At 41.8% G+C, this 72,089-nt stretch overlaps 1 protein-coding gene across 1 annotated transcript; it reads right to left on the bottom strand.

Annotated features, from left to right (window-relative positions):
* Positions 1-12,606: 12,606 nt before the first annotated feature.
* On the bottom strand, positions 12,607-67,345 carry BRD10 (bromodomain containing 10). The gene is made up of 8 exons (XM_089678135.1): positions 66,823-67,345; positions 57,907-58,107; positions 48,244-49,640; positions 39,050-39,129; positions 23,867-23,956; positions 22,298-22,413; positions 21,796-21,956; positions 12,607-16,416 (listed from the first exon to the last, which is right to left on the bottom strand). The coding sequence occupies exons 1-8, from the start codon at positions 67,194-67,196 to the stop codon at positions 13,103-13,105; spliced, it is 5,733 nt and encodes a 1,910-aa protein (XP_089534261.1). The 5' UTR covers positions 67,197-67,345; the 3' UTR covers positions 12,607-13,102.
* Between the last annotated feature and the right edge of the window lie 4,744 nt (positions 67,346-72,089).

Genomic DNA, 72,089 nt, shown 5'->3' with positions numbered 1-72,089 from the left:
ACATTCTTGGATTTATGTTTAATACCAGTTTAAATGTCCCATCTAACAGGATCATTTTACACACCTGAATCTTCCCATTCTTATCCTGTGAGCTGCAACTTTTTTTTTATAGTTTAAATCTGTCAATACCCTTAATGCAGTGCCAATTGAATAAGGTCTAAGCTATATTCAAAAGGAAGATATACAGTGGAAAGATTTTCACACTGTTACAGTGGGGGGTTGTGGTCTATCAGCATGAGGACTCCCTTCCGTGAGCTGCTAGGAGCATGGGTAGACCCAGGACAATGCTATTTTCATGCTGACAGAATATTTAGTTGGATAGTTCTTGAATGGATTTGGGCAAAGGGTGCTGTCTTGAAAGGAGGCTGCTTTTAGGCCCAGAACTCTCATGGTAAATCTCACTGGGGGATCTCTTTTGGATCTCAATTGTAGAGCATGAGCTCTTAAGAGAGAGCTTTATTTTCTGAAAAAATAAAACCTATACCTGGCACCTTACCAGGATCAGACCCAAGTATTCTAAGAGGAAAGAGGGCTAGAGAGTAGATTTGAAGTTGATCACCCAGCCAAAGACCTGAAGCAACTGAATTGTAATTTGGATATTTGCTGAGAGTTGTAATGGAGATGAATTCTTCAGCAGAAAGTTGTTTAGATAGAATGTTACCTGGCTGCCCTGAGTTTTGAGAAGGTCAAGCAAGGGTGCAAGGATTTTTTTTGTGAACACCTTGAGAGCAGAAGACAGGCCAAAAGGCAAGGTGACAAACTGAAAAGTGGTTATCTGCCATTGCAAAGTGTAGGAAACATTGAGGAGCTGAGTAAATGGCAAAATGCAGATAAGCATCTTGGGGTGTCCACATATGTCATGTGCTCCTCTTGTCTGAGAGGGGCAATTACTGTCCCTGCACGTTCCATGCAAAACTTTGGCATGTGAATTAATTTATTGAGGGATTGTAAGTCCAGGATAGGAAGGATACCTTGTTGGGCTTTGGTCACTGTGAACAGGTTTGATTTGAACACCTTCCAATCAAGAAGCTGTTCTGTGGTAGTACTAGAATATATATATATTTTGCAAATCTGTCTTTTGATTTGAAAGAAAGATGTGGTGAGGTAGTAGAATTCAAAACTCTATATTGTACACTTTTGAAACCAAGAATTGAACCCACAGGTCTGGGACCCAGACAGATGCAAACTGCAACAGATGTACCCACACTCATAGGAGTGAGGGTACCATTTTATTGTGAAGAGGGTTTGGTGGACTTGCACTGAAAGAAAGGGCTGAACTTTGGTTTTGAAGTTGTAGCCTGGGTATAGAGTGAAGGTGCTATGCATTTAGAGGTGCTAGGAGTTCCGGAATAGGGTTTTGTCACCTTCTTCTGAAGTCTTCCTCCCCAAAGGTGTGTGATGAGACAGAGGAGTGTCAACCTACACTAAGCCTAGGCTTTTCCAGGTGGAGACAATGAGATTTTCAACATTAGCAAACATATTTTGTGAAGTGCTTCTTCAATATAGTGACCATGTGGGAGAGCAAAATCTTCAGCTTCCTCAGTATCCTTTTCATTCCCCTCTGAGCAGAAAACTATGCTTTTATCAAATAGGCCACTAGATCAATTTACATTATGAAGTGAATATATTCCAAACATAGCCCCATTTTTTTACACCAAAACATTCAGAAATACAGGATAACCTGTTTATAATGCTGGCCTGTATATAAAGTACAGGCTTCGACTATCCATGTGGGCATACCCCAGAAGGATTCTTCAGGAACTGGGTTCCATTGTGAATCACCACGGCCCTGAACCTGTGCATAACTCAGAGCTTTGTACGAAATACCAAGGTGCGCACTCAATGCAGGATCCAGTGCCTGAAGCAACATTACCAGCCGTCCTTACAGCATGGGGTCTGGGTATGGTTACCAAGGTTCTGCTGAGGTTGCACCAATCCAGATGCACTGCTTCGGTGTGGGAGACAGTTAGTGTTTGTTGAAGAATTTGGAAGAAAAAATAGACTAGTGAAGATAGTTTCTCTGTGAAGGAGAAGAGGTCCATCATCTACAGACCCTAGCAAAAAATTAAGGATTTAAGAAGTGGGGTAGGGTTATAGGGGAGATGCTCCAGGGAGCATGTCCTCAAAAGCTTGTCAGTGTCCAATCACCTGAAGGTAAGCACTTACATCCCTTTGTAAATAAATAAGTTGCCTGTGTCCTCTACTGTACAATTAAAATATTTTTATTCTGCAAGGTCCCTGCTTTCAGAAAATCTATATAACGTTGTATATTGTAACTTTATAGAAAAAAATGGATATTTCAACAAAAATGAAAAACAAAATTACTCTAGAATAGGGAACTAATTAAGCTGCCTTTTGTTCTCAGCTTGCTGCTGTGTCATTTGTAAGGAGAAAACACAAAATTTTGGAAGTGCACACCTAAACCACTTTGCATTACATCGCTCACATTCAACTATCCCCATATATAAAAAAACAAATGGACATACACCAGTTAGGCCTATTATTTCTGAATGAAAAAAAGTCCTGCTGTTGGACAATTTTACAATGCTGCTTCCACTGCCATATGTCAATTTATGCAGAAAAGTCCCAGCTTGTGCTTTTTGTCTATAGTGTATTTGGGCCCAGCAGTGCTTATTTCAGATTGTCCTGCTGCTGGCAATTTCATCTGCAGCCTCCTAGTTCTTGTAGTAAAGCACTTGCCTATACTGACCTTCTCTAGTATATTTCACCCTATTCTAACAAAAAATGTCCTCCGGCTGACTAAGGCTGGCCATACATTATACAATTTTCTGCCCAATTTCCTTTAGTTTTACCTTCAACTATGTAGTGCAAGGGCCCGCCTAATTGGATAGAATTAAAGTGTTGTTTAGGTTTGACCTCATATTATATGGTTTCTGGTAAATCTAAAGCTCAAAATCTCAAGAAAATTGTATAATGGATGCCCAGCCTAAATATACACGGCTTTATCATCTGTGGTAAGCTGAATTCCAGGTATGGTCTGTATTGCATACAATACAGCTTGGACCAATGTAAGTATGCACATTCCATATCTGTAGGGCCACAGTATTGATGCTAATCATAACTGAAAAAAAGTATTTTTTTCAAATTGAAATGAATCAGATTGCGCTGTTGCTAACCAAACTAAATGTAAAAGAAAAACAAAATAATGCAGTCAAAAATGTGCTACCAGCATATACTGTACAGTCACCAAGACTATCTGTGACAATTCCCAGAGCATGTTGTTTAAAGGATTTGTGAATTTTCCAGGTAGCCATCAGAGTCAGATGAAAAGAATCTCTCGCAGCTGTATGGTATTTGTAAAAACATTTTTTTGCATTGGTATCTAATTTCCTTAATAGCACTGCCCAGCTTAATATGCCTTTTCTTCTGATGGTAAATTGTCCAGTAGTTAATTGTGGCTGTCCATGCTGGTGCAAAACAGTCCTGCCACTGTCCTGTTTCTATTACAGTCACACTAGGCTTGGTTCACACCTATGCAGTTTTGCTTTTGATTTATTTCTGTAGTGCTTTTTGCATATGCGTTTTGCGATTTTTATGCTTTTTTTTTTTTGCCAATTTCTTATTGGGCAGAATAAAAAAAAAACACCAAAAACTCACTACATGCTTTTCTGCAGCATCTTCATTGAAGTTTGTTGAACCAAAAACACACCGTTTTGAACTGACCCTTTCCAAAAAAACAGAAGCTGTAAAAAAAGCATAGATGTGACCGTGTCTCATAGGAAACCATGTTAAAAGGACTGTAATGTGTGAACCAGGCCTTAAAGATGAATTCTAGGTATGTCCAGTTTGGACTATTGTAAATATGCATATACCGTACCTATGCTGTTGCTGTGGAAGTGGAGAAATGCTGCAATAGTGGCCACTATTACAGTGATTGCCATGGCCGGCCGGGTCCCATGCAAAGAGTTCTCTTGACTAGATAATGTTGAGAGGTAGCACAGTGACATCACAATCTCTAGCTCATCTGGTAAGAAAAAGCTTTGCATTTTTTGAGAAAAAAAAAAGCAAGGAGTCTCTGAATGGCACCCATACCAGCAAGAGACCCCCTGCAGTTACTATGGAGCAGGGCAGCTGCTTAGCAAGGGACCTAGAAGATTGCAGAGATCACTATAGTAGTGGCAACTACTACAGTGATTCTCCTCTTCCACAGTCGTACCACAGATATGCCAAAAAGGAAAATGACTTGAGCATTCAAAAAGATGCTCAGCGCAACATTCTCCCTGTAGAAACTAATTTTACTAGATAATCTCAGCATAAAAAAATAAACACTAAAATGGGATACAATATAATCAAACCCCATCAAAGGATATAGAGCAGGTATCCCAAAAACTATACAAAGGACTACTAAACACTAGGAGGAATGCTGCTGTAATCAGGGAGAGGGAACTCCACCTGTCAAAACACTAACAAGGGCAATGGGGAAATAGCGCAGACCTCTCACTCCAAGATGTTAATGAAAAGTGCAATATATACTCACAAAAGCATGTAGTGAAGGAGAAGAGAGTCCACCCAAACAGGGCACAGTCCATTGATGGAAGAAAGGATAAAATCCCATAGCGTCCAGATCGCTGTGTAACTGACAGATGCAGGGCTGACAGGTGAATCAGCTGTCACCACTCCCGACTCCTTCACTGCTGCAGGCCGCACTCCATGAATGGTAGTTCCCTCACAAAAACAAGGTCACAAGATGCGTTTCGAGGAACCTCCTTTACTTTAGCTCACCCCTCTGGGCTACTCGCTTGCTAGATATAGCCCCTCACACACTCCACAGACTGCTGGTAGGAAGTAACAGCAGGACTGGAACAATACCTCTGAACTTTAGTTGAGGCAGTGAGATGAAATGAACCAAGCATGCAGGCAGTGATTGGGACAAGACTATAAACAAAGACTGAAACATAACAAAAGGCAATACAATACTAAGCATTACAAAGTAAGTAACAAGTCCAAAAGAACTGTCTATTCCTCAAGGATGGGGGGGAGGGTTAATAAATACATCGGCAAATGAATACAAATATTGAGGACTGAATACATTTAGGGAACAGGAAATCAAGCATTTTTTTTAAGGTTTTTTTTTATATTTTCTCAGGGGTTAATTTACAATCTTAAAATTGTCAGAACCCAATCAAGACATGGATCAATAAAAAAAAAATGAAAAATTTTACAGCTAAAATCAGAAAATATGATAACAAAGCATGAATAAAAATCATTCAACAACAAACCCCAAAAGAATATGAAAGACCATATGGAAGATGATCAACCATTACAACTGAATATACAAAGGCTGCACAACAAAAAACATATTTTTTTCACTGTTTGAGTGGACTCTGTTCTCCTACACAAAATGCTTTTATTGTCATTGCTTTTGTGAGTGCTTTTGGAGTGATTTACTATAGCACAGGTCTGCGCTGTTTGCCTCCTGCCCTTGTCTCACAGATATGGAACGTACATACTTACACTGCTTCAAGCTGGACCAATATACAGTAAATGCAATACAAACCATACCTAGAATTAGGAGATCACAGATGATAAAGTAGGGTAAAACTAGCCAGCAGCAGGACATTTTTTATTAAAATATACTACAGAAGGACAGAGGACAGTACAGGCACGTGTTTTACTACAAGAAATAATAAACTGCAGATGACACACCAGTGCATAATTGGACAGCAGCAGAACAAGTTAAAATAGCAAAAAAAACCACATCCAGTGCCTTCTTTGGTCCTTTCCAGTGCTCCTAAGAAGAACAATGGATACAAATGCCTGCAAATGGCGAGTACATCCAGGGGACAGATAGCCAAAGGGTGGCCCAAGAGGTAAGCTTCAAGGTCCCCCAGTTGGAAAGGACTGCAAGCTATTTAGGAAGCCCTCCACGTTGCAGATTTCTGTGCAGAGAAAACCTGCTCTGCACATGATACTAGAGTTTTCGTGTGAACAGGGCACATAGAAAACAATTGATTTTGTTGTGCCCTTGCATATCGTGTGCAGAAAAACTGACATCTCTTCATCATGGTGTGAATGAGGCCTAAAAGCTCAAGTTGAAGCACTATTGTGTTCCTTAAAAGAAAGTTGTGAACATATCCTCTGATTGACAGATTTATGAAAGGCTCTATCAAGATTCAGACCATTTCCAACAGGCCCCTTCCTAAATGGGATTTGTCAGTGGTTCAAAAAAGGTCTTGCTTGCTGTTCCATTTGAACCAGTTTTTTGACTACTTGATAATAATTACTGTCAAAACTAGGCATGCTTTGTGGCTGCACTGTCTGTTTCAGAACACTTAAAGGTTTTTGGACAATCCTAGTTTTTTTTCCTGCTGCCTTCATTTTGCAACAATCCAGCTAATGATAAGGAAAAAAGTATTTTATATTTTAAATTAGGATTTTTGACTTACCAGTAAAATATGTTTCCTGGAGTAAAGTACAAGAAACAGGCTTCTTTAGATTTGTTATGACTGGAATAAAACCAACTATCTTTGGGTGATTGGAGACTTACAAAAAAAAGGGAAGGCTTCTTGGACTTCCCCCTATATAAACCCTCTCACGCCCAGCTAACCTCAGTTTTGTAGCAAGCAATAGGGATATCATACAGACAGAGGGGAGGGTTTTGTGTCCTGGACTATACTCCAGGAAACAGATTTTACTGTTAAGTCAAAGAACCTAATTTACTGATTGAGCAATACAGAACACAACCTTCTTTAAATCATTAGGACTTGAAAGTTAAAAAAAAAAAAAGTCCAAACGATGGGAGGGTAGCACTGTGAACAACACCAATGGGCCCACAAACAGGTCAAGAAGTTGACAGACTCAGAGAGCAGCTTATGGCACCTTATGCCCAACCTGGCATCTGAGGAGAACATCCACCTATGCTGTTACAGAGAAGGGAGGAATCCTATCCTTTAGACTCTAATGATAACGTGTTTAATCGATCTAGAAATGGTGGAGTGAGGAGCATGAAGACCCTTGTAGGAACCTTCAGGAAGCACAAAGAAGGAATCCAATTTCCTATAAACAGCAGTAGCTGAAAGGTTAACACTCGCAGCGAGAAAGACGTGGACAGAAATTTCACTAGGATGTTTTGGAGCAGGACTTAAGCTAGGTTCGCATTTTGTGCGATGCTAGAATGCAGAAATACCTGCAATGCACAGAAAAGTGCATCCCTTTTGAAGGTTTGCAGCAGTGCCATTAATGCATAATGATACCTCAATGTACCTTGCTAAAAATGTGCACAAAATCAAGAACCAAAACATATGAAAACAAAAGTACCATGAGTTTTGGTGCAACACGTTTGAAGAAGAGAAAAAAAAAAGGTCATGCACTTCTTTTGTGTAATTTGTGCACATAGGGTAGCCCATTAAAATAAATGGGCTGCCTTAAACGCGCACCCACCATCTCAACTGCGTAGGTGTGAATAAAGCCTCAAAGAAGGAAGGACAATAGTCTGACAACAATCAAGAAAAAGAAGGCCTTGGGCCTCAAGACAACCTTGTCCCTATGCAACATGAAGGGCTTACTACAAGATAAGACTGCAAACATAGAAGTCCTCCTCAGGAACAGTCATCCATTAAGTATTTGTGAGACTCTCTGTCAGACAGTACATCCACAGCAGAAATCTCAGAGGCTGCAGGAATGTAAGATAAAGATTCTGGAGGAGAAGGTATAGAACTACGCTTACAGCAATCATATTTGCAGGTTTCCCATTAAAGTGGAATAAAAGGCTTGTGTTCAGTAAACTCCCAACAGCAAGTGAAACAATGTAAATCCATTGTTACGTGTACAATTTTTTAAATAGGTGTGTCTGTACCTATTCTTTCATTATAATGCATTGCAGTCACATGACCACAATGCCTCTTTATTCATACAGCCAAGGCGACTGGTGGGCATGTTTCCTGCCTCCTGTGACCCCTGCCAGAGTACTCTCATGAATAGGGACACGCAAGTGTCCTCATTCATGAGAAAATATGACATCATAGATGCGGCTGGGCAGGTCAGGGCTTAGTGGAACAGGGGCAGGGCTGAGCTGTGCTACTTTCACAGACACCAACAAGGTACCAGGAATTGCCTGTGAGCAGCCACGTTCAGCTGCACAGACACACCATTGTCAGTGAAGAAGAGAATTGCTGAATGTCTAGATTAGACTGTTATTCTGATCTGACATATTATACATAGAAATAAAAGGTACTATTTAATTTTTAACTGGAATTCCACTAGCCATAGGAGGTTCCAAGGATTGAGTTGACTCAAGTAACATCATTCTACCAGATTCAGGTCCCTTAGGAGGAAAATTGCAGGTCGCTCCAGAACAGCTAGTGGATTGTAAGTTATAAAGAGCTGATGCAGTGGGACTGCTACCCTTGTGCTTGGGATCAGACAAGATGTAGTGTGTAAAGAGGTACAACTACAGTGCCTTGAAAAAGTATTCATACCTCTTGAAATTGTCCACATTTTGTCATGTTACAACCAAAAACATAAATGTATTTTATTGGGATTTTATGTGATAGACCAACACAAAGTGGCACATAATTGTGAAGTGGAAGGAAAATGATAAATGGTTTTCAACATTTTTTACAAATAAATATCTGAAAAGTGTGGTATGCATTTGTATTCAGCCCCCTTTACTCCGACACCCCTAATTAAAATCTAGTGGAACCAGTTGCCTTCAGAAGCCACCTAATTAGTAAATAAAGTCCACCTGTGTGTAATTTAATCTCAGTATAAGTACAGCTGTTCTGTGAAGCCCTCAGAGGTTTGTTAGAGAACATTAGGCTGGCCATACATTATACAATTATCTGCAGATTTTTGGTTTAGATTTACCAAAAACTATATAATAGGAGGACAAACCTAAACAACACTTTCAGTTGTATCCAATTAGGCAGGCCCTTGCACTACATAGTTGAAGGTAAATCTAAAGGAAATTGGGCAGAAAATCTGCAGATAATTGTATAATGTATGGCCAGCCTTAGTGAACAAACAGCATCATGAAGGCCAAGGAACATACCAGACAGGTCAGGAATAAAGCTGTGGAGATGTTTAAAGCAGGATTAGGTTATAAAAGAAATCCCAAGCTTTGAACATCTCACAGAGCACTGTTCAATCCATCATCCGAAAATGGAAAAAGTATGGAACAACTGCAAACCTACCAAGACATGGCTGTCCACCTAAACTGACAGACCAGGCAAGGAGAGCATTAATCAGAGAAGCAGCCAAGAGGCCCATGGTAACTCTGGAGGATCTTCAGTGATCCACAGCTCAGGTGGGAGAATCTGTCCACAGGACAACTATTAGTCCTGCACTCCACAAATCTGGCCTTTATGGAAGAGTAGCAAGAAGAAAGCCATTGTTCAAAGAAAGCCATAAGAAGTCCCATTTGCAGTTTGCGAGAACCTATGTGGGGGACACACCAGACGTGAAGGTGCTCTGGTCAGATGAGACCAAAATTTTCACTTTTAGGCCTAAAAGGAAAACACTATGTGTAGTGGAAAACTAACTGCACATCACCTTGAACACATCATCCCCACTCTGAAACATGGTGGAAGCAGCTTCATGTTGTGGGGATGCTTTTCTTCAGCAGGGATGGGGAAGCTGGTCAGAGTTGATGGAAAGATGGATGGAGCCAAATAGAGGGATATCTGAGAAGAAAACCTGTTAGAGTCTGCAAAAGACTTGAGACTGGGTCGGAGGTTCACCTTCCAGCAGGACAATGGCCCTAAACATACAGCCAGAGCTACAATGGAATGGCTTAGATCAGGGGTGGGCAACTGTGGCCCTCCAGCTGTTGTAGAACTACAAGTCCCATGAGGCATTGCAAAACTGACATTTACAAGCATGACTCCCAAAGACAGAGGCATGATGGGACTTGTAGTTCACCAACAGCTGGAGGGCCATAGCTTCCCACTCCTGGCTTAGATCAAAGTATATTCATGTGTTAGAATGGCCCAATCAAAGTCCAGACCTAAATCCAATTGAGAATCTATGGCAAGACTTAAAAATTGCTATTCACAGATGTTCTCCGTCCAATCTGACAGAGCTTTTCAGAAGAATGGGCAATAATTTCACTTTCTAGATGTGCAAAGCTGGTAGAGACATACCCAAAAAGATTTGCAGCTGTAATTGCAGCGAAAGGTGGTTCTACAAAGTATTTACTCAGGGGGGCTGCATACAAATACACGCCACACTTTTCAGATATTTATTTGTAAAAATTTTGAAAACCATTTATCATTTTCCTTCCACATCACAATTATGTGCCACTTTGTGTTGGTCTATCACATAAAATCCAATAAAATCCATTTACATTTTTGGTTGTAACATGACAAAATGTGGACATTTTAAGGGGTATGAATACTTTTTCAAGGCATTGTAAGAGAATACACCAGGTAAACCCTTAGTTTATTTACAACCAACTGCTTAACCGCTTCCCGTCCACCCTATAGCATAAGTACTGCTACAGGGCGGCACGGGTGCGCAAAATCACACACAAATATATCCACACGTGATTTTGCATTTCCGGGTAGGGGGCATGCGTGAGCCTACCCGCGCTGCCCTTCGCTGCCTCGGCTGTCAACCACTGGGTCCCGGCCAGTAATTACTTGTCGGCGCCCGGTGGTTGCCGAGCATCTCCTATGGGGGGGGGGAGAACTGTTTGTAAACAAAACAGTTCTCTCCTGTCAGCTCCTGCACAGCTTTGCATGGCTGAACAAAGTAGTGTGCTTACAGTGAAGCACAAACACAGCCCAGTATGCAAAACAGCACACAGTTAACCCTTTGATCTCCCCTCATGTTAACCCCTTCCTGCCCTGTGCCACTAGTACAGTGTTTGCGCATGTTATTAGCACTGATCACTGTATTGGTGTCACTGGGGATGTCAGTGACACCAAGTCAGTCCTCCCCCAGTGTCACAATATCTGCGGCAGTCCCGCTATAAGTCGCTGATCGCTGCCATTGCTAGTAAGAAATAAAAAATATCCCAGTATATATACCGCCATTTGAAAATGCTATAACTTTCACATAAACCAATTAATTTACACGTATTGGTATTTTTTTTTAGCAAAGACATGTAGAAGAATATATTTTGACCTAAATTTATGACAAAGATTTTTAATTTTTTTTTACTGGACATGTTTAATAGCAAAAAGTCAAAAATATTGTTTTTTTTCTCAAAATTGTTGGCTTTTTTTTTTTTATAGCAGAAAAAATAAAAAAACACAGGCGATCAAATGCCAAGGAAAGAAAGCTCAATTTGTGTGGAAAAAAATAAGTAAATTTAATTTGGGTGCAGCGTTGCACAACCGCGCAATTGTCAAAGTAACGCAGTGTCGTAATGCAAACAATGGCCTGGCCAGAATGGGGGGGTAAATCCTCTAGAGGGCAAGTGGTTAAAGAGAAGAGGTTAACAGTCAGAGGCAACTAGGTCACTGTAGGTAGCAGCAATGACCAACTGAAGTGAAACAGTTTGTCTTTTGCAGATAGACACAAATGGTGAGAAGCTACTTCACACTGAAGGAAACACAGGCAGGAAAAGAGTATGCGTGTGCCATATTCAATGATGTATCATGTTATTACTCAGCATGTTAGCCCTGTCCATGTAAACCCCTGAATAGGTGGGAGAATCTGTCCACAGGACAACTATTAGTCCTGCACTCCACAAATCTGGCCTTTATGGAAGAGTAGCAAGAAGAAAGCCAACTGTGGCCCTCCAGCTGTTGTAGAACTACAAGTCCCATGAGGCATTGCAAAACTGACATTTACAAGCATGACTCCCAAAGACAGAGGCATGATGGGACTTGTAGTTCACCAACAGCTGGAGGGCCATAGCTTCCCACTCCTGGCTTAGATCAAAGTATATTCATGTGTTAGAATGGCCCAATCAAAGTCCAGACCTAAATCCAATTGAGAATCTATGGCAAGACTTGAAAATTGCTATTCACAGATGTTCTCCGTCCAATCTGACAGAGCTTTTCAGAAGAATGGGCAATAATTTCACTTTCTAGATGTGCAAAGCTGGTAGAGACATACCCAAAAAGATCTGCAGCTGTAATTGCAGCGAAAGGTGGTTCTACAAAGTATTTACTCAGGGGGGCTGAATACAAATACACGCCACACTTTTCAGATATTTATGTAAACCCCTGAAATAGGGGTGCAATGGTGGCTTACCATAACACCCACCCATTCCATAAAAATCTGCAAAGGGTTTGCATGATGTCCCCATACTTCTGTATGTTCCCTCTAGTGGAGTACTTTCTTCTCACAAACCAAGAACTTGCAGGTGGGTTTATTGAGGTTGGAGGTTTGGGCAAAGACAAATTGTGAGAGGTATATACTCTGGCATTTGATTAGGCCTCTTCTTTTTTTACTCCTTGATTTTTATAATGTGAACTGATTCCACAAAAAGAAACAAAAAACAAGTATAGAAAGAGTAGTACCCACAAGGAATAAAAATGCGGGGAACAAAATCTCTCCACTTCTTACTAAAAAGCTATTATCTTATCATCATTGTATTTTTTCATTTTTTGTATGAATTGGTATGAATTGAGCTTAAATTAGGATATAGGGATATGACTAATGCTTTTGTTATTGACAAGAACATACAAATAAAAATACAGTGACTCTTGTTTATTTACTACATGCAGATGAGTCTGCATTAATGCTAAACAGTACACTGATCTGCAAAATACTTAAAAAACTATACATTATGTAAACAAAACATAAATAAGACAATGCTCTTTATACATATGGTTTAGTTAAGAATGTTAAAAGGTAAAGAATATATACAAGTTTATATTTCGCCTAAAATGTTCAGAACGCATAAATATTCATGAAAAAAATTGTTTTTCTTTACAAATGTAAAAAGACAAATACTGTTCTAGACAAACTCCAAGAAGTATTGTGCAAATAGCTAGACTATCAATGTCAAACTATAAAATGGTACTGGCTGTTGAAAATTAACCTTTTTGTTCACGGAAAAGAAATTGAAATTGAAAACAAAAACTTTAGGTTAACCATTGAAACTCTTCATGAATAGCATAGGAAACAACCAACAATACATGTCAGTTCAGTAAAGTAAGTGCTACATTGCTTACTGTTTTCCCCATATTTAAGTTGCTACAGTGCGCGGCTTATCCGTTGTTAAGGGCTGATGCTTAAAGCTATCAGTATCTTCCCTCTTGCTCTCTGACATGGCAGATACAGGCAGGAGATTGCTAGGAGGTTTTGCAATGTTCAACATGATTGCCTCCGTGACTGGTGTACCTTTGGATAATGGTGCCATGTTTGTTTGCTGTGGATAGCTTCCTCTTTGTATACAAGGATCAAGAAGCGGTTGAAGTGCAGTTGTTGACAGGGATTTGTTCACTGAAGACAGAGAGCATGAAGAGAAATCACTAGATGTTATATTTACAATCTGAGATGTGGGCTGTATATTATGTAGAGACTTGGACAAATCAGGTGCAGCAGTGCATGTAAAGGTTTGTACCGGGTACCGTGGTGGTGATATATTTTGTTTTAATGCAGGTTGTTGTGCTGTAGTACTAATAAAAGGAGGAGAACCATGACTCGCTTGTGTACTACCAATTGAAGGAGGTCCTTGCTTAGCATTAGTTGACAGGAGTAGTACGTGACTGCCAGCTCCTAGACCTTGTGGAGGTACAATAAATCGTGTACCATTAATTGTGATCTGGGTTCCAGGAGCAAGTGGTGTGCTAGTGTTAATAACCAGTTTATGATGAGCTGAAGATTCATTCATCTGTGGCCTAGCTTGATTTAGAGTAGATGCAGGCAATAAGGGCAAGGTCTGTGAAGAAGTATGCCAAGGCCCAGTTTTACACAGTGTGGATAGCAAAGAGGATGACATTGTGGCTGGAGGACTGGTCACATTTGTTGACACTACTTTATGAATATTTTGAGATTTTGAATTGTTATTTTCACTTTGCTCTCTTAATGTTGGCTGATATGTAGATGCAATAGGAGTTGATCCTAAGCCTGAAGTTATCCCAGACAAAGTTGATGATACTGGCCGCTGCAATGATGATGATGCATGCTTTGCATGCTCTGTCATTGGATTTGTTGTCAGCAGAACAGATGATGAAAGATGCCCAGTTTTAACAGTTGAAATGGCAACAGTACTCCCTAAACTTGATGTAGGCAATCTGCTAGACACAGATGATAATGTCTTTAAGAAGTCATTCCCTTTTCCTTCAGTAGCACTATACTGGACTATATTGGAAGGTGTTACTGCAGCACATGCCGCTGAACCCTTTGTAGAAGCTACATTATAGTCACAAGTAATATTTGAACTTGTTACTTGTTCACTGTGTACTTTTGGAAGAGTAGGCACTGTTAACACTGCCGAGTCTTTCCGAGTGCCTATATCTCCTTTTCCCAATGGATTCTGCAAAATGTTAATTGGCAGAATATTTTTCATACCAGCAGTATTATTAACAATAGTCTGCCCTATGGTTAGACCAATCTTTACATCTTTAACTTGAGAAACAATAGGTGGGGAGCTCATTTTTAGTGGTGACCCCATGGTGGAAGGAATTAGGAAAACCTGCTGTTGTTCAGGAGGCCTGACATACATTTTACCAATATTAGTATTAGTAGTTTGCTTTGAGGCGGGTGGTGTCATATTTGCACTTGATGAACTGGCTGGAAGTTGGGTATTAATAAAAACAAATTTCTTTGATGGTACCTGTGCCAATGTTGGCGAAGCAACAATGCTCATATTTTGTGAAGTACCAGGTGGATGTATTGAAGGTGCCGTAAGTAACATGACTTGATGTATGGAAGATCCACTCACAAAATCACTCTTTGATGGAGTAGTACTGTCAGGCTGTACCACAGAAACACTGGCTGACTGGGTTTCAGCTTGCTTTAAATCTGTTCCAGCTTTTCTAATGACACTACAGTCCTTCCCGGTACTACAGCATGAAATAGGAGTTACAGTCCCTGCTGCTGTATTAATAACAGAATTTGTAGAAAGACCAGTGCTTGCTTGTGAAATAATTGGAAGAAAGTTAGATTGCATAGGGTTAACAACGGTCTGAATAGTTACCCTAGGAGCAGGATGTTGCACTTGTGCCCAGTTAGTGTTTGATTCTGTCACTTGGTTTAAACCAGCAGAAGCTGATGAGAAGTCAGTTTGCGATGTAGTTACAGGAGTAAAAGCAGAAGTAGAAGTTGTTGAGGGTTTAGTTCTCGACACCAAGAATGGCTGCAGCTGTGGTGTAAAGGTGAATATAGGACTAGGAGATAAAACAGAAGTACCCTGATCTTGGCTTGATTGTACTTTTACAACACCAGTGTTACCACCCCGTGTCCTAACAAGAATTGACTGAGAATCTCTAATGCATACAGTTCTCAACTCTTGCTTTGCTTCAGATATATCCCTTTGTGGTGCTGGAGATGAATTTGCCATTTGCACAGCAGGACTGCCTGTGCTTGATGTGACACGTCCAAAGTCAGGCTTAATATGTAAAGACTGGCTGTAATTGGATGATACCATCGTTGCTAGAAAATCTGGAGCTCTGTTTTTATTTGTTTCACATGTCGACATTGATGTGCTGCTTGCAAATGTGGATATTTGTGACTGTGAAACAGGAAGCGTAGCACATCTAGTGGAACTTAAAACACTTTTGCTTACAGTCAATGGAGATGCCCTAGAATCAGTGTGGCCTGTGGTGGAACTGGACAATGGCACATTAAATGCACAATGCTGCTGAGCTACATCACATTGAGTGGGATGGTTTATTTGGGGTGTTCTGTCATCTTTTTGCTGTATAAAAAGATTTTTAGGTAGAACCAAGACTTGCTGCATGAGCTTATCTCCAGTTTTAGCATCCACCACAGGCTGCATCTGAATCTTCACAGAAGAATTCTGAAGATCAACTGGGACACACTGTCCATCTGGGAGCTTATAAATCATCTGCAAGGGAGCTTTTAAAGGAGTCTGGCAAGACAAGGGAGATTTCACAGGGTGTGGGGCTGTAGGTGAAGATGGTATACTTTCAGAACAAGGCACAGTATTGCTAATAGTGTGGGTTGGCTGATTCAATTTGTTTCCAATATTTTTTGCCAGCAAAGCTTCAGTCAATTTTGGCCCTTTATAAACACTAAATGGTGAAGTACCAAGAGCTTCTCTGCTTATTTCCAGGACTCCCGCTTCCATTTTCTGAATATCATTTTCAACACAGTTGTTTGCAGATGTTTCTCCTTCTGTGGATGTAGAAGAGATCTCAGGGGTGTTTAGTTTGATTTTCTTTTGTGCTGACATATCTTTATCTTCAACATCTACTAACCTACACTGACGCTTACTACTCCTTGTTTGGGATCTTGACAAATATTTTGAGATATATTCTTTCTTAGGCATTTTTCCTTTTCCACAGATGTCTGTGTCAGAGTGTTCTGGTTTATCTATAACACAGACAATAAAACAATATTATATTATAATGCTGTTCAAACATATATTCTAGCTTTAAATTGGTTTCATTATGCACTACATATCAACCAAAATTCCTTTCCCATACATAAATCCAATTCCTGAAAACTGACAAGTTAGATATTGTAAGGTGAGTCAGGGAAAATTTCACGCTTGTAAACTATTTATTTTACATATTAAGCAACCCACAGTATTCACTGTTCCTAGGGAGACACTGTGCAAATACAAACACAGCTTACACAGCACAGAATTCTGGGCAAATTCTTTTTTGCCCCACTGCATGGGTTTACAGCTTGTTTTTCTCTAGGGGAAAGGACAGCAGAGATATACTTACCTGAATTGCCAATCCTCCCCACACAAGACCGGTCCCTTTGGCTCATTCCCCCCAAACCCCCTCCTTCGCCCCCAAAGCAGTGGTTTTGTAAATGGACTGTTCCTGACATCACCAAGCTCAACACATGCCCAATAGACAGGTTTTCTGGGGGATCGGCGGGTCTGGTGAGTATTTTCACTAATAAGTATTTAACCCATATCTGACAGATGCAAACTTTCACTATTCAACTATCACTTTCCACTGTATGTTTGAATCTGATTGGCTGTGTGAGGCAATGCAGGCAGTTCTTTATAATGCTTTGCAATATGAGATTAAAGTGAAGTTCCAAAATAAAAAAAAAAAAAAAGAAAAATAAATATGTTATGCCTAACTGCTCTATGCAATGGTATTGCACAAAGCAACCCTGAACCTCCTTTTCTCGGGCGCCCCACCAGCATTCTCTGTTCCTGCTCTTCTCGGTGCATATCCATAGGAAGCCGCTAACTATGGGGTCCCACCTGCGGGCTCGACAGTGTGGCTCTGCCCCATCCCCCACTCACAGAATTTGATTGTCTGTGAGCAGAGAGAGCAGCTGCAGAAAGGCACAGCACTGGATCAAGATTGGGCTCAAATATGTATAAGGGGGGTGAGGGTGCGATACAGATACTGGGACATTTTTTGGAGAAACAGAAAAAGGGCACACCAACCTAGTGCATTATCGTTTAAAATAATTTTTTAAAGAAACAAAAATAGGTATCATACTCACAATGGACATAATAACACAGGCATGTCAAACTGAACAGGAAGTATGATCCAAACAACATCTGAGTCCATACGATGGAACCCTGGATGACCAACTGGCTAACGCGTTTCGAGGACACAAACTCTTCCCGTTGGCTCTGAGGAGGAGGTTGTGTCCTCAAAATGCGTTAGCCAGTTGGTCATCCAGGGTTCCATCGTATGGACTCAGATGTTGTTTGGATCATACTTCTTGTTCAGTTTGACATGCCTGTGTTATTATTATTATTATACAGTATTTATAAAGCGCCAATGGTTCGCTCAGCGCTGTACATTACAAAGGGGGACAGAACATGTGACAGAACAATGCCAATACAATGCAAAACATGAGGGGATCGAGGGCCCTGCTCTTTCGAGCTTACAATCTAGGAGGGAGGGGATAGTGGTACAGGGGGAGATAGCTGTGGGGGATGGAGTGGTAGGAAGAGTGGAGGAGGTCGGCAGGTTAGCAGGGGGTGGGGTAGGCTTCCCTGAAGAGATGGGTTTTCAGGGTGCGCCTAAAGGAGAGGAGAGTAGGTGATAATCTGATGGGTTGGGGCAGGGAGTTCCAGAGGATGGGTGACACCCTGGAGAAGTCCTGGAGGCGGGCATGGGAGGAGGAGACCAGGTAACTAGAGAGAAGGAGGTCTTGTGAGGAGCGGAGTGTGCGTGCTGGGTGGTACTTGGATATTAGGTCAGTGATGTAGTACGGGGCAGTATGGTGGACAGCTTTGTACGTCAGTGTTAGGATTTTGAATTTGATCCGTTGCGCAATCGGAAGCCAGTGGAGGGATTGGCAGAGGGGGGTGGCGGAGATGGAGCGGTTGGAAAGGTGAATGAGTCTGGCAGCCGTATTCAGGATCGACTAAAGCGGGGATAGCCAGCGGCGAGGCAGGCCAGTGAGGAGAGAGTTGCAGTAGTCGAGTCGTGATATGATGAGGGAGTGGATGAGCTGTTTAGTGGTTTCTGGGGTTAGGAACGTGCGTATTTTGGCGATGTTGCGAAGGTGGAGTCTGCACAAGTTTGTTAAAGATTGGACTTGGGGCTGGAAGGATAGGTTGGAGTCCAGAATGACACCAAGTACTATGGCCTGCGGGGCGGGTTTGATGGTGGTGTTGTTGGATGTGACGGAGAAGTCAATGGGGGGTGGTGTCCGGGCTGGGGGGAAGACAAGAAACTCGGTTTTGGAGAGGTTCAGTTTAAGGAAGTGGAGCGACATCCAGTCTGATATGTCGCTCAGTAGGTGTGTGATTCGGACGGAGACCGAGGGGATGAGGTGGTGGGTTGAGAGATAGATTTGTGTGTCGTCGGCATAGAGGTGGTAGTTGAAGCCGTGAGAGTGTATGAGTTGGCCAAGGGAGGAGGTGTAGATGGAGAAGAGAAGGGGCCCGAGGACAGAGTCTTTGAGGGACCCCAACAGAGAGGGTGAGTGAGGGGGAGGTGGTAGCATTATAGGTAACGCTGAAAGAGCGTTGTGACAGGTAGGATGAGAGCCAGGAGAGAGCAGAATCTCTGAGGCCGAGGGAGTGTAGTTTTTTGAGGAGGAGGGGGTGGTCGACTGTGTCAAAGGCCGCAGAGAGGTCAAGGAGTAGGAGCACTGAATAGTGGCCATTAGCTTTGGCGGTTAGCAGGTCGTTGGAGCGTTTGAGTAAGGCAGTTTCGGTGGAGTGTAGGGGACGGAAGACAGACTGTAGGGGATCGAGGAGGTTGTTGTCGTTGAGGTGAGAGCTTAGGCGGGTGTAGACTAGGCGCTCGAGGAGTTTAGATGTAAATGGGAGCAGGGAGATGGGTCTGAGGTTGTTTGGGTCATTGGGGTCCAGGGAGGACTTTTTAAGTATGGGGGTGATGGGTGCATGTTTCAGAGGGGAGGGGAAAGTGCCGGAGGAGAGGGAGAGATTGAAGATGTGGGTGAGGGAGCGTAGGAAGAAGGGGGAGGGGGGTCGTAGGAGTTGTGAGGTGATAGGGTCGAGGGGGCAGGTGGTGAGGTGGGCATCAGAGAGGATCTTGGAGACTTCCTCGATGGTAGTAAGGCCAAAGGTGAGGAGTGTTGGGGGGGCTTCAGTATGAGGAATGTAGTATGATACCTATTTTTGTTTCTTTAATAAATTATTTTAAACGATAATGCACTAGGTCAGTGCGCCCTTTTTCTGTTTCTCCATTTGTATCCAATGTATTCGGACCAACCCGGTCTGTTGAGGGCAGCAAGCAGTGCATATTCCAGAAAATTCCAGAACATTCCTATTGGGTCTACTGAGTCCTTTCCTAGCGCAGGAGTAAAGTGTTTGTTGTGTTGGACTGGGACATTTTTTACCTTGATCCAGGGAATGCATTAAGGTAAAAAATGTCCAGCCTTTTCAACCACATCAATACTGGGGTGATTATGCTCACTGGTAGATGTATCTGTATTAAGTTTTTGGCTGGAAATAAAACCCCCAGAACTAGTGGATTTCTAGAAGAGTTTTTTAGCTGTAAAAAATGCTCCAACACTGAAAAACACAGTAAAACGAGGTAAAACGCAGAAAACCGACATTTTTGAGTGTTTTTATTTTAGCGATTTTTTTTGTGTAAAAAAAAACCTATAAAAACTGCAAACGCGGAAAAACTCGGCTAAATGCTAATGAAAAAACGCTAACAAAAAGCTGAAAAACTCATGTCTTTAATGCGACTTTACACAGCTAACGCTACCAGCATTATTAAAATGCCCAGTGTGGATGAAGCCTAAAGCCCATCTTTTAAAAAAAAAAAAAAGAACTACGATTGATTCTGTGGGGTCTAATTCTAGGAGCATCATTCTTATCCTGACTTCACTACTATGATCAAACTATGTTTCAAGCATGGGCACCTAAACAGAGAGATTTTAGAAAGCTAACAGCAAAGATCTCATGCCATGTGATGGTACTCTTTTATAGTCCATTAAAACAGAACTAATCCCACTGACTTAAAGTGATATTGAACACACACTGTTAATCTACATTATCTCTTTCTGTATGGGGATGATGGCACTTTAATTATTGTAATTAAATAAAGCATCTATGTACCTTTTTTCTAGGGAGGATAAAAAATGAATTATTATTTTTTTTTAAATTGGATTTTTTTAATTTAAATTGGATTTTTTTTATTTTTATCAAATTTATTTTAATAAAATGCTTTTGGAGTAAAAATCTATCTAAATATAGTTTTTTGTTTAAGATACAATAATAATTTAGTTTATTCAGCATGAAATGGAGCTTAGTTATGTAGCATGAGGCTGTATATTCTGCAATATTTACACTTTTGGTAAACTCACTCAATGAATCCAAGCTCTGCAAACTGAGATAACATGCACTTCATTGATGCATTCACACAATTTTGCAGTAACTGTGAGATAAAACAAAGTAAAGGAATATTCCTTTAGCCCATTGTTTTGCCAATCTATGTACACTACAAACTGTATGATTGTTTGAAGAGAAATGTTTGAAGAGAAATGCATCTGTGAGGAGGAAGGGCAAACAGTAAAACTACCAGCAAGAATGAGTTGGAGTCCTTACATTTAAAAAGCACCTAACATTTTAGATCCATCATGGCAGCGCCTGTTAGCGGGCATCCACTCACCTGTGCAGTGCACAACCATCCAAAGCAGTGTGCCCGAGCTGACAGGGAGGAGAACTGCTAGTAAACAAAACAGTTCTCCTCCCCGTCAGAGATCATCGTAAATCACCGGACGCCGGTGAGTAATCACCGGCTGGGACCCGGTGATTAACAACTGCGGCCACTAATGGCGGCACGGGTAGGGCGTGCATGTGGCTCTCGCATGCGCCCCCGTACCCGCAAATGCAAGATCACATGTGTATATATATCTATATATATATATTTCTGCTACAGGGCGGTCGGGAAGCGGTTAAGGCATGTCTTGAATAATAACTGTTAGAGCTACTAGTGTGCTTATGTTTGTTCTTAACTGCACCTTCAAGTCATCAAATGGCTGTCATATCTGATTACATGTGCAGCACCATGGCAACTGCACAACAAAGGCTAAGATGGCAGCTTCCGTAGATGTAAAGAAGAGGAGGGTTTAGTTCCGCTTTAAGCATGCTGGACAGGAAAACGTGATACGGAAAAGTGCAGAGCAGTAATACTGAATACTGGCAATACTCCCTACCTATAGAATATGACAGAACTATCTGAAAGAAAAAAAAACTAAATGAAGGGATAATAAATACTTTGCCAGGTAAAACAGATCATGCACACATATATTTTGCTGTTTGGCTGCAGTTTTGAATCATACCATCACACTTCTCAGTTTCCTTGTGACAGAGTTCAGATGATTTAGGTACAGAAATTGGAGATTTGCTTGGCTCACAATTTCCACGAGAGGATGATTCTCTGCTAAAATTGTCAGATTCTGGCAGCCTTCGGAAATCATCATAGTCCTTTCTCAGACGTGCACTGCAAGAGGACATATAAAAAATGTCAGCAACAACCACTGTTCTGTGTTATGCTGCTACTGATGCAACCAGGACTGATGTCTCATGCTATGTGATACAAAAAGTAAATAGCAGATCTGAATGCTGATACAAACTGATATATTTAGAATACATTTAGAATACAGTTCTAGGCAACAATGTATAGATTCATAAGATATTTCTGAAATCTATTCAGTTTTCAGCAATTGCTCATTTACAATAAAGTAAAATGCCATCTGCTAAACAGGAGACTACATACTAACTTTTGAGTAAGAAATGATAATATTTGCCTGGTTTACAGTATTGTTTAAAGTGTGTTATTACCGATTTTTTTGAAAAGCCTTCAGTAGCTTTGGTTCCCATGGCAACAGTTCATTTAGCAGACGTGTCAAGGTGCCATGAAGCTCTTTTACACCTTGCCTCCTTAAGTGCCATTTTCCCTAAAAAAATTATTTAAGCATAAATCATTGCAAGAAAATGGAAAAATATACATACAGCTCATTACAACCTATAAAAAAGCTGAACAAACCTACAGGCAGCAACAAGCGGCTACAGACCAGAAATTATCTTAGCTGTCAAAAAGCAACAGACCAAACTAAACTGAAAGATCATTATACAGATATTTCATGACTGGCATCAGGGGTGTCAAACCTTTTAACTTTTCTGGGCCACATTAGAAGAAGTGGAATTGTCTTAGGCCACACATAAAATACACTAACAATAAGGATAGCTGATCAACAAAAAAAGTGGTTAGAGCGTTTCTTCACTCTAGAAAAAAAAAAATTCAAAGTCAGCAATGACAGATCCTGTAGCTACTGACTTTTAATTACAGGGTACTTACCTGTCCAGGGATCCAGCAGCGTCCTCACCCCAGCTAGTTCTTCACTAGCCTTTGGGTTTCCGGCTCAGCATCCTAACTGTGGGCAAGCCGACTGTGAAGCTGCCCACTGCGCATACGTGAACTGTGCTGTGCTTTGTGAATGGTCTTGCAGCCTTTTAGGACCTGTGACGTGTCCCAGAAGACTGCAGGGAGGGAGGGGGGAAACGTCCGCTTGGATTGCCTAGGTGATCTGAGCAGAAGTGGGAGTGGGTACGTGACAAAACTAAGTACCTGCTCCTCCCCCAAAAAATTACATGCCATATGTGGCAGCGGAGGGGAGGAGGAGAACTTAAAGCAGCATTTCCCCTTTTGAGTGAAGTTCCGCTTTAACGATCAAGGATATAGATAATGTACCTATCTGAGTGATAAAACATTTTTCTTGTTATTTTTTTTTAAATTATAAAAGTAAAAATAGGGCAACATAAAACTAGTACGATATTTGACAAACTAACACATCAATATCTGGATTGATGGATGCAGTATCAATTCTCAATTAATTCTCAAAGTGCTGATCAGATATTTTGGTTCTAACTTTGCACTTCGTGCGTTTCATCCTTGAAAATTGTTGTTCACAAATATCGATGCTGTCAAAAAACTGATGACATGAATAAGGCATGATTGTAAATAGTGGGATATTTTTCTTTGGGAAGATAAAACTTATAAAAGTCCAGTAAAGAGACACGGTCAAATACTTATTTGGCTGCATGTGTTCGCTAAGTGTAAATGCATTTTTAACAATTTTGTGTTGGGCCACATTTATAGCTGTCTTGGGCTATATGCAGCCCGTGGGTTGCAGGTTGGACACCCCTATCTTACATGTTATAACAATAATATGCAATGACAATTCTGGATTGAAAATACTGCTCTGGATGAGTATTTACAGTTCATGAAACACAAGTATTTCACCACAATTATAATAAAAAGCAAGGCCAGATACCTTTAGTTTTTTTTTTTGCCAGATAGAGTATCATGCAACATGCATGTTAACATTACTTTACAAAAAATGCTCTTACCGATTTCTTTTTGTTGTTTTCCAATGTTTTGAGATCTCCTTCAATTTTCTTAATCAGCTCCCTGAGTTCATCAAGATTTGTACAAACGAGCTAAAAACAAAAAAAACGTATAAGGAATGCATATATGGAATAAAATTCTGACCTCTGCAACACACTGCTGACAGGGTCTCTTACATACACTCTTCTAAAGAAAAAGAAAACGGAAGCCCTTCTAAGGGATCAGAAAAGAAAAAAGAAAGAAAAAAAAACAAAGAAAAATTATTTAAAGAATTTGTGTATGGACTATCGGTCATTGATTTTGAAAAAGTGTTGGAATATGTCAGATTTACATTGGATTGTACCGTGTAGGGTGTTTGCAATTCTATTACAATATAGAACCTTTGGAATATATACCACTTTTCTAAAAGGAAGTATTAAAGAATGAACACAGAGGTACAGGATCACCTAACTAGTTAAGGCACACAAAAACAGACATGCTATGCATCTACAGTACTGTATATGCCTGTTCCTTGAGCAGCTAACTTCACAAACTTTGACCTGTAAACATCTGTTTTAGAAAGACAGAGGCCATTCCAACAGCTTCCTTTCCATAATGTATTTATTAGTTGTACAGCTCCACTCTAATTTAACATTTTAAAAGTACGTTGCGCCCAAAAGATAGCTGCTGTTCCCTTTTGTAGCAAGAAAAGTCACTCTAATTTTGTTATTGGAGCCAGAATTTATGAATTTATGATGAAGCTTCACCAACTAGCAGTTACACTGGACAGTGCAATAGCCATTACTGGAGCTTATGCTGACCACACACCAGTTATATTTACCTTATATCTGCTATTAGATTTACAAGATGGATTAAAAGCTGTGTAGTGCAAGGGCCTAACTGATTGGATATACATTAAATGGGTTGTTTAGGTAAATGGCTCACAGCTGGTAGACATAGTAGAAAAAATGTAAAGAAAATCTAACTGGTACCCAGACACCGTGCATCAAGAATTTAGGAAACGTCAGGCCCCAGTAATAAAAAGTGAGACTAAATCATACAGGGACAAAGAAGAGACAACATGAGTTGTGGTGTTTCCTTGCAAGCTGGTCACGCAGTCTGATTGAGCAGTCTCATTTAGATTTGCTAAAAAAATGTGTTGTGAGAGTCTAGGCAAATCATTTCCATTCAGAAAGACCCTAACACTTTACAATTGGTAGAGGTAAGGCTGACCAAGCACTAAAAACAAATTGATTTTACAACGCTAATTCCAAAAAGTTGGGATGCTGTGTAAAATCTACATTAAAAAAAATGCAATGATATGCAAATCTCATAAAGCCTTATTTTTTTCACAGCAGAAAACAGAAAACATATCAAATGTTTAAATTTAGAAAATGCACCATTTTAGTAAAAAAAATGAGGGTAATTTTGAAACTGATGGCAGCAACACATCTCAAAAATAAGTTGGGACACGGCCATGTTTACCATGGTGTAGCATCCCCTCCTCTTCTAACAACACTCTGTAAACATCTGTGAACTGGATTGGAGAGGAATGTTGTCCAATTCTTCCCTGATATAGGATTCTAACTGCTCCAACAGTCCTGGGTCTTCTTTCTCATATGTTTCATTTCAAGATGCGCCAAATATTTTCAATTGGTGAAAGGTTTGGACTGCAGGCAGACCAGTTAAGCCCCCAGACTCTTCTGCTATGAAGCCATGCCATTGTCATAGATGTGGTATGTGGTTTAGCAATGTCCTCCTGAAATATGCAAGGCCTTCCCTGAGAAAGACATTGTCTGGATGGGAGCATATACTGCTCTAAAACCTGGATATATCTTTTGGCATTGATGGCACCTTTCCAGATGTGCAACCCATTCCATACGTACTAATGCACCCTCATACCATCAGAGATGTAGGCATTTGAACGGAGTGCTGATAAGACGCTGGAAGATCCCTCCCCTCTTTAGTCTGAAGAATGCCGCACCCATGGTTGGCAAAAAGAATGTCACATTTTGATTGGTCTGACCACATACCAGTTTCCCACTGTGCAACAGGCCATTTTAAATTGGCTTGCATTTTTGGACGGCACAGCAAATTGTATTCACAGACAATGATTTTTGGAAGTATTACTGAGCCCATGCAGTGATGTGCATCACAGAATCATGCCTGTTTTTATTGCAGTGCCATCTGCGACCCAGAAGATCACAAGCATCCAGTATTGCATTTTGGCCTTGTCCCTTGCACACAGGGATTTCTCCAGATTCCCAGAATCTTTTGATGAGATTATGTACTGTGTATTATATTAAATGATAATATATTTAAAGTCTGTGCAATTTCAAGTTAAGGAATATTATTCTGAAATTTTTGACAAGTTTTCGATGCAACTTTTCAGATTGGTGAACCTCTTCCTATCTTTACTTCTGAGACACTTTGACTCTCGAAGATGCTCTTTTTTATACCCAATCATAATACTGACCCATTGCCAATGAACCTAATTAGTTGCAAAGTGTTCTTCCAGCTTCCTTGTTAGTACCAGGTACCAGGTACTCTGCCAGCTATTTGCCCTGTCCCAAATTTTTTGAGATGTGTTGCTGCCATCAATTTCAAAATTGCCTCATTTCTTTCTTAAAATGGAGCATTTTCTCAGTTTAACCACTTGTCCCCCAGAAGATTTACCCCCCTTCCTGACCAGACCAGTTTTTGCGATACGGCGCTGCGTTACTTTAACTGACAATTGCGCGGTCACGAAATGCTGCACCCAAATTAAATTTACGTCCTTTTTTCCCTACAAATAGAACTTTCTTCTGGTGGTATTTGATCGTCTCTGCGGTTTTTATTTTTTGCGCTATAAAAAAAAAAAATACCGACAATTTTGAGAAAAAAAAAAAAATGAAGCCAAAATATATTCAGCTACATGTCTTTGCTAAAAAAAAATCCCAATACATGTAAATTAATTGGTTTACGTGAAAGTTATAGCATTTACAAATGGCGGTATTTATACTGGAATTTATTTTTTTTTATTAGTAATGGTGGCGATAGCGAGACTGCGGCTGGCATTCTGACACTGGGGGGAAACTGACTTTGTGCCACTGACATCCCCAGTGACACCAATACAGTGATCAGTAAGTTGTAGATCGCCGCCATTACTAGTAAAAATTGAAAAGAAAAAAAAAAAAAAAAAGACATGAAGCAGAATACATTTTGGCCTATATTTATGATGAAATTTGTTTTTTTTAATTTTTTACTGGACATGTTTAATAGAAAAAAATATTTTTTTCTCAAAATTGTCGATATTTTTTTTAATAGCGAAAACATTTTTTAAAAACACACAGGCGATCAAATACCACCAAAAGAAAGCTCTATTTGTGGGGAAAAAGGGACATAAATTTCATTTGGGTGCAGCATTGCATGACTGCACATTTGTCAGTTAAAGTAACGCAGCACCGTAATGCAAAAAATGACCTGGTCAGGAAGGGTAGTAAATCCTCAGGAAGGCAAGGTGGAAAACGTTTTGAAATGATTTATCTTTGTCTCATATTTTTACATCACAGAAACCTGAAATTTTAACAGGGGTGTGTAGACTTTATGCAATGTATGTCCTTATATTACCTAGCTTCGGTAACTCTAAATTAATTTTAACCACTTGCCTACCTGAGGATTTACCCCCCTTAATGACCAGTCCTCTTTTTGCTGTTTGTGGCAGCACTATTTCAACTGATATTTGCGCGGTCATGCAATGCTGTACCCAAGCAAAATTTAGGTCCTTTTCTTCACACAAATAGAGCTTTCTTTCGGTGGTATTTGATCACCTGTGCGCTTTTTATTTTTTACGCTATAAAAAAAGACCGAATATTTTGAAGACAAATTATATTTTTTACTTTTGGCTATAAAAAATGTATAGTAAACTCAAAGTTAGTCATAAATTTAGGCCAAAATGTATTCTGCTACATGTTTTTGGTTAAAATCCCAATAAGTGTATATTGATTGCTTTGTGTGAAAGTTATAGCGTCTACAAACTATGGTATAGATAATGTAATTTACACAGCTTTTACTTTCTGACTGCCCATCACATTTCTTGAGGTACTAAAATACCAGGACAGTACAAGCACACCCAAGTGACCCCTTTTCGGAAAATAGACATCCTAAGCTATCTGCTGAGAGGCATATTGAGTCCATAGAAGATTTAATTTTTTTCCAAAAGTTTTTGGAAAATGACAAAAACAGTTTGTGTAAAAAAAAAAAAAAGTTGCCATTTAAATTATATATATTGATCACACAAGCCATGGGTATATGTGGAATTACACCCCAAAATACATTCTGCTATTTCTACCGAGTATGGGGATACTTTTTGGTAGCCTAGCCACATATAGAAGCCTAAAATCCAATGATCACTTTGAAAGCATGAAGATGCGTAACTTCCGCATTTCACTTCCTCACTACCTATCAGTTTCGGAGGCCATGAAATGCCAGGACAGCACCAAACTCCCCCAAATGACCCCTTTTTGGAAAGTAGACACCCCAATGAATTTAAAAAGAGGCATGGTGAGTATTTAACAGATATAATTTTTTCTTATAGGGTTTTGAAATATAAAAAAAGAAAAAAAAAATATGTTTTTGATTTCTTTCGTCATTTCCCAAAAACTTGAGATCAGCAAAATACTCACCATGCTTCCTATCAAATTCCTTGGGGTGTTTACTTTCCAAAAAGGTGTCATTTGGGGGGGGGGGTTTGGTGCTATCCTGGCATTTCAGGGCCTCCGAAATTGTAATAGGTAGTCAGGAAGTGTAATGAGGAAATAAAGCCCTTTAAAAGCCTGAAGGTGCTTATTGGATTTTGGGGTCCTGTACTTGGCTAGACTGCCAAAACGTCCCTCCCATGTGGTACCCCCATACTTGGGAGAAGTAGCAGAATGTATTTTGGGAAGTAATTCCACATATACACATGCCATCTGTGATCAATAAATCATTTAAGGGACAATTTAGTGTCACTTAATAATATTTTTTTGTCATTTACCAAAAACTTGTGGTAAAAAAATAAAATTCTTCTATTGACTCAACACGCCTCTCAGCAAATAGTTTGGGGTATCTACTTTCCAAAAAGGGGTCATTTTGGGGGTGGGAGCATTTTATGCCCAGCATTAGAAGTTTATGCCACACATCATTCACTATTCTAACCATCTGAAGACCAAGCCTTTTCTGACACTTTTTGTTCCCATGAAAAAAAAATCTGTATTTTTTGCTAGGAAATTACTTTGAACCCACGAACATTATATATATTTTTTTAAAGCAGACAGCCTAGTGAATAAAATAGTGGGTGCTGAAATTTTTTAAGTTACATAGTACTCGCGCAGCGATTTTTCAAACGCAAATTTTTGAAAAAAAATAGACTTTTTAGATGTATAGCCTGTTACCCTCTAACAGGTCTTATATATCTTATATGGCGCAAAACCAAATCCCAACAAGCCTTCACCCGCTACAAATCTGCCTTCCACACCTACACCTCCTCCCTCCACGCAGCCAAACAAGCCTACTTCCTGACCCTCATCAAGGCCCTCTCCTCCAATCCTCGCCGACTCTTCTCCACCTTCAACTCTCTACTCTCGCCACCCCCACCTCCACCCAGCACCTCACTCACTGCCCTTGAGATTGCCAATCACTTCAAAAACAAGATTGACACAATTCGCAAGGACATCGCCGCAACTCACACGCCCTCTCAACCCGTCCCCTCTCACTCAGCTACCCCCTCACCCCCCCTCCCCCTTGACATAACCCGCAGGGACTTCGTCGCTGCTCAAACTCCCTCCAACCCCGTTCCCCCTCACTGAGCTACCCCCTCATCACCCCTCTCCCACGGCCCCACCACTGCTCTGACCTTCACTTCCACCCCACATTCCTCATACTGAAGCTCCCCCAACACCCCTTTGACCTTACTACCATCAAGGAAGTCTCCAAGATCCTCTCTGATGCCCGCCTCACCACCTGCCCCCTCGACCCTAACCCCCCACAACTCCTACGACCTCCCTCCCCCTCCATCCTATGCTCCCTCACCCACATCTTCAATCTCTCCCTCTCCTCCGGCACTTTCCCCTCCCCTCTGAAACATGCACACATCACCCCCATACTTAAAAAGCCCTCCTTGGACCCCAATGACCCGAACAACCTCAGACCCATCTCCCTGCTCCTATTTACATCTAAACTCCTCGAGCGCCTAGTCTACTACCGCCTAAGCTCTCACCTCAACGACAACAACCTCCTTGATCCCCTACAGTCCGGCTTCCGTCCCCTACACTCCACCAAAACTGCCTTACTCAAACTCTCCAACGACCTGCTAACCGCCAAAGCTAATGGCCACTATTCAGTGCTCCTACTCCTTGACCTCTCTTCGGCCTTCGAAACAGTCGACCACCCCCTCCTCCTCAAAAAACTACACTTCCTCGGCCTCAGAGATTCTGCTCTCTCCTGGCTCTCATCCTACCTGTCACAACGCTCTTTCAGCGTTACCTGTAATGCTACCACCTCCCCCTCACTCCCCCTCTCTGTTGGGGTCCCTCAAGGCTCTGTTCTCGGGCCCCTTCTCTTCTCCATCTACATCTCCTACCTTGGCCAACTCATACACTCTAACGGCTTCAACTACCAACTCCATGCCGACGACACACAAATCTATCTCTCAACCCCCCACCTCACCCCCTCGGTCTCCGCCCAAATCACACACCTACTGAGCAACATATCAGACTGGATGTCGCTCCACTTCCTTAAACTGAACCTCTCCAAAACCGAGTTTCTTGTCTTCCCCCCAGCCCGGACACCACCCCCCACTGACTTCTCCATCACATCCAACAACGCCACCATCAAACCCGCCCCGCAGGCCAGAGTACTTGGTGTCATTCTGGACTCCAACCTATCCTTACAGCCCCAAGTCCAATCTTTAACAAACTCGTGCAGACTCCACCTCCGCAACATCGCCAAAATATGCACGTTCCTAACTCCAGAAACCACTAAACAGCTCATCCACTCCCTCATCATATCACGACTCGACTACTGCAACTCCCTCCTCACTGGCCTGCCTCGCCGCTGGCTATCCCCACTTCAGTTGATCCTGAATACGGCTGCCAGACTCATTCACCTTTCCAACCTCTCCGTTTCCGCCACCCCCCTCTGCCAATCCCTCCACTGGCTTCCGATTGCGCAACGGATCAAATTCAAAATCCTAACATTGAAGTACAGAGCTGTCCACCATACTGCCCCGAACTACATCACTGACATAATATCCAAGTACCGCCCAGCACGCACACTCTGCTCCTCACAAGACCTCCTTCTCTCTAGTTCCCTGGTCTCCTCCTCCCATGCCCGCCTCCAGGACTTCTCCAGGGTGTCACCCATCCTCTGGAACTCCCTGCCCCAACCCATCAGATTATCACCTACTCTCCTCTCCTTTAGGTGCACCCTGAAAACTCATCTCTTCAGGGAAGCCTACCCCACCCCCTGCTAACTTGCCGACCTCCTCCACTCTTCCTGCCACTCCATCCCCCACAGCAATCTCCTCCTGTGCCACTATCCCCTCCCTCCTAGATTGTAAGCTCGAAAGAGCAGGGCCCTCAAACCCCCATGTTTTGCATTGTATTGGTATTGTTCTATCACATGTTCTGTCCCCCTTTGTAATGTACAGCGCTGAGCGAACTATTGGCGCTTTATAAATACTGTATAATAATAATAATCCCATACCTGCATCTGGCACTCTTGCTGGGGAGAAATTGTTTGAATGCAAGGCGGCCAAAAAAATTAATGAGGGACTCATCAAAGCAGGTTTTTTTGCTGGGGAGTATAGACATCTGCAAATTTTTGGTTAAGGTGATATATGAGGGGCTGAATTTTGTGGAGCCGGTAAAATTCAGGGTCACCTCAAGGACGACAGAGTGTATTGTCGTTGAAATGCATAAAACACATTAAAACTCATATCTATGCCTGGCCATGGCAGCAGAGAACACGGGCATATGATGGATCGGGTCTGTGGACCAATACAACTGCAATTCACTCTTTTTAGTAAAGCCCATGTTGAGGGTTGGGCCCCAAAAAAATGTACATTTGGAAACCGTAATGGGTTTCCGTGCAAATGGTCTGGCAAGGTTTGAATTTGGGTTGGCGGCAATAAAATTGTTGTGCATATAAATTGCTTTGATCCACAATCAATGCATACAGATCTTCCGTGAAAAACAGCTCCAAAAAACCAAGGGGAGTAGTTAAATTTGCTGTTTCCGCCTGAAATCCAAGTTGGCCAGTGAATGGGGGAAGTACTGGTGCTGATTCTGCAAACACTGCGGTTTTGTGTGCAATGTATCAAGTGACAGTGACCTACTGACACTGCACTTGCTGGGGGAGAAGGGGGGGGTAAGTCTAGGGGCTAAAAGCAGGTGCTGCCAGGTGACGGGGCTGATCCCGCTAATGCTGCATTTTTGGGGACACTATACTAATGTGAACGCTGGTATAATGCTGATCTGATCAAAGATTATTGATCCGTTCAGGCACTATACTAGCAATGGAAGTTTATTGTGTATGCACGTGTTCCTGGCAATCAAGGGGTTAAATGTGTGTACTGACAGGCAATCTGAAGCTATCTGGGAGGGGCGTGAAAACCACGGAAGCACGAATCACGTATTTATACACGTGATTTTGCACACCTGTTCTGCCCTGTAACAGTATTTCTGCGACAGGGTGGTCAGGAAGCAGTTACAGAAGCGGTTTGCATTACGGTGCTGCATTATTTTAACTGACAATTGCACGGTCATGCAATGCTGCACTCAAATGAAATTTACGTCCTTTTTTTCCCCCACAAATTGAGCTTTTTTTCGGTGATATTTGATCACCTGTGAATTTTCTATTTTTTGCGCTATAAATAAAAAAAAAAAAAAAGACTGACAATTTTGAGAAAAAAACAATATTTTGGAATTTTTGCTATAAAGCATGTCCAGTAAAAAAATTTAAAAATCAAATTTCATCATAAATTTAGGCCAAAATTTATTCTGCAACATGACTTTGCTAAAGAAAATCCCAATACGTGTATATTAATTGGTTTACATGAAAGTTAAGCGGTTAAAGAGGCTGTGCAATCAGATTGTATAGTGAATAGCAAGCCTTATGGTTGCCATATACATTACTATCTGCCCCATACAATAAACTTTAGATTTACTAGAAGTGTAATATGAGGTCCTACCTAATCCAACCAATCATTGTATCCAGTCAGGCAGGCTCTTGTACTACAGAGCTGATTCTAAAGAAGATTGTACAGTGTACGGTCAACCATAGGGAGACTGTACAATCAGACTATGCGTGTGGCTAGCTTTAGGAAGGACCGCTACTATTTAAACAGAGTAGAGTTAGACAGAGAATGACCTCTGCTAAACTGGCATATCAGACATTCTTAAAGTATATGTAAACCCTCACCTTGTAAAACAACCCATTCAGTTTAAAGTATATTAAAAAAAGACAAAACATTAGTGTATAGATATAAAAAAAATTATAAACATATAAATATATTTTTTATAAGTGATCACATACCCTCTGTCCTCAGCTGCATAAAGAGCTCAGGAAGGAGAAACAGCAGTATACTGATCTTCCCAGTGAATGGCGGGGGGGGGGGGCATATCAGCACAATCCTGATCATTGGATTGCTTTCATGCCTAGTGTGGTAATTTATTTTATAGAAATGCAGGGGGACTGGCAAGAACACCAGCGATCTCACACGAAGGAAGCAATATAAAGGGAACAGGATACTTTTTCACACAAGTACATAATACTGCAGGCACATATCAGGAATATGAAATATTGAGTTTACATATTCTTTTAGCTCATTGTTTAAATGCCAAGCACACATAAGTTAAAGCTGAACTCCAGGCACGTGTATTGGGGTAACTGAAGACTGGAGTTGAGAAAACCGGATTATTTGTTACTCACTGTAAAATCCTTTCTCTGAGTTAATTGATGGACACAGCTTTTCTATTCTTGACCACAGGGTTATAGCACCACCTACAGGAGTAGAACACTAGGCAGCAAAAGAACAAAGCACTGCCTTTCGGCAGACTTAGCTGGTAAAAACTCTGCTATAGACAAGCCAATCAGTCACAAAGCAGTGTAAGAGAATGGAAAAAAACTCAGAAAAAGGGATTTTACGGTACCAAAAAATTCCAATTTCTCCTATGTTCATTGATGAACACAGCTCTTCTATTCTTGACCACAAGGATGCTCCAAAGCAGTGCCTCAATGAGGGGTGGTGAAAAAAGAAAAAACAAAACAATCAGCAACCAGGCAAACATTCCAACCACCCACATAAATTTCCCCATGGGGGAACAAGCAACCCCGAACAACAACCTGAAAAACCATGCGGCCAAACCAGCACCCAAAAATACAAACACAGAAACATAGTAAAAGTTTGGTAAAAAATTGTACACTGACAACCAGGTAGCCGCCTTGCAAACCCAAAACACAGACACCTGATGTCGAAAATCCCAACAGACACCAATCGCTCTGGAGGAGAGTGCTGTGTTGGGGAGAGGCGGAGCTCGACCCGCAACAGTAAAAACCTAGCCAATCGTCTGCCGAATCCCTCAAGAAATAGTGGCAGGAGGCGGCCACCAGGTCATTTTAGGGGCCGCTCATGATCACTAAAAGAGGAAGAATCTGACCTCTGGAAGGAAGCTGTAGCAGACAGGTATACTCGAATTGCCCAGAGCACATCCAAGGAGTGCAGCGCATCCTCCTTAGGGTGCCATGTTGTGGACACAAAGACAGCAGTCAGCAGGACAAAGTCCTCAGCAGGAAGGACACCATCTATGGAAAGGGGAGGGGACACGTATGAAGGACCCCCCTCTTATTCCACTCTAAGACTGAGATGAAAATATACAGGAGAAGGTTACCAGCACCGACAGCCACCATGCGGAAATGAAGGCAACCAAAATGAGCAACTCTCTGAAATAGCATCAGAAACGGAAAGCCCCAAACCCCCTTAAAGAAGACTTCTGAAGAAAGAACCAAGCTCAGGTCCCACAGTGCAAAGGAGACGTACAGAAAGCGCCTCATGGTCAACCCCCCCTCTTGGGTGAAGATGTGAAGCAAGGAGTGTGTGGCCAAGGGTCACAGAAAAAGGTTGCCATGGCAGAAACCTGATCTTAAATGGTACTGGAGGCAAGCTTTTGTTCAATGCCCGGTTGCAAAAAAACAAAACTCAAGCCACCCAAAGGGGCTTTAGATGGACATGAAGAGTCTTGCATCAGGTGATGTGAGCCTCCTAGGTGCGGTAGTAATCTCCCAAGAGGAAAAAAAAAAACTTCTAGAACCAGGCTGTTAATAGCCCTACAGTTAGAGTCAGAGACAGTGTAACATGGTGAAAGAACAGTCTTTGGTACAAAAAGTGTTCCTGAAGAGATAGCTTTCAGAGAGCATCAAGACAATAAAGGCTACAAACCATTTAGCTTCTATCCTGCCCCGCTGCTAAGGAAGGGACTTGGAAGAAGGAAACATGTAAGTAAAAAAGGTACCAACCCCCTGGCACCACTAGCGTGCTTGTTGCATCCACCAGGGGGCCTTTTGCTCTTGCCACAAACCTCTGTGCCTTCCTATAGAGGCGAGACACCGGCATGCACATCAGAGGTGCTCCAGCATAGGCAGACCAGATGGGACATGTTTGGGTGTAGGGACCACACCCCATTCCAGTATCTGATGATATATGCCACCTGTCAGTTCCTGGAGCCTAGAAAGTACACAGTAGGGAGAAACAGGACCTGAAGGTTCGTTCACTGAAGGATGCATGAGACCTCCAGTGCTACCATGGCACTCCACATAGCGCCCTGAAGTCATGTAGGCCACCACGGGAGCATCATCTGCAAGGATCATGACTGGGCACCCTTGAAGAAGGTCCATCCAGTGATCCAGACACAGACTTGACCACTTGTAGCCCCAGGACACTGAGGGGCAACTGAGCCGGTCTCAACCCCAGACCCCTCCCAAGCAGAAAAGTCTGACGTCCGACGCAACTATCATACAGTGGGGAGGAGAAAGGACATCCCAGGGTGTTGGGGGGGGGGGGAACCAACAGACAGAGTGTAGGAGATCCTGGAAGACAGACCCAGTTGAATCCGGGTAACCAGGGAAGTGGGAGATTGAACCTATCAGCTAAGAATTACCTCTGCAAAACCGCTGTAAGGAACTGCACATTTAGAACAGCGTCAGAGGTAGTCACCAGAGGACTCAGAACCTGCACGCAGGGCTGAGGTGAAGACCACCTGCCAAGTCTAAAGCTTCTCGAGCTCATCCAGTGGGAGTAACACTTTGGCCCATGCCAAAATGAGGATCAGACCCATTTACTCCTGCCCTCAGTTCAGGCTCCGGGCAGACCTTTTGAGAGTTAGAACCCAACCGAATATCAGCAGAGTGCACATCATGAGCAACATGTAGTCCATCAGTGCAGAAGAGGTCTCTGCTTGCAGAGGAAGTGCATCCAGGTAGCCATACTGGCAATCACTCGGTGTCACAGCAAAGCCAGTACCAGTGCCCACACCTTGGCAAAATCAAAGGAGTAGAAGGCAGGCCACAGGGATGCGTCCTCCATTGCAAAATGTAAGCAGCACTTATAATGAGTGCAAATGGACAGGAGACATCAATGCACCATCCCCATTGCAGTGTCAGGATAATGTCATAGAAAATAAAGCATGCCTCTCATAGTGCAATACAATCGATGTACCCTTATTTGCGCAAATAAATTCCTACTTACAGATTTACAGAGTAAAAGCATTAAAAAAAAAGATGACGCTCTGACGCATTTCATCATCTAAAGACATCTTGTAACCTGGAATTAGGATTTTATTTGCGTAAATAAAGGTACATTGATTGTATTGCACTATGAGAGGCATGCTTTATTTTCTATGACATTTTCCCGACACTGCAATGGGGATGGTGCATTGATGTCTACAGATCCTGGGTCCTGATACGATTTGGGAGATCTTGGGTCCTGACAGCTTATAGAAGTCTGGATGATAACTCATCAATACAAAAAGCTGACTATTACCCCCTATAGTTAAGGGGTCTTTCCATCTGGTAAGCCTCCATTTATTTACATGGTGGTGGTTCGATCGCGTTGGTGATTGATTGGATGAAAAAGGATTCACATTATCAACATTATATTCAAGGAACGAAAAATCCATTATATAAAGTATTTATGGAAGTCACTACTCACGTGGACTTTATTGTCCTGTATATGGACTATACACGTTACTGTCTTTATACAGGAATCTGTTTTTATTTATATTTATGGCTGTTTTCACATTTCTATAAGTGTATTTAATTATTTTGCTTATTTCACACATAACTAAACATTTATGATTTTTTTATTGTTTATATTGAGAGAATGTCCTCTTAAAGTGTTTGCAGCTTTGTACACGGTGGAGGTGGGGAGTTTGCACAGTTGAATTTGTTTGTGAAAAAACTGTAAAGACATAGCCGGCTTATGCGTACCAAGGATTATGGCTACTTTACCGGCAGCCCCTGAGGTATCCTCACTGTAACCTTCCCCGCACTGATAACCAACTGGCCACCATAGCACCAGTTTTGTGTAACAACATAGGCAGGGGCCTCACCAGGAGTATACCGACTACAGGAATGTGGAGGGGGAGGGGAAACCCAGTGCTCCCTATGTCCCACACTGATCTTTGGGCAAGGGCACATGGCTGCACACATTTTACCCTACCCCCACTGGTACCAGATACTGAGTGCTATAGGAGGAAGGACAGGGCAGGGCGGGAGCCCTCAGGCAATATGGTGGCCTCAACTTTAGCATGTTCAAGTAGCCACCCATGCAAGCACCGCCCTCCAATAAGCAGGGACTCCCGCTCAGCCATATCTACCCACTGCTCAGGCAGCAGGGCCAGAAGTACTGTCAGAGTAGGGCACATGCCCATAGACAAAATGTCAGGCATGAAGCCCGCCTCCATAGGCCACAAAAGCCTCAAGCTATAGGAACATGCAGCCAAACCACGTGGCGCGGCACTGGCGGGAAGGCTGTGTATCAATACTGGCCAGGTGGGGGAGTATAGAGCACTACCCACAACCTTGGCAATGCAGTGAAACACAGCTCCAATGGTGCTGAAGTGAAATACCACACCCCCCCCCCCCCACCAGTACTGTGCCCCAGGTCAACTGGTTGGGGGGAGGCATCCATAGCAGCGCTACCAATGCTTTTGCAGATCTCCTAAGGCTAAAGTCAGGGCATCACCTGCTCGTCTGAGAGAATCCACAAGGCTACCCGAACTAACCACACTGCTTCCTCAGAACATCATAAGTACTGCAGGGCTCATAGGGCAAAGAGCTCAGGGAGTGTGTGGAACAGGCCAGAGGGACTACAGGAGCAAAGACCTGGGTGGAAAACCCTGCAGGGCCGACCACCCCAGGGAGTACCCACACCCAAGGTATCTACTTACCAATCCATGGAGGTTGTGGGTAACACTCCCAAGACAGATCCTAATCACCACTGAGTGTGGAGGGGGTTGTTGGCCAGGGTAACACTGTGATATGGACTTTAGGCTGTTTAACTTGCTGGCCGCCCTGTTCCAGGATGGGGCTTGCTGTGGCTGACCCAGCATGGAGCTAAAAGGTATGCGAGCACTCATTGGCCAGACTGGGGTGACCACTGGATCTAGATTATCCAACCTGGCTGTTGATTGAAGGTCTCCCCAGGAAAAAGAACAAAAAAAAAAAAGCTATTGAACCACAGGTCCCAGCAGGGATGGCCCTTACTCCTAACACACTAGGCAGAAATAACTGGCTTGCCTATAGCAGAGAGAGGGTTTATACCAGCTAGGACTGCCCATAGGCAGTGCTTTGTTCTATTTCTGCCTAGTGTCCTGCTCCTGTAGGTGGCACTATAACTCTTTAGTGAAGAATTGAAGAGCTGCATCTGTCAATGAACATCAGAGAAACACTGTTCTGTGCAACATCTGCATCCAGATATTAGCGTTCCCCTCACATTTAGAGTGAGTAGGTCTGTTTCTGAGGCATGTGGTGTGTGACTTTCTATCTGCTTGATGTATCCCCAATCAGCTTCAAACTTTAAGAATTGGTTTAGTATTTTTTATATACCTCATGGATTACAGACTTTTGGGAGTAGTAATGTTGCTATAAAAAAAAAAAAAAAAGTGGTTGCTGCAACTGCATTCACGTGTTACCTGGAATTCTGGAGTAACAGATGTAGCCACAGCACTTTTCTTCTTCTTTATAACCATATTTGTAGAGACAGTTTTTTTTCCTTCCAAAAATGAATAGGGAAACAACCTTAAGTATTCTGTTACATCAAACTGGTCAATTCTTACACATTTATTATTTATTAAAATAGCGGGAAAAAAACCCAAATCATGGAACATTTTTTCAAATGTAATAATGTGATTTAGATGCTGAAGAGTCAGGCATCCCATTATTCTGTGTACCTATTGTGCAATTCTCAGAAAACAATATGGCACAACCAAAGATAATGCCTATTTACATATACTGCCAACTGGCTGACACATTTCAAAGGCATCACCTTCTTAGCTCCAATTAAAAAGGTGATACCATTGAAACATGTCAGCCAGTTGGGATCCCGGTCAGGTCCCCTTGTACTCTGGAGACTGCCGAGTCTAGGACTACTGGGCTATGGATGACTGGCTCGATAAGCAATTTTCCATATGCTTGTGAGTATACTTTATGGTGATTTTTAATAAATGCTGTTGGATAATGCACTAGGCTGGTGCACCCTCTTTTATTAGTTCTTATAGAGGATTCAGGACAATCCCAGTCCTAGAGGGCAGCAAAGCTTGAAGCGATTGCCCCTGTGATGAGTATCATCCATACCTATACTGGGCTATCACACTAATACTCAGGAGGCATCTGCTGCTGTAGGTGATTTGGGGAGCAAACTTTTTTCTTTTTTTTTTTCTAATAGCAGCACCAAGTGAAAGAAGCAGACTTCAAGCCGAGGCCAATTATTTTTACCACAATACTTTCCTTCCACTCCCCTCCAACCCATCCTGATAGTTCCCCTTCCCCCTTCCAACACTTAGTGAAGGAAGATATAATCACCTAAGTTCCCCATCCCCACTGCTGCTGGTTCTGCTAGATTCAGCACTGCTATGTCAGCTCCAGGTAAGTTATATATATTAAAAAGGGCATTTAGCTTGCTTTTCTAACATGATTGGAGGGGGTACATTTTTATCCCAGAGAGCAGCTTTAATAGCTTAACTCAGTACCCCCACCAGCATACCACCCCTCCCCTTTGTTGGTCATGTTTTTTTGTATACTTTTTTCAAATGTCTTCCAAACTTCTTTCCTCCTCTGTCTTTTGACAGAAAGCAGCACTAACTCAATGATGTCAGTGCATCTTTACATTGTGCCTACAGGGTGTTGTGTTGATGACCCTTCAGTGGGCAGGCCCATGACACCTGTAATCACTCACAGGATGTCCTCAGTCTCAATTTCTAGAACCCAGATATTCCAGTAAGAGCTGTTTTACAGTTGTGTCCAAAATTATTCAACCCCCAATGCTGTAAAGGGGTTTAGGGACTATAGTGTACATTTGGAATTGTATTCAGAATCAAATCCTACAAGGACGTTGTAACTACCCAAATGCAACTAAAATGACATCAATTGTTTATGTAATACAGTAGTAAATGGTTCTTATGTGGTTTCTTCATTGCCACAATTATTCAACCCCTTAAAGACTACCACTCTGAAGAACAGAGGTTCATACAGGTGCTTTCCATCAGGTATTGAAAACACCTGTGGATGTCACCGAGCAGCAATCAAGCATAATAAGCACCAATTAGGCAGCTTTAAAATGACTGTGATACTCAGCTCCTTCTAGACATTTACTGGTGTGGTTACAAACATGGTGAAGGCAAGAGAATGGTCCAGGAAGACAAGAGAAGAGGTGATTTCTCTTCACAGGAAGGGCAATGGCTATAAGAAGATTGCAAAGATGTTAAACATACCAAGAGACACCTTAGGAAGCATCATTCGCAAATTCAAGGCAAAGGGCACTGTTGAAACGCTACCTGGTCGTGGCAGAAAGAAGATGCTGACTTCGACTGCTGTGCGCTACCTGAAGCGTAGAGTGGAGAGAAGTCCCCGTGTGACTGCTGAGGAACTGAGAAAAGATTTGTCAGATGTGGGTACAGAAGTTTCAGCCCAGACAATAAGACGCACACTGCGTAATGAAGGCCTCCGTGCCAGAACTCCCAGGCGTACCCCCTTGCTGTCTCCAAAGAATAAGAAGAGTCGACTGCAGTATGCCAAAAGCCATGTGGACAAACCACAAAAGTTGTGGGATAGTGTTCTGTGGACTGATGAAACAAAATTAGAACTGTTTGGGCCCATGGATCAACGCTATGTTTGGAGGAGGAAGAACAAGGCCTATGATGAAAAGAACACCTTGCCTACTGTGAAGCATGGTGGAGGGTCAATCATGCTTTGGGGCTGTTTTGCTTCTGCAGGTACAGGGAAGCTTCAGCGTGTGCAAGGTACCATGAATTCTCTTCAGTACCAGGAGATATTGGATGGAAACGTGATGCAGTCCGTCACACACCTGAGGCTTGGGAGACGTTGGACCTTTCAACAGGACAATGATCCCAAGCATACCTCCAAGTCCACTAGAGCATGGTTGCAGAGGAAAGGCTGGAACATTTTGGAGTGGCCATCGCAGTCACCAGACTTAAATCCGATTGAGAACCTCTGGTGGGACTTAAAGAAAGCAGTTGCAGTGCGCAAGCCTAAGAATGTGACTGAACTGGAGGCCTTTGCCCATGAAGAATGGGCGAAGATACCCGTAGATCGCTGCAAGACACTTGTGTCAAGCTATGCTTCACGTTTAAAAGCTGTTATAACTGTAAAAGGATGCTGTACTAAGTACTAAGATTGAATGTCACTTGGGGGTTGAATAAAACTGATAATGCTGTGAGCACAGAAAAGACATTTGTGGTTATTTCATTATAACTGTTATGTTATATTTGTCTGACCTACAAGTGCCTCTTTAATGTAAATGTAAGCAAGATGACTGAATGATCAAAAGCAATGTCAAACTGGCCAAAACACTCAATTTCAGTGGGGGTTGAATAATTTTGGACACAACTGTATATGGTTTTAAACTGGCAAAAGGAACAACTGAAATGAAGAGAAATTATCATGTGTACCTGCATGCCTTCGGTATGTCAGTATGTTGGCATATGGCAAGTGAAAAGAGAAATTACTATTTATTATACAGATATTCTAAAACAGCATGGACAAATTTATTGGTACCCCTAAAAATGATTATAAATAATTGGATCTTGGTGAGATTATCAAATCTGTGTCTGACTGCATCAATCTTCCCTTTCTAAATGATAGTGGGCTTATAGAAGAAGGCCCAGGAGGACTCCACAGAAAGAAAAAAGACTGACATTTTCTAAAATGCATATTGACAAGTCACAATCCTTCCTAGTGAATATCCTTTGGATAGAAGAGAGAAAAAAACGGGAGATTTTTTTGGTAGGTCACATTAGCTCTCTATTCACAGAGGAAAAAAATTGAAAAGAAAAGAAAATGAAAAATAATGAAAATGAAAAATAATGAAAATGAAAAATAAAAAGAGAGAATAGTATTTACTGTGAACCAAGTAGAAGGCTCCTTGTTGTGCCTTTGATGTATGCAAGGCTCAATGAAATCTCAAGCCTATCAAAGAATTCTGGAGTGAAACATACTGCCCAGTGTTAGAAAGCTCAGTTACAGGTTATGGATCCTTCAACAGGATAATGAACCAAAACACACGATTAAAAGTGCCGAAGATTGGCCAAGAACAAAACATTGGACTATGCTAAAATGGCCTTCTAAGGAGCCCTGAGCTGAATTGAACATCTAATGAAGTAGCTGAAAATGCAGTCTGAAGAGGGCACCTTTCAAAACTGAGACAGCTGGGGCTGTTTTCTCAAAAAGAGTGGGCTAACCACCTGTTGGTAGGTGCAGAGTGTCATTGAGAGCTACAAAAATTACGTTTTTTCAGGGGTTGTATTAAAGGTTGTGTAGCAAAATATTGGATTAAAGCATATCTAAACCCAAAAACACAATATACTGAAGTCTACCAATTCTTAAAATGTGTGGCTGCATTCATTTAGGATTTTCTTCCTTTATTTTCACCTGGTGACCAGGATAGTAACATACATCCTGTCTTAGGTTGGCTCCACCCTATAGAGGAGCAACAGTGCCACCCTTGGATAGTAGCGCTGTCAACTTGCAGAGAGAGTAGTGTTAGATGCACTAGAAAATTTAGATGGACTTAAATAAAAGATATTTTTTAAGTGGTTACACCAACTTTTTCCTTTTGGAAGAAAGAGTTTACATAAATGAATAAAACTGACTGTTGTAAGCACTCGTGTCAGTGTTAAACGGTTTGTCGCAACCTTCTAACTGCCACTTTAGCTGGACCACTTTTTTGAAGGGGCTTATATATGCTTTAGGATTGGTTCACACAAGTGCGACTCCAAAGTCACACAATTTCCAGTGTAACTTTGGTGGGTGACTTTAATGTGACTTTCATGGGACTTTATACTCTCTGGCACTCAAGGTGCAGCAAGGTAGTGCAGGAACCTTTTTAAAGTTGCTGCTATTTTTTTTGTCACATAGATTGGAATGGGTGCCTTTGAAATCAATGGGCTGCGACTTGTCATGCGACTTTGTGTCCAAAGTCACATTAGTGTGAATGGAGCCTTAAGGAATTTATTTTAGTCAATGTGATTTGTTTTAGGGTTGCACCGATACCGGCCTTGGTGCAGATACTAAGCATTTGCACGAGTATCTGTACTTGTGCAAATGCTCCAATACCTGAAACCGATACCTTCAGGCTCAGTTCTTTCAGCTGTCAGTGGGATTCCCCACTGACAGCAGAAATGTACATTTAAAAAAAAAAAAAGTTGGCAATAAATGGTTGTTTAGAGGTTAACAACCAATGACTCATTCAGCTGAATTGGAGCTGACAAAAGAAAAGCAGCCTGACAATGTTTATCAACAACATTGCTAAACCAGATAAAAAGAAACATTGTTACTTTTTGTATCTTTCTATTTATTCATTTAGCCTAGGTTCACATATATGCGGGTGTGGTAAATCGCTTTTGTGATTTGCACAGGAATGGCACCTCATTCCTATGCAAATCACATGAGATTTGTGTGCGGTGCGATTGGAGAAATACATTTTGTATTCTTCTAATCGCACGGCACCTAACACGTGCAGGACCCTTTTTTTTGGTCCACACTAGAATTGGATCGCATGGGTATTCACACCTATACGATCCGATTCTGCACATTGCACTTTGTTTTGCGGACCACTTTCGAGGTGTTGTTAACTTAACATACACACCCACAGCGGTTCGCATGAACAGGGTGCAATTCAGATGCGGTGCGGAATTCGCACTGAAAACGCTGCGAATTCCGTACAACATCAGTGTGAACCAGGGTTTACAGATCAAAAAGGTATTAACTTGATCTGCAGATGAAGTCAGCTAAAAGCAACCTCTCAAGTAAAAAAAAGTTGTTTTTTTTATTAAATGTTCCTGTTTAACCCCTTATTAATCCTTAATTTACTCTAATCAGTCCTAAATAACTTCGTATTCTCCTACCTCTAAATTATTTTCATGATGATTTTTTTGTTCATTTCCATCTTATAAACTATTTATAAGTACATTTTTTTTGTTTGCTTTGTTCATTAATATTTGTATACCTTTAACATATGTTTACGTTTCACACTGAGAAAAAAAAAAACTCAAAAAATGAAAAATTAATTTATTTTATTTGTAAATAACGTTTCAATGCTTTGTACCAGAATCATAATTTGTGTCATTTTAAACAGGACAAATTACAAAATAAAATACACACTTTTTATGTGCAGTACCACTATTTATTTTTAAACACTGCTCAAAAAAAGAAAAAGTGCTTTCTTTTTAAATTTTGTTACATTTAATTGTCAAAGGATTGTGAAAAAAATATTTGTTCATATTCTTCCAAGACAACATTCATGAAAAGAAAGCCTTGGTTATCCTAAAAAAGCGCAAGATACAGTGGGGGAAAAAATAATTTGATCCCCTGCATATTTTATAAGTTTGCCCACTTAGGGTCTATAATATTTATCATAGGTATTTTTTTAAATGATAGAGGCAGATTATCAACCAAAAACAGAAAAAAAAAACACCACATGATGTTATAAATATAGTTGCTGTTCAGTGAGTAACATAAGTATTTGATCCCCTACCAACCAGCAATAATTCTGGCTCCCACAGATTGGCTATGTGCTCATATGGTACACAGATTAGTCCAGTCAATTTAAGAAGGGGCTCCTAATGACCTGTACAAAAAAAGACACCTGTCCACAGAAGTCTTTCTTCTATTCAAATCTCACCACCATGGCTATGTGCTGTCAAAATGATGTCAGGGACAAGACCGTAGACCTGCACAAGGCTGAAATGGGCTACAAGACCATCAGCAAGAAGCTTGGTGAAAAGGAGTCTACTGTTGGAGCGATTATTCGTAAATGGAAGAAATACAAAATAACCATCAATTGCCCTCATGGGGTAAGGAGAAAAGTGATGTATCAGGCCAGAACTACACGTGAGGAGCTAATGAATGATTTCAAGGCAGTTGGGACCACATTCACCAAATAAACCATTGGTAACACAATACGCTGCCATGGACTGAATTCTTGCAGCGCCAGCAAGGTCTCCCTCCTCAAGAAGGCCCATGTACAGGCCCATCTGACGTTTGCCAATGAAAATCTAAATGATTTAGAAAAGGATTGGGAGAAAGGGCAGTTGACAGATGAGACCAAAATTGAGCTGTTTGGCATTAACTAGACTTGCAGTATTTGGAGGAAGAAAAATGCTGACTATGACCCTAAGAACACCATCCCTACAGTCAAGCACGGAGGTGGAAACATTATGCTTTGGGACTGTTTCTCTGCTAAAAGGTACAGCCAGACTTTGCCACATTAAGGGGCCCATGGATGGGGCCATGTATTGTAAAATCTTGAATGAGAACCCTCAGCCAGAACACTGAAGATGGTTTGTAGATGGGTCTTCCAGCATGACAATGATCCAGACCATCATCCTATAGAAAATGTATGATCCAAAAATATTTAGACAGAGTAAAGGTGAATAAAGCACCAGGACTGGATGGTGTACACTCACAGGTCCTTAAAGAATTGAGCTCTGTCATTCCAAAGCCATTGTTTCTAATTTTTAGGGACTCTAATGACTGGCACAGTAAGACCCCTGTACAAATCATTAGTATCACCTCATCTGGAATATGCAGTTCAGTTTTGGGCACCAATTCACAAAAAGAACATTGGGGAACTGGAGAAAGTACAGAGAAAGGCAACCAAACTGATAAGAGGCATGGAGGAGCTCAGCTATGAGGAAAGATTAGAGCAACTGAATTTATTCTCTCTTGAGAAGAGGAGATTAAGGGGATAAATACATCAGTGGTTCATATAGTGAACTCGGTGTAGAGCTATTCACACTGAGGTCATCAGAGAGGACAAGGGGACACTCTTTACGTCTGGAGGAAAAGAAATGTAATCTCCAAACACGGAAAAGTTTCTTCACAGTGAGAGCTGTGAAAATGTGGAATAGACTCCCTCAAGAGTTGGTTCTGGCCAGCTCAGTGGATTGCTTTAAAAAAGGCCTGGATTATTTCCTAGATACACAGAATATAACTGGATACTAACATTTATAGGTAAAGTTGATCCAGGGAATATCCGATTGCCTTTCGGGGGATCAGGAAGGAATTTTTTTCCCTGCAGGAGCAAATTGGACCATGCTTTGCTAGGTTTTCTTGCCTTCCTCTGGATCAACTGTGGGTATAGGATTATATCTTTTTTTTTTTTTTTTTTTTATTGGTTGAACTGGATGGACTTTTGTCTTTTTTCAGCCAGACTAACTAAGTAACTATGCATGGATGGAGCTGAAACTTTGAGTTGCCAAGCGACAGCCAAGAAACCTAAAGGATTTAGAGAAGATCTGTAAAGAAGAGTGGACCAAAATCCCTCCTGAGATGTGTGCAAACCTGATAACCGACTACAAGAAACATCTTACCTCTGTGCTTGCCAACAAGGGTTTCTCCACCAAGTACTAAGTCATGTTTTGCTTGGGGATCAAATACTTATTTTACTCACTGAACTGCAACTCAATTTATAACATTTGTATCACAAGTTTTTTCAGTTTTTTTGGTAGATATTCTGTCTCTATCATTTAAAATATACCTATGATAAATATTATAGACCCTTCATTTCTTTGCAAGTATGCACACTTACAAAATATGCAGGGGATCAAAAAATTATTTTCCCCACTGTATATATTACGTTGCTATCTTAAACCCAGGACCTTGCATTCACTCTATGTGGTCTCCAACAGTAAACAGAACATGGAAATGCAATTATTTTAGTAAATATAAACTGCTAAATACCTTTCCTCATCAGCAGTTAGAAGTCACAAAACTGCTCTATCAGTGTTCAGCAGAGCACTAGTTAAAGCGTGTAGGAGGAGTTTTCTTTCTGCTCTAGGAGGATGCAGAACCTCTGACATTTCTGGGCAGTGCTGATTGTGCTGATCACATGCTCTCTCCAAGGAAAAAAAAAAAACCTCTCTAGCAATACACACTAAAACTGAGCATGTGCAGAGTGTCTCCACACCAATATGTCTTATCAGCAGATAAGAGAGGGACACTGGAAGAAGGGGAGGATGAGAGAAGACAGGATCAAACAGCGTTTTTAGACAATGCAGAGGATTACCTGGTTAGGTTCCACAGTGAGTATAACAAGCATACTTTACTGCATATACAGACCGATTTTACTGTTGTGGGTTTAGTAACACTTTAAGTTATCGCTGAATAAAAGGTCCATAGCAGAAATTTAAAAATTGCTTTGGTCCATAAGGAGTGAACAGGTGTGAGAGCCATAGTGGTTATTGAGAGGGGCCGCCGCTTCCCATTCAGCTGTCCCCTGCGGTCAGCTGAAAAGTAAACAAAACAGTTGCCGACATGTATTGATAATTGGTATCATTGAATACCAAAAAAAAAAAAAAAAAAAACTATTAGTGCATCCCTAATTTGTTTTATGTAAAATATTCTAATCAATCAAAAGAAAAAGGAAAGCAAAGTCTGTTTATGAAACATAAAATAAACATTGATGTATGAAGATGCCAATTACTTTTATCAGTTTCAGTAGAAAATTGTAGGTTCTTTTTCAGGAAGGGTACCAACAGATTTGTCCATGTTTGTATGCATGTATGTGTATATACATTATTATTTTTTAGTTACAATGGGTACCTTGATCACAAGCTGAAAATAATAAGACTTCCAAGTTACAAAAACTTACCAGACTTGTGCTTCTTGTGCTTGGCTCTTTTTTTGTTAAGGAACAATTTGTTATGCATTTCAGTCTTAAAAGATTTAAATGTGTTTTGAAGATTTTCAGATCTACTCCGTGTATTTTCTGACAAAAGATCTTTCAATTTTTTTTTCTTCTTCTTCTTTTTTGCTCTCCGAAGTTTCAGCTGTTCATGGTTCAGTGCAGAATGATCTAAAATAATATCCATTGCCACTCGGTGGCAAATAACTTCAGTGTTGTTGGTATGGTTGCCATTCACATGGACTTGAAAAGTTTTAAGTGCATTTTCTTTCAGTGGACTAGTGTCAGTTTTGAGAAGGGCAATATCTGAATATTTATCTACATTTTCCAGAATCCTGATTTCTCCAGGACTCAGAGGTTCTCCATAACCCACTAGTTCTCCAGGGCTACTAGGCTTTTCTATGTTCTCTTTGCAAGAGCCAGGCTTATTTATGTCACAAGGATTTCCATCTTCATGCTTCCGGGCAGTCTTCACATCATTCTTTGTGCTACTCACGCAACTGTCCATATGACAGTTTCCAGAACGGTCAACATGTAGTTCCACATTAGTCCTTGAGCTTGGAGCTACTACTGGCTTAACAGTTTTAAGCTGACCATTTTTCTTTTTTGGAAATTTACATCTGGATCTACTGAATCTTGCTCTTGGCATTCTTTTAATTTTAATTGGAGGGATAGGAAACTCTGGGGCTCTCAAAGGCCTCTGTTTGTATATTCGCACATCTGCACCACAAAACTGTGGGAAGTGAATATAGGAATTTTCTTGAACATCATAACCTAAAATCAATTCTCTACATTCATGGATTGGCTGTCCAAGTACAGCATCCTGTACTTCACTCTGTGTTTCATACACAAAGTCGCAAAGACCTTTAAGTACCCAGACCTTCTGTTGAAATGTCAGTTCATGAAATGTTTTTTGCTCAAGAGGATTAGCTTCCCCAAGGACCTTAAAGAACTGAGAACACAGTCCAAGCTTCTCAGCACATTTCTCAGGGTTCTCTGCCTGCCCTATAACTGTATACCACTGTTGAACCTTCTGCCTAAGTGCTGATTCCCAAGCTCGGTATGGGAGATTAGGTCTACGGTGTAAAGTTGGTCTGCGGTGTGGAGGGCTTAATAAAGAAGTCATTATCTTTGACAAAAATACATTGCACTGAGGCATTAATAAACATCTTTCTAGTTCATAAAACACTATTTCAGGAAGATTTAAAATTTGTTGTGCTAAACAAAGGAAATGACCTATGGCTGGTATTTCCCACATTTTCTCCATGCATGAAGGTGCAGCAAGAGCCAGGAGGTTTTTGTCCCATTCTTCCATTTCTTTTTGGCTAGCTTCCTCTGCTTCCTTGCGCTCTTGTTCCTTAAGTCTGTGTAGATAAAAAAGACAAAATACAGCATGCCTGTATAGCATTTCCTTTTTTTAACTGTACATCCATTTAAAGCAAACCATATGATGTTAATGCACATCTGTGCCTTTGTATAAATAATCCTGTATGGGTTCTACCACCCCCATCTCCTTCGCTATTATACCAAAATCAGACGAAGCACAATCCCACTTTACATTGGCCAGCTTCTGTTGAGTCAGCCAGGTTTACATTCAAATCTCCTCTAGTTGCCAATGCTCCAGTGAGAAAGTATGGCTACAAGCTCCATAGAGATAAATGGAAGAGCCAAGTTGTGCTCTCCCATTGATCTCTTTGGAGCTTGTAGTAACACCTGAATGGGTCAGACTGTGGATATACACTCATTGGCCACTTTATTGGGTATACCTTGCTAGTGGCATGAAAATCTCCCCCACACCATTACCACCAGCCTGAACCGTTGATACAAGGCAGGATGGATCCATGCTTTTATGTTGTTTACACCAAATTCTCACCCTACCAGCTGAATGTCACAGCAAGCAATCTGCCCATTCTGCTCTGACATCAACAAAGCATTTTCGGCCACACAACTGACACTCACTGGATATTTTTGCTTTCTCGAGCCATCTTTATATAAGTACATGGGAGGGAGTGGACAGAGACACTCAACTGACAGGCTCTGTTCCCGTGTAGTGGGAACGAACATTCTTGCACAACTTTTTGTGGGTGTTTTGGAGCATTTCCACTCGTCATGCACAAGACAGCCCATTCACTTGAATGGGCTGCCCTCTGTGTGGGAACCGCCCCAAAAATAGCTCCAAAAGTTTTAGAGTTTTTTTACCACGCTTTTTGGTGCGCTTGCAGCCCGTTTGTTGCACAGCAGACAAACAAGTGTGATGCACATTTGCAGTTCATTTCCAAAAAACCACAGCATAGCGTATATTTTCTGTGCAGTTTGCTATGTGATTGGAAATACGCAGATGCAAAAAAACTCTAAGCAGCGCACCCTCCATTTACAAGTGCAAACTCAGCCTTAGTTACTTAGTTCTTCCCAAGATTGTAATTGATCAATGGAAGAATTGCAGCACATTGATAGGAACATGCCTTTGCTCTCCTCTCCCAAGTAGAAGAGGAGGTATAGTTAAATGGTTGAGTGTTAGGATAACAAACTTTGTACATCCGACCTGCTCCTTGTGCTGCCCCTCCATTTCTCAGATTGAATAGTATTGGTCAGTAAATTACAGAAGAAAGCATCAAGAAAAACTACAATGCAAATTGTATGAACAAATGAACTGTATTATAGCAGACCTCGCGGCAAATACATCTTCCAAGACAGCTTCCTGAGAGATAATTGGTTCCACCTTCGACAGGAAGCACAAAGTAAAAAAAAAAAGTTATTAGCCCCTTCCACTCCCCTCAATTTATTTCTCTTTTCACTGGCTGGGGAGTGTGGTCATCTTCTGATCTCCCCCCTTCCCTTTTTCTTTTCTGCCAACCTGGACCTTGTTTCCAGTGTTAAGTGTTGGGTTCATTTTTGGCATACATACTGGCTGAGCTCCACCTGTTCACTCTGGCTTATGTGCAGTAGTCATAGAGACAAGGTAGTATGTAAGTTGGACATATGGTACAGGCTGGTATGAACCAGAACGGTGTTTAAAGTTGACTCCGACAGCCGAGAATGATGAACTTCTGGAGGGTCGCAGCGAGGCAGCCCCGCTTTACATGTTTACGAGTCTAAAGGAAGTCACCCAGGAAGGAGGAGTGTCAGCGGTTGCTGCTACTTGGCCTCAAGCCTTCTGTCTGCCCTTGCTTGGCCATGCTACGCTGCAGTCTTCCTGCACACCAACCTTCAATGAGGAAGGGATGAGGATGCAGAAGCAAAAGGGACTGTTTTACAAGCAAGATCTGCTTCTTCATCAGCCTGTAGAATTTGCTGTCTAAGGTATGCATAGGCATTTTGGCTGCATATTGGTATCTGTCTGTGGAGGATCTTTGGCCTGTGATTAGTGTATATATATTATATACACACACACACATATATATATATGCCCACATACAAATATATACATGCATACATACACGCATGCACACACACACCTCTATTTTTAGACTAACTTGGTGGATAAAGCTGTTAAACCCAAAAACCGGTGGTACTTGTAATTCCAAGCATTCAAGGTCATATAACATTGGCCTTATGAGAAGAATGTATCATGTTCTTGGCAGGATCAGAGGCCCTGGCCTGCTCCAAGTCCCCACTTGTGGTGGCACCAAGTTCCCCTTCTTTCACAGGGAAGCCTTGCAATTTTTGTCAGATGAAAGGTATTTTGAACTCTGGGCAAATGAAGTACTGTAAAGTATGGTATCTCAGACCTAGAGCAGTCCATATCCTAATCTATTCCTCAGGTGGAAACACCAAGCCTATACCTTTAATTTCTCTACACTAGGCCTGGTAACAGAGATTACAGCCTCAGGTTTAGATGAAGTAGAAAATTCAGCACCTACATCAGAATACTAATTTAACAAAGTTATTGAGCCTATAAACTCATAAAATAAAGATTATAAGGGTTTACATGAGGGGAAAAAAAAAAGAAGAAGAACCTGTCCATTACACTTTTAATATGTTTTTTAAAAAGTAAAAACATATGAGATGCAAAACTGAGCATGATTGACCTACTGTTACTTTTGTTATCAGACTCTAATATGAGATCTTCTTTGGTTACTGCTCTGGGAAGAAATAGATAGCTCTTGATCTAGCTCCCCTGAGATCTTCCACCTATCCACTGCCTATCGATATATAGGCCATGGCTCTGACTGATGTACCATTTGCAATGTTGTCTTTTGATGTACTTCTCTTTTATAATACTAATAAAAATAACTAAAAAGTAAAAACAAAAAAGTGGATAATTCGTTCTCCCTACAGAGAGAACCCTACTTGCTCATTTCTCCCTACAGAGAGAACCCTACTTGAAACATTTGTTTTAATTGGTGGGTGAATAAGTCTATACAAGGTTTATTGTTTAATACCTGCAATCCCAGAATTCCTTCAGGCTGGAGTAAATAAGGGTTTGTCACCTAGTACCCTTAAAGTACAAATAGCAAATTTTTTCAGTTTTGTTTGGAAGCTAGGTTGGCAGAGGATCCCCTTTTTCGTGAGATTCCTTTGAATGCAGAGAACACCGCATCTCACAAATTGTGAAGACTACTGTTCCCTTGGAGTGTCTCCAAAAAGGCTTAACAGTAAATTACAGTATAACCAAAGCCAAAACTTTTTTTTTAGTTTTGGATAGAGTGGAGATAGATTTGAACACCTGTCAGTTTGTCTTGCTCTCTGTGTCCCTGTTGAGGAGATTCACCCTCTCTATTTGTCCTGTTTACCATTATCATTAAAAGTAAAAGAAAATACCAACATTTTGGGTTGTCCCCTGAAAAGTAAGAGGGGATATCTTCCAATGGGGACACTTTCTGTTGACCTGGGGGTCCCCCAAGGAATTCCCCTAATTTGCAGGGATTTCCTCTTTGTCCCATAGCCAAACTGGAACTGAAAGTAAATCTCTGTAATGGGACACGGATGGCAAAAAATTTAAATAATTAAATAAATAATCAGCATAGGGGTTATAACCTTCCCTTACTCTATCCAAAATGGAAAAAAAAAAAAAAAAGTTTTGCCTATAGTTCTACTTTAAAGAGATTGTTCTGATTAACCATTACATGGATCATGGGGATGGGAGATTTGCAAATCTGGTCATGCAGGGACCAAAGCTTGTTCATCCTTGAAGATGGGGTGTAGTGACTGCACCAACTACAGTACCCAGATAAATCCTAAAAGGTAGAGCACTCCAGATTTTTAGGTAGAAACTGTCTTGAGATATCTGAAATTTACTAAGGAGTTCAGGTCTAGTCATCTTCCAGTTCTATTTTGTGGTTCAAATAGACTCCAAACCTTGAAGGTTCCAAAGCCAGATGGATTAAAGCAGAGCTTGACATTTGCTTTGAATCCAAGAGTCAGCTAAAAAAGTTAGGAGACAGTTTTTTGTAGCGTAGGTTGTCAGCGCCTGGCACTTTACGCAATGCAACTTGCCGCATGACAATCACGGCAAAACAGCACTGTGTTTTAGGTGCCACTAAAAATAATACCACCTGAACCTGTGTTTTGTGATCATAGCGATTCTGCTGCAATCCCAAAATGCCCAGGTGTGAATGGTTTTTGCAACTCTGGATTCATTTTGAAACTATTGAGGTGATTCACACAGATGCGATCCAGATGGGTCCTGTACGAGTTTGTAGCAGTGCATTCCAGACTCACAAGTGAATGAGTAGAGTGGCATACAGAGATAAGTGTTTTTCTATTGGCAGGTGTTTGCGCACTGAAGTCTATTGGGAGGCGTGTGTACACTGAAGTCTTTTGGGAGGCATTTACGCACTGAAGTCTATTGGGAGGCGGTTTCCCATTCAAATCTATGGGAGGCAGTTTCCCATTCAAATCTATGGGAGGCAATGTGTGAACCCAGGCTCCAGGATGCAATTTCTAGTCACCATGGCGAGCTGGTACCTGTGATTTGTCGAGCCCTGGATTAAAGAAGCAATCCTTTCTACATATAAAATTAACTTTTAACCTCTTTGTGGTTTGCATTCCCTGTTAAAGGTGGAAATCGAACATCTCTCAGGTAGCTGACTACTTCAAATACCATTACCAGTAAGTTTGTTTTTTTTTTAACATGTTAAAGCCTATTTAGTTTTAAGTAGTATAGGAAACCAATATGTGGATGTGATTTTATTTCTTCTGGTCCACGACCCACTGCGGCAATTTCCTTTTACTTTGTGTCAATCCCTCCAAACTTAAAATGGAATACCCTCTTTCAAACAGATAACCCTATTTAAAGAACCTACTCCTCATCAGAGGATTTAAAAAAAAAAAAAAAAAACCCACACGACTCATTTAACCGCTTCAAGTCCGGACACATTTACCCCCTTCCTATCCAGGCCAATTTTCAGCTTTCAGCGCTATCACACTTTGACTGACAATTGCACGGTCATGCAACACTGTACCCATGTGAATTTTTTAGCATTTTGGCATTTATTCACCATTATTTTTTTGTTATATAAATGAAAAAGAAGTCCAAAAATTTAGAAAAAAAGTTTTTTTCCTTATAAAATTTTGCAAATCTTCATAAATTCTTGGCCAAAATGTATTGTTATCTTTTTAGTAAAAAAACAAAATTAGTTTAAAACCACAAATTATAATTTAAAATTTTCTTTTTACATTTTTATATAATAATATTTGTTTTTATTTTTTTACATACTGTCAGCCTAGCAGTACAGTCTCACCATGGTGACACTGTACTACTTGTGGGGGGTGATGAAGATAAATTTTTTTTTTACACCGAATTTTACACCCATAAAGGCTGTAAAAGCAATCATTTCTCCTCTCTGGCTGCATTCCTGCAGCCACTGGGAAATACTGTGTGAGCTGTGATTGGTCACAGCTTGTCACATGGTACAAGGCTGTTGTAAATAGCCTTGTACCATGTGATCTCTGTGATTAGTCACAGATTTCACACGTAGTCAGCAATGTCAGAAGTGACATCTTGCTTACTACTCTTCATATGATCACCGATTGGTCAATCAGTGATCACATGATCGATACCTCGCACAGGAGGTCCCATACAACGATCGGAGGATACAGCGGGCAACGGATCGCGGTGCTGCGCGCTGCCAGGGAGCGCGCACAAAAAGGGTGCGTGGAGGCCGTTTATAAACAGCCACCGGCCCCTGCACTGCCACCGTCCGGCCGTTTATATACAACAGCCGGACAGGAAGGGGTTAAGTCAGGTGATGACAGGTGTATTTAGTGCTGCAGTCTGTGCCTGGAGTAGTTGGTCAACTGCTCATGATATCATTACACTATGCAGCATGAAAGGACACCACCACTGCACAGCAAGTGAAAAGTGCGAAGAGGGATTGTCCCCAGGACAGTCTTAATGCATGGGCCAACCTGGGCATGGTCAATGGCCCCAGCTGCTTGGGGAGCTCCCCCCACTGCACTTTCTGGCACACCTCCGGTACTTTGCAGGTGTTGAGGAAAAATCCCTGAAGTATTTAGCTTCTGCTGCTAAACACCAAACGTCACAGCACTAATCATCTACAGCCAAAGAAGTAATGTGAGCAACTGTATTGGTCAGGTGACCAACCCTTGCTTCTTCGGTTTCTATGGTTACCAGTGGCCATGACACTTTGCAATGTACTGTGGGTAATCTCCTGCTTAAGTCTATTGAATGCAGTAGAGCAGATCCAGGATGCTCGGTGATTGAGGATGATGGGCTCTATGAGATGGCTCCGGGAGTATGGCAAGCTGATAGAGAAGATCGGGGAGCTGCAGCACAGTCTGAGGTACTGTGAGTGTTGGGCAGGGCCAAGAGACCAGGAGACTTGATCTGACCAACCGCAGGACATTTTTGAACTACACGAGACTGTTAGTTGGAGGCTGGTGACAAGACATACTGGGATCCTGCTCCCTGTAATGTGTACAGACATACATACAGGCCACTGATAGGCTGGCAGAAGCATTTATGACAGTGGGAAGTGTGCAAAGGGAGGAGGATAATGTGAAAAAAAAAAAAGGAAGGAGCAGTGTGTACACAGGAAAAAAGCATCAGTGTATAAAAAGGAGGTTAGGGTATACAAGGGAGACTGTGTGTACAGGGGGTAAAATTAATTTGGAATAATTCCCTAGTTGTGTTTGTGTGTTGTTTCTAATCAAGCTAAAATCCACGCCCAATATGTAGCATAATTTAGCCACACCCACTTATGCTGTGTCCCAGGTAACCATCTCCCTGGTAGGGGCCCCAGTGCATAACTTTGCGCAGGGGTCTATGACGCCATTAGGATGGCAGTGACCATCTCCTTTTCAATGAAGAAAAACTGAAGACTCCACTGTTAAGAACCCACAGCTTAATGTGACCACTGATTTGGGTAATAAAAATGACAATTTGATTACCTAAACAGTTAGGAGGTGGGGTAGGGGGAGCTGGCTGGAGATAATCTTAAAGTGTTACTAAACCTACAACAGTAAAATCAGTCTGTATATGCAGTAATGCATGCTTGATATAATCACTGTGGAAGGGGTTAAATCCACAGCACTGTGCAAACATGCTGTTTGATCTTGACTTCTCTGATCCTCCCCTTCTTCCAGTGTCCCTCTCACATCTCCTGATAAGACATTGTGTGGAGACTCTCTGCACATGCTCAGTTTGATGTGTGTTGCTAGTGAGGTTTTTTTTCTTGGGAGAGTGCATGTGATCAGCACAATCAGCACTACCCAGACATGTCAGGGGTTCTGCATCCTCCTAGAGCAGAAAGAAAACTCCAACAAGCTTTAACATGTGCTCTGCTGAATACTAATAGAAGTCACAAGACTGCTGTAACTGCTGATGAGGAAAGGTATTTAGTTTATATGTACTAAAATAATTGCATTTTATGTTGTGTGTACTGTGGGAGACCAGATATAATGAACGCAGGGTCCTGGGTTTAGTAACACTTTATTTGCCTAAAATTCAACTTTGATATTGAGCACAACAGTAGGAAAGAGGGTTAATGAGTTTTGTTTGTAATTTGCCAGAACAGTATTAAAAGGTGGTTTCACATGTGCAGATAAACAGAATTGACCAACACCTGTTTAGTGTAAGGGCCTACATAAACAATCCAGAAAGGAAGATTGTAGTTCATGTGATAGATTAAGACTTGAATGCCTGGGCAGCATAAACCTCTTTATATAACATTACCTGATTGAACAATCTCATTTAGAGACAGCACAGTGGCTTAATGGCTAGCACTTCCGCCTGGCAGTACTAGGCTGTTGGTTCAAATCCCAACCACAGCACCACCTGCCTGGAGTTTGCATGTTCTCCCTGTACCTGCGTGGTTTTCCTCCAGGTACTCTGGTTTCTTCCCACACTCCAAAGAAATGCCTGTAGGTGAATTGACTCCTGTCTAAATTGGCCCTAGTATGTATGAATGGAAGTTAGGGACCCTAGATTACATGCCCCTTGAGGGTTAGGGACTGATGTGAATGTACAATATATATGTAAATCGCTGCGTAAATTGATGGCGCTATATAAGTACCTGAAATAAATTTAAATTTACAAAAACTACACCCTGCAAAGCCCTTCCTACACAATTAATTACATTTATATCCACACAAGCCCTTGCACTACATATACGTAAAGACTGCAATTAAGTTGTAATGTGTCGCCAAATTAATGGATATATTTTATACCTTTTTTCTTCTTTTGCTCTTAAAAACTCAGCCTGTTTTAGAACCTGCACCATTACAGATTCCATTGCTCCTGTGTGAACACTGGCTAAACTTCTTGCTGACGATCTCCGTCTTGTTAATGTGCACTCTGATGCTTTATCTTCCTCCACTCCATAGAGACTTGAAGATGATGCAGTCGACAATGTTCTATCTCGAAGGTTCCTATAAAGATTGAAATATATGCACTCAGTAATTTTCAGGAATAAAACACGGCTTTGATTAAGTAGGAAAAATTAGACATCTGTATTTCTGCTGCTTGTATCTAGAATGGAATCTAAGAAACACTACATAAAGAAAAAAGGAAAAGAAAAAAAAAAAATTAACTGAAATCATGCGATTGAAAAACAAAAACCAGCAAACTACCAGACTTCGAAAAAATGGTAGGTTTGATGATAAATATTGTATGTACTGTATAAACAATTTTGCAAAAAAAGCACAGAAATGTTAGGCTGCAAGTACAATGTGACAAAATCATCCTAATATGTGTATGAATCAGTTCTGCTCTCACAATGCCGACTGAACTCTCAATATAAGAACACTATATTTTAATATACTATATATACCCTGATAATGCCGCACGACAAAACATGTTGGGTGGAGCTTGACGATCCTGGAGTGAAATAGGATGAATGTAAGCTGGAGGGATTGCAGCACTGTATAGCTCTTTGGCTCTGTATATCTCATGGACAGCGCTGTTCATCTGTCAGGAAAATCAGGATGGTTTTTTTTTTTTTTTTATTTGAAAAATGTGAGTGCACTTTATTATTAAGTTATAATAAATCAGTTTTTCGCAGTGAGCACTGTGGCTTTTTTTTCTATTTTTTTTTCATTAGCATTTGGAGTTTCTCCTGGATGGCTTTACCTTGCTGGATGATTGATGAAGCTGTTCCTTGTAAACCTTATGGAGTCATGCCGTTAGCACAAGTCTGCTGAGGCAGACTGAAGGGTTACCATTCCTATTCCCGCTAAGCACCTTGCTGGATCCTGGTATAATAAAGATGTGCATTGTGACCTTTGTAATGAGGGTCAAACTTTAAAGGTGAGCATTTACACTCAAGGGGACAGTGGTAGACATTCACCTAGGTGTGCACTATTACACAGCATTTTGAATACCTTGGCATTTGTTTTTTTTCTGCACAAGCCTATTTTCAGTTCCCACTATTTACAGTGCATTCCTAAAGTATTCAGACACCCTCTACGTTTTTCAGTTTTGTTGCACCTGATACTACAGTTTCATTTTTTACCCATTAATCTACACTCAGTAACCCAAAATGACAAAAGAAAAAAAAAAAAAAAAGAAAATTTTTTTTTTAGAAATGTCTGAATTTATTAAAATGAAAAGAACAAAAAAACGGAAATATCATGCATAAGTATTTAGACCCTTTACTCGATACTTTGTTGAAGCATCTTTGGCAGCAATTACAGCCTTTTTTGAGTAGGACGCGACTGGCTTTGCACACCTGAATTGGGGGATTTTCTGCTATTCTTCTTTGCAAAGCTTCTCAAGCTGTCAGGATGGATGGGGGCTGTCGGTGGGTTCAATAGGGTTTAAGTCAGAGCTCTGGTTGGGCCACTCTAGGAGAATCAGAGTAATCACTAAGCTACTCCTGTGTTGTCTTGACTGTGGATTTGGAACATTGTCATGCTGGAAGATGAACCTTTCGCTCAGTCTGAGGTTCTGAGCACTGTGAAACAGGTTTTTTATTGAGGATAGCCCTGTACTTTGCTCCATTCAGCTTTTACTCAACCCTGAGCAGTCTCCGCTGCAGAAAAACACCCCCACAGCATGCTGCTGCCACCACCATACTTCACTGTTGGAATAGCACTGGGCAGATGATCAGCGGTGCCTGGTTTCCTCCAAACATAACGTTTAGAACTGAGGTCAAAAACAGTTAAATCTTGGTATCATCAAGCCAAATAATTTTGTTCCTCACAGTCAGAGTCCTTCAAGTGCTTTTTTTTTCAAACTCCAAATGGGCTTTTTTATGTGTTTTGTACTGAGGAGATGCTTCCATCTATCCACTCTGCGAAAAAACCCAGATCGTTGAGCGCTGCAGTGATGGTTGTGCTTCTAGAACTTTGTCCCATCTCCATACAGCATCTATGGAGCTCTGTCAAAGTTACCAATTAGTTCTTGGTCACCTCTATTACTAAGGTCACTATCCCCCAATTGCTCAGTTGGCCAGGTAACCGGCTCTGGGAAGTGTCCTAGTTGGTCCAAACGTCTTCCATTTGAGAATTACGAAGGCCACTGTGCTCTTGGGAAACTTCAGTGCAGCAAAAAAAACATTTGTAGCCTGCCCCAGAACTTTGCCTTGCTATAATCCTGTCTCTGGGCTCTGCAGGCAGTTTCTTTGACCTTATGGGTTTTTGCTCTGATATAGCATGCATGGTCAGCTGTAAAGCCTTTTATAGAGATGTGTGTGTCTTTCCAAATCATATCCAATCAATTTAAATTTACAACAGGTGAACTCCAATCAAGGTGTAAAAACATCTCAGTAACGATCAAGAGAAATTGGAGACACCAGAGCTAAATTTCAAGTATTGTTGCAAAGGGTCTGAATACTTCTGCCAAGGTGATATTTCAGTTTTTCTTTTTTCATACATTTAAAAAACACATTTCTAAAATTCTATTTTCACTTTGTCATTATGGGGTACTGAGTGTAGAGTAATAAGAAATTAAACAAATTTTAGTATTATGCTGCAACATAAAATTGAAAAAGTGAAGGAGGTCCGAATACTTTATGAATGCACCATAGATAGTTACAGTGCACCATTTTATCACGGAGTTAATATATTTTTGTGTTCATTGAAATTCACATTTTTATATATTTTGTATTATATTGCATTGAGAGCTCATTAAGCATTATGAGAGCAGCACTGATTCATACACATTTTAACGATAAATATTATATTCTGGTAGCAGAATGCTTGATGCTGCTTTTAACCACTTGCTGACTGAAATATACAGGTGAAACTCGAAAAATTAGAATATCGTGCAAAAGTTCATTTATTTCAGTAATGCAACTTAAAAAGGTGAAACGAATATATGAGATAGACTCATTACATGCAAAGTAAGATAGTTCAAGCCGTGATTTGTCATAATTGTGATGATTATGGCTTACAGCTCATGAAAACCCCAAATCCACAATCTCAGAAAATTAGATTACATGCAATCAATAAAACAAGGATTGTACATAGAACAATATTGGACCTCTGAAAAGTATAAGCATGCATATGTACTCAGTACTTGGTTTGGGCCCCTTTTACAGCAATTACTACCTCAATGCGGCGTGGCACGAAAGCCATCAGCCTGTGGCACTGCTGAGGTGTTATTGAAGACCAAGATGCTTCAATAGCGGCCTTCAGCTCTTCTGCATTGTTCAGTCTCATGTCTCACCTTTCTCTTGGCAATGCCCCATAGATTTTCTATGGGGTTCAGGTCAGGTGAGTTTGCTGGCCAATCAAGCACAGTAATCCCACGGTCATTGAACCAGGTTTTGGTGCTTTTAACAGTGTGGACAGGTGCCACGTCCTGCTGGAAAATGAAGTCAGCATCCCCATAAAGCTCGTCTGCGGAAAGAAGCATGAAGTGCTCCAAAATCTCCTGGTAGACGGCTGCGTTGATCCTGGACTTAATTAAGCGCAGTAGACCAAACACCAGCAGATGACATGGCTCCCCAAATCAACACAGACTGTGGAAACTTCACACTGGACTTCAAGCATCTTGCAGTGTGCGCGCCTCTCCATTCTTCCTCCATACTCTGGGTCCTTGGTTTCCAAATGAGATGCCAAAGTTGCTCTCATCAGAAAAGAGGACTTTGGACCACTGAGCAACAGACCAGGTCTGTTTTTCTTTAGCCCAGGTAAGACGCTTCTGACGTTGTTTGTTGTTCAGGAGCAGCTTTACAAGAGGAATACGACATTTCAAGCCCATGTCCAGGATACGTCTGTGTGTGGTGGCTCTTGATGCACCGACTCCAGCCTCAGTCCACTCCTTGTGAAAGTCCCCAACTGCCATTAGATATCAGGATGAAATTCTTGGACCCACTGTCAGACCCTACACTGGTGCAGAACAGAAGATAATTTTCGACCATCCTTTCCTTTTCAGTGGGCATGTTCCAGCTTTAAATATCTGACCATCATTCTCACACCCAACCCCAATAAGATGTACAAGGCTAATCTACAGCAAGATTAGCACCGCTTTACATTACTTGAGGGCAATGAACCTGATTTGGTTCAGGAATAGTGCATTTAAATTGGCCACTTGCTTTACCTAATTGCACTTCTTACTTCATTTCATATAGTAGAGACAAACTATGTAGCCACCTCTCTCTCCTAACCCTGCCATAGCTCTGATATACTCCAACACCATCAAGTTTCACATCTACCATGAATGATGCACTCAACTTGACGTGTAAACCAGAAAGTGAATGGTGCAGGAATGTCTTTTGGTTCCCTTGTCCTATCTCACCTGCCCATTGATGCACAGTCTGCTTACCAATTATGTAATTTGTGTGGCCTACTCTGAACTGGATCAGGCTTTCCAGATCCACTACTCCAATTTAAAGGACCTTTCCCTACAGGAGACAAACGTTTCTCACCCATTGTCTCCGATGCATAAACTCCCTTATAGCAAACCAAACAAGCTACATTCCACCTTACATGCCTAAATAGGAGAAAGATGCAAACATCATTCATCCAAGCCCAGGAGAGGGCCATCCAGTTCACTCAGTCCTCGTTCGCCGACAAGTTTCACCCTCCTACATGTCTTTTGAAGCTGCCTGAAAATTTGACAAAGTACAAAAAAACTGGTGGACCATTAATAGACCTAGGCAATCACTCAATGGGTTACTTGCTTCACATTAACTGTATTCCACTAATTGTTACAAATACTCTCTGACTTTTCACCTCCTTAATGTCGCATGGGCTTGCATGCCCACAATGTGAAAACAATCTGGTACTCCCCAATTATTATGGTTTGCCAAAGTAAATGAAATTCAACAACTAGGAGGACCTCGTTGTTTCCCTCCATTATCAGGGGAAGAGGTTGAAGGAAACAAGAAATTTATGCACCGCTTTCTTCCATTAGTTAGCCATAACTTGCCAACTCTCCCAGCTTGGATTAAAACAGGAAGTGTGGCTTACCCAACCTGGAATTCATGAACGGGTCAATCCCACTTAGACAGTACTGGTTCAAATGCCCCTGTTTAGTTACATCATTGCAGAGGCATACCACCAACTAATACCACAGGTCAAGTAAGGCAGGAGCTGTCATTGGACAGTACAGATTGAGCCTTTTACGTTTTGGGTTTAATACTGCTTTAACCACACTGTGCATCCAGCAGCAATCACGCAGGTAATCACAGGCAGTGTGGAGAGCCACGATTAACTCCAACTGCCGGTGATTGCAGCTAGCCACTCATAGCAAGCAGGAATCAGAGGATTCCTGCCACTGCAATTTGCAATGGACCAAATCACTGGTGTGAATGTTGTCTAATTCCAGAATTCAGCTATAAAGACCAACAGAATTTTCAGTTTAAGTCAAAACTATTTCAGGTTCACAAAAACAAAAAAGAGGAATAAAGTCTTAACTTAAAAAGGATAGGTTCGTCTTTCATAACATGTTACACCCATATTCAGAGTGTAACATGTTATGAATAGAGCGGTCTACATTCCCCCCCCCCCCCCCCCTTTTGATAGCTATATCTGCTTGCCCGCACATCCCATACAGGCAAGCAGATAAACAGAGAGGTCTGCAGAAGACTTGCATGGCACCAGCGACATGCTGATCGTTGGTGCAAAGGTTTACAGGCTCCTGCAAAAAAAAATAAAATAGTAAATGCACATCTTTTTTACCTGAAAAAACAAAAACAAAAAACACATTATTTATATATATATATATATATATATATATATATATATATACACATATATACATACATACATACATACACACACACACACACCCCCCCCCAAAAAAAAAGACGTGCATTTATATTTTTTTCTAGCAAATAATGAACTTATCCTTTAGAAAGCAGCCACATTCTGGAGTAAGGGTTCATACACAGGGGAAATTAGGCCCATACACTGACCAAATCAGTGTATTTTTGCAGCAATTTTAACCATGTGTTTCTGATCATCTGAGGACAGGAAGCCTGTACAAATCAATGACAGGCTAACAGTGTCTATGGCTGTCTGCATATAATTGCACATGGAGACATTTCCTGGGGTTAGAAATAGATGTGCACCCCTGGATGCAGACATTCCTAACTACAGGTAGCAGTTTAATGTATGAATACATGCAGTGTCAGCCTACCATTGATTTGTACAGGCTTCTTGTCTGTGGCTGAAACACCTGGTCATACCCACCACAGAAATACATTTTGCTCAATGTATGGCAGAGGCTCAACGTGCCTTCTACTAATTCAGACATAGAGCTCTGCAATCAGCAAAACTAACATACTTAGCTCGCTTTTAGTCAAACTGAAAGTTCAGCTGGGCTTCAATATGCATATTAACAGTCTTCTCAGCTTCAGAAACAAAGAAAATCAGTAATATTTAAATGTGAGATGTATGTTAAGTGCTGTGCATTCCTTTTAAACGGAGTGGAAGTTGCACAGCCAAAGACAAGTCTATGTAAGAAGTAGATAGGGGGAGGAGAAGACTAGTGCTGACCATTAATCTATAGCAGCTGCCATCAGAACGACTCCACCATGGGTCAGGCTGCACAGCTGTAAGTGCACATACTGCTGCCTGATCAGACTGCACAGCATATGTATGTTAGAAGTAGGTAGGGGTAGGAGATGACTGGTGCTGACCATTAATCTAGAACAAGTGTCAGAATAAGAACTCCTCTGTGGTCAGGCTGCACAGCTATCAGTAGAAGAAACCTTCCCAGGGTCAGGCTACACAGCTGTCAGTAGAACTACTCCCTTGTCAGGCTGCACAGCATGTACATGTAAGAAGCAGGTAGAGGTAAAAGATGACTGGTGCTGACCATTGATCTATGGCAGTAGAAGAACTCCTCCCTGGGCCAGGCTGCACAGCTGTGATTGTAAATAGAGGCTGAGCAGTGCTGCCCATTGCTGAGGTAAAAGCAAGCCATCCTTCCCCCTGGGCCAGGCTGCGCAGCACCCGGTAGAGGACCCCCCCCCCCCGGGTCAGGCTGTGCAGCAGTCAGTAGAGGACCTCCCCCCTGGGTCAGGCTGCACAGCATGCGCGTGTAAGAAGTAGGTAGGGATAAGAAATGACTGGTGCTGACCATTGATCTATATCAAGTGTCACTATAAGAACTCCTCTGTGGTCAGGCTGCACTGCTGTAAGTATAAAAACCCCTCCCTAGATCAGGCTTCACAGCTGGGAGTGTATGTAAATAGAAGTTGAGCAGTGCTGCGCATTGCTGAGGTGAAAAACAAGGCATCCTCCCTGGGTCAGGCTGCACAGCTGTCAGAATAAGAACTCCTCCCTGGGTCAGGCTGCACAGCTGTCAGAATAAGAACTCCTCCCTGGGTCAGGCTGCACAGCTGTCAGAATAAGAACTCCTCCCTGGGTCAGGCTGCACAGCTGTCAGAATAAGAACTCCTCCCTGGGTCAGGCTGCACAGCTGTCAGAATAAGTATTCCTTCCTGGGTCAGACTGCACATCTGTCAATATAAGAATTCCTTCCTGGGTCAGACTGCACAGCTGTGAGTGCATATACTGCTGCCTGGTCAGGCTGCACAGCAATTGTAAGTATAAGAACTCCTCTGTGGTCAAACTGCATAGCTGTCATTAGAGGAACTCCTTCCTTGTCCAGTTTCACAGCATATATATGGAGGATGAAAGTAGGGGTAGGAGATGACTGGTGCTGACCATTGATCTAAGGCAGTATAAGAACTCCTCCATGGGTCAGACCGCACAGCTATCAGTGTATGTACTCCTCCCTGGCCAGGCTGCACAGTTGTCAGTATAAGAACTCCTTCCTGGGTCAGACTACACAGCTGTGAGTGCATATACTACTCCCTGGTCACGCTGCACAGCAGGGGTAGAAGATGACAGGTGCTGACCATTGATCTAAAGGATTATAAGAACTCCTCCCTGGGTCAGGCTGCACAGCTGTAAATGCATATCCTGCTACTTGGTCAGACTGCACAGCATGTATATGTAAGAAGTAGGTAGGAGATTACTGGTGCTGATCACTGATCTATGGCAGGTGGCAGTATAGAAACTGGTTCCTGGGTCAGACTGCACAGCTGTGAGTGCATACCCTGCTACTTGGTCAGGCTGCACAGCATGTATATGCAAGACATAGGTAGGAGATGAGTGGTGCTGACTATTGATCTATGGCAGTATAGAAACTGGCTCCTGGATCAGACAGCACAGCTGTGAGTGCTTACTCTGCTACTTGGTCAGGCTGTACAGCAAGTATCTGTAAGAAGTAGGTAGGAGATGACTGGTGCTGACCATTGGTCTATGGCAGGTGGCAGTATAGAAACTCCTGCATGGGTCAGACTGCATACACTGCTACTTGGTCAGGCTGCACAGCATGTATATGTAAGACATAGGTTGGGGTAGGAGAGGACTGGTGCTGACTATTGATCTATGGCAGGTGGCAGTATAGAGACTCCTCCCTGGGTCAGACTGCATACACTGCTACTTGGTCAGGCTGCACAGCATGTACATGTAAGACGTAGGTTGGGGTAGGAGAGGACTGGTGCTGACCATTGATCTATGGCAGTTAGCAGTAGAACACCTCCCTGGGTCAGGCTGCACAGCTGTGAGTATATGGAAGTAGATGAGTGGTGGTGGCCACTGATGAAGTGTACACTGCCGTTCTCCCCGGTCAGGCTGCACAGCTGTCAGGCGTCCATGTGTAGACATTGAGAGTGGACTCACCGGGGCAGCAGTGCCACCTTCTGCTCCAGCATGAGCTCCAGCTTCTGGGCTTGCTTGCAGAGCCAGTGGTCGGCGCCGTGCAGCCGGTAGCAGCCCTCCAGCATGCTCCTGAAGTCAGTGACGAATTGGTCTATGGCGCGGTACTGGCCCGCAAAGAACTTCTCCTCCATCCTGAGGAGAGACATGGTGGCCTCCTCTTCCTCCTCCGCCCGCCCGGCCGTCCTCGGACTCTGAGGCGCCGGTTCGGCATCGCCCTCCTCGCATACCGAGCTGCTGCTGACCTCCTCCGCAGCCCCCGTGCCAGGCGTCCGCCCCACCGCCTTCCCTCCGGCATTCTCTAAAGGTGACAACGCCGTCTCCGGCACCTCAGCCATAGCGGAACACCTGACACATCCGCTCCCGTCCCGCACTGACTCATTCCTACCGGCAGCCACCCTACGGAGCCGGTACAGCGCCGCCACACACAGATGAATCCGGTGTACCGGAAGCACTGAGGTGAGCTGTTAAACACTTCCCTGCTGTCTTCCCGGTCCCACCCACCGCACGGCTCGCAGCCAATGCAAAACTTAGACGCCACTTGCCAATCCCAGGGCGTCATTTACCAGCAGCTGCTAGGTGAGAGGAGAGAGCTGATTGGTTGAGACCGGCTTGTTTTGACAGCTCTTACCTTGGAATTGCTATGACAGATGAGACAAGGCAGCGATGGAATAGCCGATCGTTCGTTCTGGGAACAGCAGGAGTGTGACAAAGGGCATATAACCAGAGAATTATGTGGGCTGACCTCCCTTTGGACATGCTAGTTTCCTGCCTGTCTCGGTATATTACAGACTAGGGTTAACGCCTCATCCCTGTAAACCCGAACACATATTCATTACACAGGTTCTGAGGCTAATTTAATGAAGATAAGGCACTAAGTGAGTTTAATTACCACCTTAATTAGCCTCAGAACCTATGTAATGAATATGTGTTCGGTTTTAAAGGGATGAGGTGGCAACCCTATTACAGACCTAGAACAAGCATGTAGCAAGTGAAGCAAAAGCAGCGTTAGAACATATGGTCTGCGCATGTGTTCACAGTCAGAGGCTCAAAGTTGCATAGATTTGTTCACACAGCACCCAATACTAAAAGACAATTGTAACATGCAAGCTGCTGTCAGCAATGTGCACTGCGCTATGTAGTCACCCTGTTGGGGGAAGTGGGGGTTATGTGAAATGCCCCCCCCCTCCCAACCGGATATTCTGCTAAACCTGTAGGTATAAAACCACTTGAAGACTAAGCCTTTTCTGTCATTTTTTGTTTACATGTCACACTCAGTATTTTTTTTATTAGAAAATGTATTAGAACCCCCAAACGTTATATATATTTTTTTAAAGTAGAGGCCTTAGAATATAAATTGGTGGGTTTTGCAACTTCTTATGTCACATGGTATTTGTACAACAGTTTTTAAAACACATTTTTTGGGGGAAAAAATATACTTTTTTGAATTTTAATGCAAAAAAACACAATATGCCCTCCTGAGGATTTACCCCCCTTCCTGACCAGGCCATTTCTTATGCTACGGTGCTACATTTGCATTTAACTGACAATTGCGCGGTCATGCAATGCTGCACCTAAATTAAATTTACAGTATATCCTTTTTTCCCACAAATTGAGTTTTCTTTCAGTGGTATTTGATCGCCTGTGTGTTTTTTATTTTGTGAAAAAGACCAACAATTTTGAAAAAACAATATTTTTAACTTTTTGCTATAAAACATCCCATAAAAAAATTTAAAAAATCTAATTTCATCATAAATTTAGGCTAAAATGTATTCTGCTACCAGGGGTGGACTGAGAAATCATGGGGCCACCAGGCAACAGGGGATCATGGGGCCCCTGTGTCCTCACACACACTCAAACCACACCCAAAAAGCCTATGAAAAGGTACCAGGGGCATTTCATGGGGCCCCCTACTGACCCCGGGCCCTCAGGCAGTGCCCGAGTTCCCAAATAGTCAGTCCGCCCCTGTCTGCTACATGTCTTTGCTAAAAATAATCCCAATACGTGTAACTTCATTGGTTTACGTGAACGTTATAGCATCTACAAATGCCAGTATATATACTTAAATTTTTTTTTTCATATTAGTAATGGCGATCAGCGACTTATAGCAGGACTGCGGCTGGCATTCTGATACTGGGGGGGAACTGACTTACTGCCACTGACATTCCAATGACACTAATACAGTGATCAGTGATAATAAAAAGCATTGACACTGTACTAATGACAATGGGCAGGAAGGGTTAACATCTAAGGTGATCAAAGGGTTAATTGTGTGCTGTTTTACTGTGTGCCGTGTGTGTTTTACTAGGGAAACCTGCTGCTTTGTATTGCTGCAAAGCAGCATGTAGGTGCTGAAAGGGGAGAGATCTGTGTTGTTTACAGACAGACCTCTCCCCTTTCATTGTTCCTTGTTGATCACTAGGTGCCAGCAGGGAATCTCTGACTGGGAACTGGTGATCGACAGCTGTAGCTACAAATGGCGGCACGCGTGCCCTCTACCCAGAAACACACACACACACACTTTACGCAGCCCTGCTGCCCTTTAGCAGTAGTTCTGGTACCAGATAATACCAATTTTTTGGTCAAATATAAAAGATGATGTTATACTGAGTAAATTGATACCAAACATGTAACACTTTAATATTGTGCACGCCTGAGCAATGCCAACAATCGATATCAATTTTATTATCCATAGGCAACACTTTAAAAGCCTTTACAGGTTACCACTTTAGATGTACACAGGTGCTAGATATACTGCCCATGATCTGACATTCGCAGTCCTACCTCAAATGTGTGGGACGATGTTTTCATGCATGCATTCACCTTTGCTTGCAAGCATAAGGGACCAGAGGCCTTTTTTATTGTTTTAATTTTTGTTGCTTAACCCCTTCACACCTAAGGGTAAAACAAATCTAAATGCCTAAGCACAATTTTGCAACCTGACATGTGTTAGTAAAGCTGTACATATTATCACAACTACTTTGTACATGCAGGTGAATTATACTGCTTTTTTTTCAGGACAAATTGGGCTTTCATTTGGTGGTAAATGGTAATGGATTTCTCCTGATTTTTTTTTTTATTATCAAAGGAAAACTGGCCCAAAATAGTAAAAACAAAATCTTTTTTTTATTTAGTTGTGTGTTTTTTGTTACTACCATAACCTACCACCAAAGAACAACCCAAAATAAATTCTCCAGCTCTTGACGATCGCAGCGATACCATATATGTGTATGTTATTTGTTGTTTGTACCCGTAGTACAGCCAAGAAACAATAGTGCGCAAACTTTTTTTAAATCTTGACCTTTGACCCTGACCTTGACCCAAACAATAACCCTGCCACTGAACTAGATCAAACCTTGATCTAGGTAATTTTTCTTTATTTTTTAATATTTATATATCCTTTTTTTTTGCAAACATTTTTTTTCCTCTCTATGCCAGGAGTTAAAGAGATACAATGTATCTCTCTTCTCTATTCATAGAGAGAGAAAAAAACAAGGGGGCCGGAGTGCACAGTGACTGATCACTGTGATAGCCAATCAGAGGCTATCGCAGTAATCATGTGATCGTTAGAACGGGACCCGGGGCTCTCAGTGACACCATGGTACGCAAATATGCGGCCCCACAGAAAAAAAGCCCAGTTCCGTGCGGCCGCATATTTGTGTGATGTCGGCATCAAGGGGTTACAAAAAAAATTAATAATTTTTATTGCTGTTGCAAGGAATGTAAACATCCCTTGTGACAGCAATAGCGATGTGACTGCTACTCTTTATGGAGAGATCTGGAGTCTATAAGACCCCATATCCCTCCTCTGCCCTTAAAAGCATTTAATCACACTAACATCGGTGTGATCAAATGCTTTTCAGTTTTAAAAATGGCGCAGTTTATATCTGAGTAAACTGGAAGGGATGTAAGGTCATCACTTCCAGGTTACTGTGCCATAGAGCCAAACAAAGCCGATCCAATCTGTAGGGTGAGTTCCCTCCTGCTGCTTGTAATTGCTAGTTAGCCACTCTGATTGCTATTACAAGAGAGCTGACCGCCGGCTCTAAAGAAAAACCGTACCGGGATGAGGACTGCAGCTGCAGGCATCAACCCGGTATAACGGCTCAAACTCCAGTGAAATACGGGTACTTCACTGGAGCTCAAGTGGATACGAAAGCCAGAACCTTCCATAAGTGGAAGAGTGTTTGAGAGCAGAAGAACTACTGCAATCAGCAAATAACATTAACCGTACATATATACAGTCAGGTCCATAAATATTGGGACATCGACACAATTCTAACATTTTTGGCTCTATACACCACCACAATAGATTTGAAATGAAATGAACAGGATGTGCTTTAACTGCAGACTGTCAGCTTTAATTTGAGGGTATTTACATCCAAATCAGGTGAACGGTGTAGGAATTACAACAGTTTGCATATGTGCCTCCCACTTGTTAAGGGACCAAAAGTAATGGGACAGAATAAATCAAACTTTCACTTTTTAATACTTGGTTGCAAATCCTTTGCAGTCAATTACAGCCTGAAATCTGGAACGCATAGACATCACCAGAAGCTGGGTTTCATCCCTGGTGATGCTCTGCCAGGCCTCTACTGCAACTGTCTTCAGTTCCTGCTTGTTCTTGGGGGCATATTCCTTCAGTTTTGTCTTCAGCAAGTGAAATGCATGCTCATTCGGATTCAGGTCAGGTGATTGACTTGGCCATTGCATAACATTCCACTTCTTTCCCTTAAAAGACTCTTTGGTTGCTTTTGCAGTATGCTTTGGGTCATTGTCCATCTGCACTGTGAAGCGGCGTCCAATGAGTTCTGAAGCATTTGGCTGATTATGAGCAGATAATATTGCCCGAAACACTTCAGAATTCATCCTGCTGCTTTTGTCAGCAGTCACATCATCAATAAATACAAGAGAAGCAGTTCCATTGGCAGCCATACATGCCCACGCCATGACACTACCACCACCATGCTTCACTGATGAGGTGGTATGCTTAGGATCATGAGCAGTTCCTTTCCTTCTCCATACTCTTCTCTTCCCATCACTCTGGTGCAAGTTGATCTTGGTCTCATCTGTCCATAGCATGTTGTTCCAGAACTGTGAAGGCTTTTTTAGATGTCGTTTGGCAAACTCTAATCTGGCCTTCCTGTTTTTGAGGCTCACCAATGGTTTCCATCTTGTGGTGAACCCTCTGTATTCACTCTGGTGAAGTCTTCTCTTGATTGTTGACTTTG

Source organism: Staurois parvus, unplaced genomic scaffold (assembly GCF_062004578.1).
Source record: "Staurois parvus isolate SC_StPar_1 unplaced genomic scaffold, SC_StPar_1.0 ptg000198l, whole genome shotgun sequence".
Classification (NCBI taxonomy): Eukaryota; Metazoa; Chordata; class Amphibia; order Anura; family Ranidae; genus Staurois; species Staurois parvus.
This window is presented reverse-complemented; position numbering and strand designations above follow the sequence as displayed.

Coding starts and splice junctions, on each gene's coding strand:
- BRD10 (XM_089678135.1), bottom strand. CDS start 67,196: ATGGCTGAGGTGCCGGAGACGGCGTTGTCACCTTTAGAGAATGCCGGA. Junction 58,108..66,822: donor AAGGTGGCACTGCTGCCCCG/GTGAGTCCACTC, acceptor CAATCTTTATAG/GAACCTTCGAGATAGAACAT. Junction 23,957..39,049: donor CTGTTACTCCAGAATTCCAG/GTAACACGTGAA, acceptor TTTTGTTTTTAG/CTCGTTTGTACAAATCTTGA.